Source organism: Lemur catta, chromosome 10 (genome assembly GCF_020740605.2).
Source record: "Lemur catta isolate mLemCat1 chromosome 10, mLemCat1.pri, whole genome shotgun sequence".
NCBI classification, from domain to species: Eukaryota; Metazoa; Chordata; class Mammalia; order Primates; family Lemuridae; genus Lemur; species Lemur catta.
This window is the reverse complement of record NC_059137.1, coordinates 88,040,119-88,112,207: the sequence shown is the minus strand read 5'-3', so window position 1 is coordinate 88,112,207 and position 72,089 is coordinate 88,040,119. Positions and strand designations below refer to the sequence as shown.

The 72,089-nt window shown below is 47.7% G+C and overlaps 2 protein-coding genes and 1 pseudogene across 2 annotated transcripts; all 3 read left to right on the top strand.

The window, feature by feature from the left end:
- Window positions 1-601: 601 nt before the first annotated feature.
- On the top strand, window positions 602-5,242 carry LOC123645729 (annotated as a pseudogene).
- A 21,059-nt stretch (window positions 5,243-26,301) lies between these two features.
- Window positions 26,302-32,092, top strand: LOC123645728 (NUT family member 2G-like). Its single transcript, XM_045562156.1, has 7 exons — window positions 26,302-26,383; window positions 26,775-27,564; window positions 28,322-28,450; window positions 29,450-29,586; window positions 30,060-30,358; window positions 30,798-30,914; window positions 31,349-32,092. Exons 1-7 carry the CDS (start codon window positions 26,302-26,304, stop codon window positions 32,090-32,092), a joined length of 2,298 nt encoding a protein of 765 aa, XP_045418112.1.
- An 18,227-nt stretch (window positions 32,093-50,319) lies between these two features.
- Window positions 50,320-62,029, top strand: LOC123645727 (putative serine protease 47). The gene is made up of 5 exons (XM_045562155.1): window positions 50,320-50,791; window positions 51,623-51,785; window positions 53,287-53,564; window positions 56,042-56,208; window positions 61,542-62,029. Exons 1-5 carry the CDS (start codon window positions 50,320-50,322, stop codon window positions 61,845-61,847), a joined length of 1,386 nt encoding a protein of 461 aa, XP_045418111.1. The 3' UTR covers window positions 61,848-62,029.
- The last annotated feature ends 10,060 nt before the right edge of the window (window positions 62,030-72,089 follow it).

Below are 72,089 nucleotides of genomic sequence, written 5' to 3'. Positions count from 1 at the left end.
CTAACATAAGAGAGGGTGGGGAGCTGTAAAGACGCAGAGTTTTAGTTATTACTATGTTGTCATTAATTCAGACTTTTAAAAAATCAAGTTTTTTTATTGTAATCCTCAGGATAAGCACACACAAAAAAAAACCCCTAAAATGGAGTACTACTCAGCCATAAAAATAGTGAATTACCTCTGGTATTATTCTGGATGGAGCTGGAGCCCATTCTTCTAAATGAAGTATCATAAGACGGAAAAACAAACACCACATGTACTCACCATTAAATTGGTACTAATCTATCAACACTTATGTGCACATATGGAAGCTACATTCATCAGGGATTGGGCAGGTAGGAGGGGGGTAAATTCACTCTTAATAAATGTGGTGTGCACTATCTGGGGGATGGGCACACTTGTAGCTCTGACTCGGGTGGTGCAAAAGCAATTTATGTGACCAAAGTGTTTATAGCCCTGTAATATTCTGAAAAAATATATATATATATACACAAACAAAATGAGAAGAGAAACACATGGTATACTAGAAATCAATTAGTCACTTACAAAAGAAGGCAGGAATGGAGTAACTGAAGAACAAAATATATATAGGCATATAGAAAAAATGATGTAAGTCCTTCTTTGCCAATAATATCTTTAATTGTAAATGTATCAAACTATCCAATTAAAAGGCAGAGATTGGCAGAATGGATAATATCATCATCCAACTACATGTGTCTACAAGACACTCATATCCAAACACACAAATAGGGTGAAAGTAAAAGGATGGAAAAAGATATTCCATGCAATAGTAACCAAAAGAATGCTGCATTGACTATTCCGACATCAGACAACATAGACTTTAAGTCAACACTTGTTACAAGAAACAAAGATGGACATTACACATTGCTAAAAGGGCTAATGAATCAAGAAAATATAGAAATAAGCACCTAACAACAGTCTCAAATTATATGAAGCAGAAACTCATAGAATTGAAGTAAGAAATGGACTATTCTACAATAACAGTTGGAGACCTCACTTACAGATGCCCCTCAACTTACATTGAGGTTATGTCCCAATAAACCCATCATAAGTTGAAAATATCATGAGTCAGAAGTATGTTTTCTATTTATATTTTCAACTTATGATGGGTTTATCTGGCTTTAGCCCCATCATAAGTTGAAGACTGTGCTCAACGCATATCACTTCTGCACCCCTTTAAAGTTGAAAAAATGTTAAGTTGAACCAGTGTAAATCAGGGAATATCTGTACTCTGCTTTCGATAATGGATAAAACAATGAGACAGATCAATGAGGAAATAGAGGACTTGAACAACACCATCAAACTAACTAACATATACAGAAGACTCCACCCAACAACAGCAAAATACACATTTTTCTCAAATGCATAGGAGCATTAGTTCACAAAACAAGTCTCAAGAAATTTAAAAAATTTAAGAATTAGAATCATACAAAGGGCCAGGTGCAGTGGCTCATACCTGTAAGCCTAGCACTCTGGGAGGCCAAGGTAGGAGGATTGCTTGAGCTCAGGAGTTGGAGACCAGCCTGAGCAAGAGTGAGACTCAGTCTCTACTAAAAATAGAAAAATTAGCCAGGCATGTGGTACACGCCTATAGTCCCAACTACTCAGGAAGCTGAGGCAAGAGGATTGTTTGAGCCCAGGAATTTGAGGTTGCAGTGAGCTACGATGATGCCACTGCACTCTACCCAGGGTGACAGAATGAGACTCTGTCTCAAAAAAAAAAAAAAATCATACAAATTATCTTTGTATAATGGAATGAAACTAGAGATCAATTACAGAAGGAAAACTGGAAATTTCACAGATATGTAGAAATTAAAGAATACACTCTTAAATAACAAATGAGTGAGGGAAGAATTATAGACAAAATGAGAAAATACTTTTAGACAAATGAAAATGAAAACACAACATACCAAAACTTAAGAGAAGCAGCAAAAGCACTGCCCAGGGGGAAATTTATACCTATAAACATAACTACAATAAAAAAGAAGCAAGATTCCAAATCCACACTCTGACTTTACACCCTAAGGAGGCAGAAACATAAGAGAAACCTGAACCCCACAAATTGTCAAACCTTTAGCTAGGTCCAATATGAAAAGAGAAGACCCAAATTACTAAAATCACAAATGAATGTGGGAACTTTACTATGAACCTTTCAGAAATAAGAATTTAAGATAATACCATGAATAACTGTACACCAACAAAGTAGATAACTAGATGAATTGTATAACTTCCTAGAAACACACAAACGACCAAAACTTAGGAAGAAATAGGAAATTTGAATGGACCTATTGCACGGAAAAGTATTTTATCAGCAATCAAAAGAAAAGCCCAAGACAGGATGGTTTCACTGATGAATTCAACCATTTAAAGAATTGTCACCAATCCTCAAACTCTTCTAAAAAATAGAAGAAGAGGGAACACGTCCTACTTTATGCTGTGAAGCCAGCATTACTCTGATATCAAAGGCAGATAAAGACACAAGAAAACTATAGACTACTATCCCTCATGTGTATTGATGCCAAAATACTCAAAAAGATACTAGCAAACAAAACCCACCAGCTTAGTAAGAGTATTATCCATCAAGACCAACTGGGATTTTATTTCGGGGATGATTGAACATATGAAAATCAATCTATGTAATGCACCATAATAACAAAAAGAAGGGAAAACACATGATCACTTCTATTGAAGTAGAAAAAGCATTTGATAAAAGCTAACACTCTTTCAGGATAATTAATACTAAACAATCTAGGAATAGATGGGAACTTTTGAAATATGATAAAAATTATTTATGAAAAACTCTCAGTTAACATACTCAGTGGTAAAAGAATGAAAGCTTTTCCCTAGTATCAAGTACAAGACAAGGATGCTTCCTTTTTCCTTATCTAGTCAACATTGTACTGGAAGTTCTAACCAGAGTAGTTAGGCAAGAAATAAAATGGAAGACATCCAAATTAGAAAGAAAGAAGTAAAATTATCTCTGTTTGCAAATGATATGATCTTATACACAGAAAATCCTAAAGAGTTCACACCCACCCACACCCCATAAAAACTATTAGAGCTAATTAATTAATGAATTAATCCTGCAAAGTTGCAGGATACTAGATCTGATAAAGAAATCAGTTGTTATTTATATACTTTAGCAATGAAAAAATCCCAAAATGAAGCTTAGAAAAACAATTACATCTACAATAGCATCTGAAACAATAAAATACTTAATAATAAATTTAACCAAGGAAGTGCCAGACTTGTAAACTGAAAATTACAAACCATTGCTGAAAAACAAAATTTAAGACCTAATAAGTGGAAAGAAATCCTGTTTTCATAGCTTGGAAAACTTAATATCATTCAGATGGCTATACTATCCCAAGCAAGCTACAGACTCATTATAATTCCTATCAAAATCCCTAGGATCTTTTTGCAGAACTGGAAAATGCTGACCCCCAAAATATGAAATTGTTAGAGGCCCAAAATAGCCACAAGAATCTTGAAAAAGTTGGAGGATTTGTACTTCCTGGTTTCAAAACTAACTACAACACTATAGTAATCACAACCTTGTAATGGCCTCAAGACAGACATACATACCAATGGAACAGAATAACCAATCCAGAAATAAACCTTCATACCATATGGTCAGTTGATTTTTCACAAGGGTAGCAAGATCGTTCAGTGGGGATAGGACAGTCTTTTCAACAAATGATGCTGGGATATTTGGATACTGAAATGCAAAATAAAAAAGTCAAACCCCTCCCTCACACTATATACAAAAATTAACTCAAAGTAGGTCAAAACTCTAAACTTAACATATAAAACTCTCAGGATGTATATTTATAACCATGGATTTGGCTACGGATTCTTGGATATGACACTAAAAGCACAAGCAACAACAAAATAATTGAACTTTATCAAAATTGAAAACTTCTGTGCATCAAAGGGTATTATCAAGAAACAGCTCTTTGACCACATTCCGGAGCCCGGGATCTGGGGCCCTGCTTCCAAGCTACCAGTGCCACCAGTCTCACTTGAGCTTGTTAGGAAGGGTGACAGGATCCTTGGGAAGCTCCTAGCCTGGAGCTGTGAGGGCCCCTGCTTGAGGAGACAGGCCAAGCTCTGCTCTGGGAAGTGAAAATGTGCTGCCTCGAGGGCTGCTGATTGCCACAGCAATGAAGTTTCTGCAGAATTCCCAGGTCTGCCAGAGCCCACTTGCGACCAGGAGAGCATTCCTTAAGAAGAAAGGGCTGACAGATGAAGAGACTGATTAGGCTTTCCAGCAGTCGGGCACTGCAGCCCATGAGCCTTGGTCCTTGGGCCCAGCCACACAGGTGGTTCCTGTCCAGCCCCCTCACCTCATTTCTCAGCCAAATAGCCCTACAGGTTACTGATGGCGAGATTATGGTGCCTTGGCCATCATCATGGCAGGGATCGCATTTGGCTTTTACCAGCTCTACAAGAAGTACCTGCTCCCCCCTCATCCTGGGCAGCCCAGAGGACAGGAAGCAGCTGGAGCAGATGGAGGCGAGTCTCTCCGAGTGAGTGGCAGCATGGCCCAGACAGTGACTCAGTTACAGACCACCCTTGCTTCTGTCCAGGAGCTGCTGATTCAGCAGCAGCAGCAGGTCCAGGAGCTTGCTTATTAGCTGACTGCCACCAAGGCCACTACATCTACGAACTGGATCCTAGAGCCACCAAGGCCACTACATCTATGAACTGGATCCTAGAGTCACAGAATATCAATGAACTACAGTCAGAAATTAACTCCTTGAAAGCGCTTCTTTTAAATCGGAGGCAGTTCCCTCCATTCCCCCTTGGCCCCAAAGATCCCCCCTGGCAGATCCTAGTCAAGTCACCCTCGCCCTCCAGCCCTGTGGCCGTGAACCACCACAGCAGCAGCAACACTTAGCCGGTCAGCAACGAGTCTACGCCATCCTCGCAGGGAAGGAGGGCCACAGCCCTGAGGGCTCCATGGTCTCCTACCACCTGCTGGGCCCCCAGGAGGAGGGAGGGGGTAATAAACATCAAGAGCCAGGTAAGGCTGGAGGTGCATGGCGAGGAGGAGAAGAATGAGGTCGAGGAGGAAGAGGACGACAACATGAGCCACGTGGATGAGAAGGACTGCCTGGGGGTGCAGAGGGAGGACTGCAGGGGTGGGTATGGGCAGATAAACAAGCAGGTGGAGAAGCTGCGGCGACCCCAAGGGGCCAGCAACGAGAATGAGCAGGACTAGGGTCCCCACCTGCCCCTCCCCCATGACAGTGGCGTGCCACTGCCCCGCCACCTCCTCTGGCCCTGGGAGGCCGGCCTGGAGCACAGGTGGGGGCTAGAACTGTCCTCAGCTGCATTGCGGCCCAGCGGTGGTGTGGGTCGTCGCAGCTCTGTCCGCCAGCCCCCTTTCGCCTGCCCGCCAGCCCCTCTCCGGACAGATGTCCTGTCCAGGGTGTGTTTGCTGCGTGTCTTGATTACTGACACTGTGCCCGGCCAGAGCTAGTATCCTCACCAGCCTCCTGGCTCCTCGGAGTCTGCCGCCCCACCCCTGGCCCCTGACCAGTCCGGCCAGTCCCCACAGCCCTGGGGCACCTGTCCCCAGCCCCAGACATGTCTGACTGTCCTCCCAGACAAAAACCACTCTGCACTTGTGCACGCCCCCATTTGCCAGCTCAGCTAGTCCCTTGACAAGCCAGGCACGGGGGCCCTTCCGACCGACAGCCGCCTCTGTCCTTCCCACCAGGTGGCTCATGTTCATCTGTGTGATCATGTATAGATTTCAGAATATAAGACAGGGCTGTATATAACTGTAATAAATACAAGTTGCCACTATTAAAAAAAAAAACAGAAAAGACAGCATACAGAATGGTAGAAACAGTTGAAAATGTATCTGATAAGGGTATAGTATCCAAAATATGTAAAGGACTTTTACAAAAGTTTTTGTTTGTTTTTGAAAAAAAAGACGTAAAGCCATCCAATTATAAAAGGACAAAGGACTTGAATAGACATTTCTTGAAAAAAGATACAGAAATTACCAATAAGTACATGACAATGTGCTCAATATAATAAGTCATTAGGGAAATGAAAATAAAAAACATAACAAAATACCACTTATACACTAGAATGACTGGTGGAAATGTAAAATGGTACAGCCACAACAGGAAACAGTTTTACGTTCCTCAAAAATGTGACACAAAAAATTACCATATAACCCAGGAATTCCACTCCTGAGTGTATCCTAAAAGAACTGAAAACAGGTTTTCAAACAAAAACTCATACACAAATGTTCATAGCAGCACTATTCCCAATTGCCAAAAGGTATAACCAACCTAAATGTCTATCAGCTGCTGAGTGGATAAACACAATGTATACCCATAATACAATGAAATATCATTCAGGCATAAAAAGAAACAAAATACTGATACATACAACATACAACATGGATGAACCTTGAAAACATTATGCTAAGTGAAATAATCACAAAAGGTCATATATTGCATGATTCCATTTATATGAAATATCTAAAAATAGGTAAATCTACAAAAACAGAAAGGAGACTGGTGCCTGTTGAGTAGTTGGGAGAACAGAGAATGGTGGAATGTGTATGGGGTTTCTCTTTGAGGTGATAAAAATATTTTTAAATTAGAATAGTTGTACAACATTGTCAATGTACTAAATGACACTGAATTGTACATGTTAAAGTGGTTAATTTTGCTATGTAAATTTTATCTCAATAAATAAAACTTATCCCCAAGTTACATTTAGTTAATTTACTATAATATTATCCATTTGAATATGACTCTTATCCTTAAAGAAAAAGGCTCAATTCACAAAAAGAAATATTAAATCTAATAAGGTACCCATTTTCTAATGGGTTGTTCATGTTAATATCCAAACCCTAGAAGAGTGCACCATCCTATCGTCACAGTGGAGCAAATGGTACGCACCAGATGGGAAGGCTGGATATGGGAGAACCTAAATCAGACCTTAGAACTGCAACTGAATTTCTGAGACAATGCAACTGGGGAAATTAGATGTTTTCATGTCAACAGGTTTGTACCTATAATTTCTGTGTTGTTCTACCTGATTTTTCTTAACTATAAATCATTTCTCTTGCACTATGTGAGTTGGTGTATAAAAACAAGCATATGTAATGCTAGAAAAGAGATACTTTAATGACCTTTATTTATCATATTTTCTGTTAGAAGAATGATAATTAAAGAGTAACTCTACCAGGAAGAGATGTGGAGGTGCTCTAAATTCTAATTGCTAAGTGAAATAAGCCAATAATATAGGCCACATACTACATGATCCCAACTACATGAAATTCTAGAAAAGTCAAATCTATGGAGACAGTAAAAAGATTAGTAGTTGCCAGAGATTTGGTGCCATGGAGAGAAGGATGACTAAGCGGAACACTGGGGACCTGGGGGGGCAGTGAAACTATTCTGTATAATACTATGAACAATCAATACTTGTCATTATACATTTTTCAAAACCCATAGAATGTGTGACACAAAGAGTGGACCCCAATGTAAACTATGCACATTAGCTAATAACAATATATGAACATTGGCTCATCAATTTTAACAAATGTGCTATTCTAATGTAAGATGTTAATAATAGAGGAAACTGCTGAGGGGCCTTTGGGAACTCTATTTTCTGTTCATTTTTCTGTAAACCTAAAATTGCTTGAAAAATAAATTTTAAACAACATAAATCTACATTGCCTGGTCATATAAGGTTTATAGCTAGTGTCTTATTTCCTATTTGACTCACTTCTGGGTTCATTTTCATCTGTTATGCCTTTTTTGCATATATCAAATGTTTATTCTACTTTTCTGCCTATTTATATTTTAGTTTTACGTTCTTCACAAATTACTCCCATAGAAGCTACATTATGTATCCTTGACTTATGACAGTTTTATGCCCATTATTTTCACTACTTCCTTGTTAATATTTAAATGTTGGCCATGGCGCCTTCTCATCACTGCACATATTCCTTCTGCCCTATTTCCTATCTTCTCTCCTTCTGGGCTCCTTCAATCCACCATCATTACCCAGAGAATTGACCTAGCAGATTTTTTTTTTTTATTTCAGCACATTATGGGGGTACAAAAGTTTAGGTTACGTATATTGCCCTTTCCCCCCCTCGCCCTCCCCCCCGAATCAGAGCCTCAAGCATGTCCATCCCCTAGACAGTGGGCATCGCACTCATTACGTAGCTATATACCCATCCCCCATCTGCCCAACACCTGATTAATGTTGTTCCTAAATGTGCTCTCAGGTGATGATCTGTGAAACCAATTTGATGGTGAGTACATGTGGTGCTTATTTTTCATTCTTGGGATACTTCACTTAGTAGAATGGGTTCCAGCTCTATCCAGGAAAATACAAGAGGTGCTATATCACCATTGTTTCTTATAGCTGAGTAGTACTCCATGGTATACATATACCACATTTTATTAATCCACTCATGTACTGATGGGCACTTGGGTTGTTTCCACATCTTTGCAATTATGAATTGTGCTGCTATAAAACATTCGAGTGGAGATGTCTTTTTTATTGAATGCCTTTTGTTCTTTTGGGTAGATACCCAATAATGAGATTGCTAGATCAAATGGTAGATCTGCTTGTATCTGCTTAAGGTATCTCCATATTGCTTTCCACAGAGATTGCACTAGTTTGCAGTCCCACCAGCAGGGTACGAGTGTTCCTATCTCTCCGTATCCACGCCAACATTTATTGTTTTGGGACTTTTTGATAAAGGCCATTCTCACTGGAGATAAGCAATATCTCATGGTGGTTTTGATTGCATTTTCCTGATGATTAGAGATGTTGAGCATTTTTTCATGTTTTTTGGCCATTCTTCTGCCTTTTTTGAAAAATTTCTGTTCATGTCCTTTGCCCACTTTTTGATAGAGTTGTTTGACTTTTTCTTGCTGATTTTCCTGAGTTCTAAATAGATTCTAGTTATCAGCCCTTTATTGGATGTGTAGCATGCGAAAATTTTTTCCCATTCTGTAGGTTGTCTGTTTGCTCTCGTGACAGTTTCTCTGGCTGTGCAGAAGCTTTTTAATTTAATTATGACCTAGCAGATTTCATATACTAGTCTGTGAGACTTGCAGTTATAAGAAGTATCTCAACTTCATGATGATCTGGGAACATCACTGAGTCACTTTGGACCATGAATGTTATTTTAAAGTAGTAGCGCAGAAGAATGCACATTATTTTGCTCCTAGGAATAGAGCAGGAAATCACAGGTTAATTTATTACAGTTATATTGATTAAGAAAGCAGGATAATAAACCCGGTGTCTTTGCTGGGGTAACTGGTACTGGTCATTCTGCTGCTGGGATGAAGTGTTTTGTTTCTTCACAGCCAGGCATCTGGGTGCACTGATCAGAGTAATGTTGGCTTTGTTTCATGGGTTAACCAATCTGATTAATAGTGTGGCCCATATAAGATATTGGTCATGATTCCTTACCTCTTTGGGCCTCAACTTCATCATCTGTAAAGTGGAATAATGTACCCACCTAGTGGGATTTTTATGGATTTGGCAAGTATGAATGTGAAAGTACCTGTCATGGTGCCAGGCACATGCAGCCATCACTTGTTTTTGGTTTTCAGTGCAACCTGATCAACACAACTGAGCACATAGTTTGCGTCTGCTTTTCCTTCAGTGGCTCAGGACACCAAGAGTTTGGCTCTAAACATATAGATCATGTGAAACATGCTGCATTCCACAAGTTACCAGACACTGACAATTCTACAGCCAACCTATTTACATTATATTTCATACCTACTTCATTGCACTTTGAAATGTGAGCCAATTAAGTTTTTTCCTGAGGATCATTTGTGTTTGGGATTTTGCAAGGTGCCTTGTGTCCCACGTTACATGACTCTGAGTCAATTCCACCTACCAGTGATAAGACTTGACAGTGAGTCAGGTCTGGGGGCTGGCCTAGCGTCCCTGCCCTTACAGAGCTTGGGCTCCAGGGGCAGCAGTTTCCTAGAGGCTGCCCAGCAGGGGACTGTGCAGGTCAGTCACTCACGGCTGGTCTTTCCAAAAGTCTTCCACAGTTGCCAGTTGTCCATATAGCAGTGACCCAAGACCTTCACCAGACTCCCATTTTAGCCTTGAGAGACAAAGAGCAACATCTGAGAAAAATGAAGGAGGGTAATAGCCAAGAGAGTGATGGGCCAAGGACACGATAGATCTTATATTGAAGAAAGGGCCCACAGGAGTGTTCTAGACAGAGAGAACAGAGAACAGAGAGGCCCTGAGGTACATTTCAGGAACAGAGGGGAGGCCCCTGCACCTGGGGGTAATGACCAAGGCCAAGGTGGTGGGCAGGGAGAGGGGGATAGGCCAGACTCTACCCAGCAAGGGACAGTGTGACGAGTTTGGATTTTATTGAAAGCAGTGGGTGACATGGAGGGGATCAGCAGTAGCACAGGATGCTATGTGAACATGGAGGAGATGGGCCTTTCCCACCTAGAGAAGGTGACTCCTAAGCCCACAGCATCAGGGCAGCAGGGACAGTGCAAGCCAAGGGAAGAGCATGAGAGTTGCCATGCTGGGGTCACCAAAGGTCGTACTTTGTGAGTGAGGTGTGTGGACAGACAGGCCGGCCAGCAGGGCCAGGCCAAGAAGGGCCCTGGGGCGGGGGGCGGGGCGCCACACTGAGGGGCTTGGGTTTTCCCCTGCAGTGGGAGCCACCCAAGGGAGAAAGCAACAGACAAGCTAGCACAGACTTCTCTCTCAGGAATTGTTCTTGGGGTCTGTTTGTCTCCTGGCAGATTCCTTCCTTTGAGTAGCCACCGCCTGCCTCCCAGCACATTCTGGAGAGGGCTGGCCACGTGTCACCTAGAGGAAAAGCCTCCTCCCATCTCCGCTAATCCCTGGCTGCAACCCCACTGAGAGCACTCCCAGAGGTGGGCAGCCCTGCCCTGCATCTATCCACCAGCCCCAGACCCTGGACGTCAGGACCACTCAAGTGTGAGAGACATATCCACCTGCTGGCAGAACTAACGCAGCCAGACCCATCCACATGAGGATGAGCAAGAAGACCACGGCTGATCATTCTAGCAGAGTCACTGCCCTACAGAAAGACCAGGATGAGTGTGAGCAACACACATGATCAAAAGAAACCAGGGTCAGTCCACATAGGAGAGCCTCACAACCACCAATGTGCCCTGCGACCCTCTTCCATCCCCAAACACACACACCATCTGGCTACAGGTCTGCACACCCTCTTACTCACACAGGCACAAACCTGCACAGACACATGTGCATGACCATTCTTCACACGTGACAACAAAGGACTCACAACTCCCACCTCACCAAACACACAAATCACCCCACCCCTACATCCCCTGAATACATATATAGCACCTTATCTTGTAATAAATATGCCTACTCCATACCCCCAAATGCACATGCCCAGCGATCCTCCATGTATTCAAATACATGAGCTCTTTACTTCCCACTATACACTCTTATACATTCCCATACAGACACACATGATACCACCAAACACTGAAAATTCATACATGCACATAATCCTATGAGTTGCCATAATGCACATCAACAGAATCCTAAACCCCCTGAAAAGTCACAAAGATTTGATCCTCTTAATAACACACATACCCAATAACCATATGTCATACTGTTGCATCCCCAACATGCAAACAACCCTTACACTCTCCCCAATACCTAACACAACCAGATGCACTCTGATTACAAACATACCACATGCATAACCTCTAGAGAAATACACAGACTCACAACCCAAAACACATAATAACTCCATATTCCCAGTGGAACTTGATGTTCCAACAACAACTCAGAAACACACATAAAGCTCCCCAACCTCCTCCAAAAATACACACCAACAATCTCAGGCACAATCCATCCATTATTTCCTAAATACATGCACAATCCACTAGTGCCCCCACTACACACATTTCTCTACCACACCTTCCCACCTACACACATTTCTCTACCAAACCCCTCCCAAGGCCCAAAATGTACACATTCACAAAAACTTCCCCTCAAACACTCTTCTTAATAAATACCCATATTTCCTATCACACCATAAACTATGCGCATACAGTACACCAACCCCCAGTGCATCCTCACAGAACTTCTACTCCCATATACATATAACTGTCCTACAGTCCCTTAGTAAAAGCACACCATACACCCATATAGCTTCACAATGGACACACAGACACCACACTTCCTGAATACATTCATGCCTCTACATTACACAAGCTTAAGCACCTTGATGCCCAAATATACACACCCACAGTACACCCACAGATCCAAATACACACACAGCCATACCCCCACAATCACCAGATACACACAGGACTCTCCATACCTCTAATGTACACAGTCACAATCACATAGCTCCATGTAACTCTGAAAACTCTCAATTACACAAACTCCCTGCCTACCAGATGTCTGATTGTAAGCCCAGAACCCCTTAAGCCCCAAATACATATACACTCAAAAACTCTAAAATCACAATCTACAGTCTTTAATATAAAAACACCCTCCCAAATACCCTCATATAAACATTTAAGTAGATACACATGTCCTCATACCCCATGAAAATACACTTAATCCCATAATGCCCTGAAATGCAGTCACTCAAACCCTCTGACAATAACTGAATACACTGAAACCAAACTCATATCCTTATATGATACAATCCTCCAATTCCAAATACTATACTTACAATCCCCTGTATGCCATGAACATGCACATACATGCAGTGTCTCTGAAGGTGAAGACAAATGCAGCAATACCCCACAAACAGATACTCAAATGGACATTCCCACCTTCTCCCAAATACTCGTGATGCTCCTGCGTTCCCCAAAACAAACATCATCACCTCACAGCCCTAGATATGAATGTACACAAGCCTCCATTGTGAGAAACTATAGATGGAATTGGGCCACAGCTCCAAATTACATATATATATATACAACTTGCCACACAAAGATATACTGAACAACCCTATTCTCCCTAAATTCCACCACACCAAAAAATATATCTCCCAAAAAATACACCCTCTAAATTCTTATCTAGACACCATGAGCATACTCTACTCTGAATATATACACATGCAACATGCAAAGCACTAAAATGTATAACCCCACCTCTTCTCAAATGCATTGCATACATATTATTTTAAAACTTTTTCATTTGTCTATATTCATGGGGGTGAAGTACAATTTTGCTACATTGATATATTGCATGATTGTGAAGTCAGGGCCTTCAGTGCCTCCATCATTGGAGAGACTGGAGGCACACTGTACCCACCAGGCAAACTCCTATCAACCACCCCCTCCCACAACCTCACCCTGAGCCTCCATGCTGGGTGACTACGAATACATATTCACAATACCCTCAAAACACACAGAACCACCCAATACACACGAACACATACACAATGCCACATCAGCTGTATACTCACAAAGGCAATCACCCTACATTTACCAAAAAATCATGCATACACAATTCCTACACAAGGTTGATATTACTCAAACCCTACCATATCCCTACACATGTACACACGTGTACATGTTTTATGTGCCTTTTCCCCACCACCTTCTACATATGAAACACACACATGCACACAATGCCCTAACACTACACACACACACTACACCATGCATATGTATGTTATACTACAGACACAGATATACATACACCACACACAAACCACATACATAATGAATTTTGGAGATTTCCTGTCAGCAGTTCAATTAAGGGCTATTAATCTTCTGGGCTCTGCAGACACAAGTGTTTGGAGGGTGTAAATACAGATTATACAGATTTGAGAATTATTATAAGAGAATATAAAACTACAAAGGAGGGAGTACATTCCTGCAAATAAAACTGTTTCTACTACTGTGGTTTACTCCTACAAGGATACATGCAATCCAAGCATGAGGTACACCTTCATTTTGTGGTCTATCACTTAACTATTATGGCAGTACTATAGATAAACAGATAAATGCTAAATTCAACAGATTCAAACCACAAGCATTTCCTCATGTCAGGCGTCTACAGGCAGTGATTTGGGCTTGGCTCTGCTGGATGGTCCTTCTGCTCCAGTCTGGGCTCGCTCACATGACTGGGACACTCAGCTCTCCCAGGCCACATCCTCCAGAAGGCTGGCCGGATCATGTCCTCCATCGACGGCAGAAGAGCAAGAGGAAGAGCCCGAGGCAGGTCCCACGGCCGAGCCCAGAGTCAGAGTGGGATGGAGGCTGTGCTGAGTCCCATGGTGCAGGGCACAGGTGCAGTGAGGTGAGGAATTGGGGTCATTTCTGCCTGAATTAGGTGAAGATTCTGAGGCGCAACTTTTATCCAACAGCAGGTTATTGCTCTTGAACTGTGGAAAAAACACTTTCTCCCTATATCTGTTCTTCATTCTTTGCTGCCTCCTTGGTGCAGACACCGTGATAAGGCTCTGGAGGACTCTCAGGTGAACAGGTCGGCTCCCTGTGCCTGAGGTTCAAACCCTGCAGGAGACAGAGGTTTAAGCATTAACTTTGCTATGACACAGAGGCTGAGGCTGGGGTTTTAGGAGGAACGGCAGGGAGCCCATGCTCCCCCAGGGCTATCAGAAGGAATGGCTCCAAGTGTGGATGGGAAGAGGGCCTGAACTAGGAAAATGGCAGTATGTTCTGTATAAACTAATAATCATACCAGCTAACAGGCTGAATACTTATTAATACAATATGCCATTCACTGCTCCAAGCACTTTACACACATTAACTCTAATCTTCATAACCCTGTAGAGGTAGCATTACTATCCCCGTTTTACAGATAAGTAAGCTGAGGCTCAGAAAGATGCTCGCCCAAGGTCACGAAGGTCACAGAGTACACACTGGGGCCTGCAGAATTTGAGCTGGCAGTCTGGCTTCACAGCTTGTACCCCTGCCCTGACCTAGGTTGTCCTTTTGGGAACTTCCCAGCCCCTGTGGGAGTGCTGAGTGCAGAGAAGACACTCCACACAGGAAGTGAAGCCTCCACTATCTTCTCTGGGGGTGAAGCTCCCCCAACAAGGAGGGGTCCCCATGGGGGTGGATAACCTCAGTCAGGCCTGTTCCAGTGTCCGCTGTCAGTGTGGCAGCAGTCTCCTCGCTTGCAGAATGCTCCGGCTCCCGTTGCCTGCTTCCCGTGCTGGGCCGGGGCACGTGTTTCTGGGCTACCTCCAGCCACACGTGCCTGCCCCTCTGACTAGGTCCCTGAGCTGCTCCCACAGAAGAGACTCTGGGCTTTCTTAAATACCCCAGTTCTGATCTGGGGGCACCACGGACACATTTGGTGCTCAAAAGATGGGTGAGTGAAGGCTTGCCCTATGGGAAGGACTTAGACCACTGAGCCCCAAGCTGATACTCGTCAATGGTCCCTGCTACTTGCGGCCACAGGAGATGAGCCCGGGCAAGGTGGGACGGGCTGGGGCTCCTGTGCTGTGGATGGGAGGACTTCATATCCCCCGACTTGCTCACTCCACCTCTTCCCGCACAGTCAAAGCCTGCCTTGGGCTCCATTCCTGATCCTAGCTATCTCTGCTCTGTTCCTACTGTCTCTGTTGAGCCCATTCTGCCTTTCTGGGTCTCTCTGGGCCAAGTCTCCTTCTTTTGGCCCTCTGACTACAGCCTCCTCCCACTGACCCCAGACTCCTACAGCAGACACCAGGATGTCCTCCTTCGACGGGTTAGTTACTAAATGACCACACTGCCACCTTCTGGGTGTCCTCAGGCCCACCAGTGTGTCACTATATGGTCCTGGGGCCCCATATATCCATGTGGACTGAGATGGGTGTAGACTCTTCTTCCCATCAACTCCTGAGAATCAGAGGAGTAAGGGCCGTCTAAGGCCTGGACGGAGGGCCACTCAGTACACAGCTGAGTATTTCTTCTGTCCAGGACAGAAGGGGGCAGTGCATGGTGTATGCCATGACAGACACCCTGAGAAAGGACTGGCCCCACAACAACTAGACCAGTCCATCCCCAGCCATCCCGACAACTTCCATTCATGCAAGCTCAGTGGAAGATTTTCAGTGCTGATTCAAGATCCTGAGATACACCTGTTCTTCTCCCCCAAACCTCAGGACCATGACTTCCCCTTTAAAAATAAACAACGAAAAATCCCAAGATGACCTACCTACTATACATTAGAGTGCATTCGTATTTAAAATATATCATGTTTGAAAACACAAAAGCATGACCGTGGCTCACGCCTCTAATCCTAGCACTTTGCCAGGCTGACACGAGAGGATTGCTTGAGGCCAGGAGTTCGAGACCAGCCTGAGCAAGATTGAGACCCCCATCTCTACAAAAAGTAGAAAAATCAGCCAGGTGTGGTGGCGCATGCCTGTAGTCCCAGCTACTCGGGGGGCTGAGGCAGGAGGATCACTTGAGCCCAGGAGTTTAAGGCTGAAGTGAGCTACGATGACGTCACTGCACTCTAGCTCAGGTGACACAGACGGGGCCTGTCTCCAAAAGAAAAAAAAATGCATAAAAGCAGACAGAGCTCCATTCTGCCAATAAAACACAAAGCAATTAGCAAAACGCACTGTCATTATGTTAGGGTAGGACATGAAAGAGGCAACGGGAGCTCCTAGGAATCCATCTGCATGACAGGGAAGCAGTTATTGGAACAGTCAAGAAAATGATGCTGACACCTTTTATAGGCAGAAGGATTCACCATGAGGAAGAAAAGGCCAGAAGGCAGCTCACCGTAAGAAGCAGGGCTCAGAAATGCTTGGGTGGGTCCGAGGGAGGAGGGGGGGACTGTGGGTCAGCTGGTGGCCACCTTGATCACGTGGCTCCCTCTGGCGGGCTTGTAGTTCCATGTGAAATAGAGAAAATACAGGAGGTAGGGTCAGCCAGTCAGAGAAACACAAAGCTGAGATGTGCTTCCCAGAGCCAGCAGCAGCCTGAGCCTACAGAAAAGAAAGGAGAACACGTCTGAAGGGTTGGGAAGGTCAGAGCCCTGTGTCCTCAGAGCGGCCCTCCCCAGAGCTCCAGGTCTCAGCGCCCAGGCCCCCTCGGAACAGAGCCTGCCCACCTCTGTCACTGTCGCTTCACTCACCCCAGCCCTGCCAGGCTTCTCCCACTTCCGCAGAGCTGGCACCCACCCTGCCAGAGATGGTGGGGGCCCAGAACCAAAAGGTGAGACACATCAGGGACACCAAATCCATTCTCTTTTTGGGGTCCTGCACCTCCATGGGACAGAAGATCTAGAGGATGTGACTGGAGCACCCGCCCTAGCAGGGCCTCCATCGCCCTTCTGATTGCCAAAGGTACACAGACCGGTTCCTCCTCTCCTTAGCACTCACACTGCTCAGCCACCAGACCAGGAACACATCCCTGTTCCGCTGTGCCTGAGACCCTCGCCAGCAGCTCAGGGCTGCCCTGGACAGGAGCACATCAGGAGGCTCAACCTCACCTGCCCCCGAGGACAGAGCGAGTCTGCCTGCCTGGGTTCTGGGTCTGGCTTTTGTCCCAGGACCCAAGCCCATGCAAGCTCAGGCATCCTTGGACCTGCTCTCCCCAGGCCCAGGGACTCAAGGCGGGCTGTCCCCTACTTCCTCTTTATTCCTCACTTTGCCCCTAGAATTGGGCTGTATTACTGCTAAGCTCTGCCCAACACCTCCCACCAAAAAGCTGATCAGGCCCTGGCGTGTCCAGAAGACCCCAAATGACATCTTCTCAAATAACAGATCAGGAACCACCTTGAGCTACTCAATCTGAGGGTACATTTGCTGTACAGACTTTCAGAAGGAAATGCTACATTCCTGGCTTCATCAGGGTAAAGGAGAAGAGCGCACATGCCTTTGACTCCTTCTTTTTAACCACGACCCCCTCGGACATGGCTCCTAGTACAGAAACCAAACAGTCCTCTCAACACCGAGGACTTGCTGGAGGTGCTGCCTAGCCCAGGCTGCCCTGGAGATAGGTTGGCTGAGAACTGGTGGCATAGCTGACCTGCCTGACACCCACCCATCAGCCCAGGGGGCAGATGGTAGCAGGGGCCCAGGTAGGTTTTCAACACCTGGACCTCATGGTGGACGGTGTCCTTACCCACCAGCTGTGTCCAACGGGAGCCAGCAGTGCCATCAGCTGCCCAGCTGATTCTCAGGGGGTTCTGCCTGGAAGAGGACTTGGCACATCTGACCTCCTGTCTGGGAACCCCCACAACTTTGTGAGTGCTGTCCATCACATGAACGACGCCTACGGAAGTTTGGCTCTGCAAAGCATTCTGTCCACCAGGCCCACCCCATCCCAGGACCCAGATGACAGGAACACACAACTGCGGAAGCAGCAACCACCTCCTTAAGATACAAGAATTTCTGAATCCTTCTGCTTCAGGAGGAGTCAAGAATTATCAATGTTAGTGGGGATTCTTTGGCCCCAAAGAATGAACCAACTGGGTAGGAGCAACACAATGACTAAGAATATCAAGGTTCAAGGCACACAAATCGGGTCCACAGCTCCCAGGTCCCACCCACAACTCACACACAGTCCCCAGTACATTTACCCACTGATGCCTGGATATTCTTGATTCACACAAACCTCTGCTCACACATCCTGAACACACACACACACACACACACACACACACACACACACTCCAGTGTGTGCCGGTTAAATGCTTAACAAAATGCCCCCCAGGGGGAGATGGAAAAGCCTTGATTTGTGGTATTTAACTGTAAATATAATTTGGTGTAAAATGGTGTGAATATCCCAGCGTCCATAATTGCAAGCTACCAACCTGCATCCTGAGAACCTTCAACTCTAAACAAAACCACACTACATGTGTCAGGAACACAAACCCCTCAAATATACTGAACACACATGTACAACTGCTACCCGCCCCCTGAACACACAGACAGGCCTCCTACTACCTAAATTTGGACAGACAAAACTACTCAGCCTGAATGCTCACATGCCACTCCTACAACCATATGTACACAAACAAGTGCACAAACACAAACACGTACAATGAACACACTGCCCCTATGTAAACAATGCACACCCTACAGCAAGCCACAGGCTCTCAAAAGCCACAAACTGTACAAATACTTATTTCATGCACTCCCCCTAAAAAAGAACCACATGCAATCTCACAGCTCTAAAATACACATACATGCTCCATGATTCCTGAATGCACACACAACCCACAAAGCCTCTCTGTTTCCAAACATACACACCAAACCTCCCACATCATCCAGAATTTAAAACACAGAAGCTCCATAAACCCAAATACCCACATAGCCCATATATCTCTTTATGAAATACATATAAATCTATCTCACAGACACTGAGAACACATACAATCAGAACCACCAAATTCTGCAAGTAGTCTGTTCCAGGACAGACAAGGGGGACCCCTAACTCTTGATATATTCACAAACCCTTTATATACGTAGTCATGAACTGCCCACCAATACACATCCCCCATACTCAGATACACACAAAACACAAAAACACCAACGATCCCAGCACTCTAATATACATATGCAATTCTCCCACACTTACAGACAAACACGCAAGTGTTCCCAATCCCTGAATATGTACATCCCTCAAAACACCACACAATATCACACACCTCCGGAAAACAACCTCCCAACCTCGTTCCCCAAACATTCCCAAACATACGTAGAAACACCCTACCATTCTACAAAGAAATATACTTTCAATATTCCTCTCACAATCCTAAGCTTAATAAAATGAACAGATACATAATTCATCCACCTGCTGACAGATATACACAGAAGCCAGTATACCAAGACACACAGAAATATCTCCAGCCTTCCATTTTAAATACACATAAAACAGCTTCCAAATCCTACATTATCTCAATCTAGTAGGAACCGGGTGCCACATCCCCAAATCCTAACAAAAACCATATCACATAGCTCAGATAAATATAAATACATTTCTCTCACTCCCCTGTTTAAATACACGACCCCACCTTTCTGTCAGAGAAACACGTACTCAATTCCCAGAATATATTAACCACTCACTGAAACATCCAACCACATAGCCCCAAACAATATTCAGCCAAGTTACCATGTCCCTTGAACACACAAACTTAATACACATGTACCTCTCCACATGCCCCAAATATACCCATGATTACCTAGCACGCTACAAATAGGCAAACATACCACCCCATATCCACAAATATGCATACGGCCCCGCACTACCTGCACATCCATAATCACACACTTCCAAATACACACACACAACTCAGTCCTCCATCTTCCAGAATACACAATCATACAAAACCCACCTCACAACTGCACATATTCATCCTACCAGTGCCCCGAATAGGCATAGATCACCCTCTCACACTGATATACCCACACACAACTCCAGAAAATCTCAAAAAGAAACACACAGAACCATACAACATGCCCTGAATACACAAATGGTCCTCCTACATCCCCCAAACAGATAAACCAAACAGACTGCACACCCAAAAACATATACACAAGCACTTTCCCTGACACTGCCCATAGGCACAAGCAGAAAATCCCTCCAAAGCTGCCATCAGACACACAAATCCCCAACACTCCTGGGGAAAAAAAACATATAGAAAATATACCTCCATCATCTCCAAATTACAAACACCTAATGCCAGCTCTTTGAGTACACACTACATCTCACACCCTTCATGTACAAACGTTCCCCCTACACACTCTCACAAAAAGTCAGGACCTTCTTTTAGTCCATGATATCCACACAGACAGCGCCGACCCACACGTGTGAATGCACGTATCAGATTCTCACCAGGTAAAGGCATAACAGACTCCCAGCTATGACAGCATATAACCATATTCCCAAGAGACCTCTAGATAAAGACGTCCGAAAACCCACTCACAACCCCTGAATTCCTACAATCCCCAAGAGGACCGCTCTTAACTGTGCCACCGCGTTTTCAGATACACACAGCCATCCCAGAAATCTCACACCCTCTCAAATCAAAAGGAAATCTTCCTCACATTCTCAAACATACACCCTGAGGACCCCCAACGACCCATGAATACACACACGTGTAATCAATTCTACAGATATCATACATGTGTAGCCTACGATTACAAATAATACCAAAATAGTCACTACTCTTTATTTTAAGTTCCATGTAGGCAAATGATTCTCATAGAATGCTTTGGTTCACTTTTCCCAAACTCTTGCATCCATAACAAACCTATGCTCTGCAATCAACAGATTGTGAATCAAAGCTTTACTGAATTTTGAAAACTCACTCACGTCACTGACTGAGTTAAAACATGAATGTTGCTGGATAATTTTGTTTACATTAATAAGTTTCAGAAGTGAAACAATAAGGATGCACATTAGACCTTATTCATTTTCCAATGACATGAGCTACTTCTTTGCTGACTTGGATAATGGTTTTCAAATATTCCTCAAGCTCTGACATTATTCAGAATGGAAGAGCTGGAGGCTGGGCGCGGTGGCCCATGCCTGTAATCGCAGCACTTTGGGAAGGCCAGGCAGGAGGCTCCCTTGAGGCCAGGAGTTTGAGAACAGCCTAGGCAAGAACATGACCCGGTTGCTACAGAAAAAAAAAAAAATAGAAAACAGCCGGGCCTGGTACCGAGCGCCTTTCCTCCGGCTACTGGCGAGGCTGGGGCGGGAGGATCGCTGGAGCCCGGGAGTTGGAGGCTGCGGCGGGCTGTGATGAGCGGCGCACTCTCAAGTTCACAACCCACTGCTAAACGTCCCCTCTCACTTCAGGTCCAGGCCACTCACCCAACAGGCAAAGGAGCGCGGCCCGGGCGCCGCCCCGCGTCCCCGGGACACCCGCGCCCCGCCCGGGACGCAGCCGCCGCAGGGGGCGCTGAGGGACCCAGGGCGGTGTCGCCCGGCACACACTCAGGGGCCAACTGGCCACAGGCAGCCCAAGGAGGCGGCGACGGCTCTGCGCATCCATTACCTCCGCTTTTGATGTCATTCCTTAGGGAAGCCGCTGGGAGAAGCGCCCGTTGCCGGGGTCTGAGCGTTCCCGCTCGCGCCAGCGCGTCCTCCCCACGGACGCTCACAACCGCCGCCGCCGGGAGCCGTTGCAGAGCGACCCGCCGCGCGCACAGCCGGGCACGCCACAGCCGCGCACGCCGCGCCAGCACCCCCGCGGGAGCGCGTGCGCATGCGCGGGGCGGGGCGGCGCTGTCCCGCCAGGGCTGCGGGAGCCGAGGGCGGCCGGGTCCGGGCGGCGCCGCGTCCGAGGCTTCCTGGGCGCCGGCCTCGCACGCTCGGGGGACCTCGGCGGCCCTCGCTTGCTGTAAGGAGCGCCTCCGAGACGAGCGCTCGTGACCCTCCAAAATTACACACCTGCCGACCCTGCACTTAGATACAATCCTCGCCGAAAAACTTTTTGGAGCAAAGTATCCTCAAGTCACAGCGAATCGTGCATACCTTTTGGACTGCATTCTTTCATTCCTGTTCGTGCCCTCCAGAAACACTGTGTCCGTTTTCCCTAGTCAGTCTGAAGATTCCGGTGAAGAACGGTTCGGGCAAAGAATTTTACACCTGGGGAACACTCGGGGACATGCTTTCCGATGACTCCATTCCTAGAGTTTTTCCTACCAAATTCACTGTACTGAATATTTATTTAATACATAAAGATGTTTCAATAGATGTTGATTCATAAAAGTTTTCTATAAAAATTGCTCTTATAACCTTCATCAAGATTTGAAATTGGGCCAATTTGAGATGACGCGGCAGCAATTAGAAAAGGAACAATTCCACCCTCTCCCCCGCCCCCCACTTTGTAATACAGTGCAGAGTTCCAGTTGGCAAGAACATACTACAGCATCAACTCACTGACATGAGTTTGTGATACTTTCAGAAGCAACTTGAATCATCACAGCCTCCTCCTGGTTGTTTGCAGGATTGTATTTCTCAATCCACAGGAGGACTTTGAAGAGAAGAGCCTCCAACTGCAGAGACTGGAAGCAGGCCAGGCACAGACAGGGCATCTTGCCATTCCTCCAACTTCCATGACTGGAACAGCATCTGTCTTCCGAAGCCAGTGATCCACGTCCAGACATGGGTTTTCTTTCTTTCTTTTTGGTTAGGTAAGAGTTTCACAGGTGGACAGAGATTTTTTTTTTTTTCTCATCAGTCAGTGCCAGGCCAGGACTTTTCTGTGGCAATGGTCAGAGAGCAGGGTCCAGAGGACTTTCAGCTACTGCCTTCCTTGGCCAGTCTTCACAAATTACATTTGGGCTAATTGGATTATATCTGCTTCTGGCGTCTAGGATTTTAATCAAGTACAACAGCAATTGCAGAATTCAGACGAGACACTATTTCCACAGTGCAAATTTTATATCAGTGGCCCAGAAAAAAAAACACATTCAAATCCTGTATCAAAACCATGAGTGAGAACTCGGGCAATATTGGATGACTTCACAAGGGGAGAAGCAACAAAGAAGCCCGCCTTCCTTCATTGCCCGAGTACGATGATTTCTCTCACCGTCCCTCTTGACTGAAAATCGTGTAAGGTTGCCCCGTGGAGCTTAAGTCCTAAGAAAAATCTCCAGATGGTTTGCTTTTTTCATACTAGCCTCTAGTTGGTTTTCTTTTTGCTTAAGTTCACCCTGATTTTGCATGAATTGCTCTCACTTCATCTTCTCAAGGATGCAGGAATGGATGCCTGTGAGTGGAGCTCCGGACATTGGTAGGTAGAATCCTGGCTGGTCTCAAAATGGACATCCAGTCCACGGGTAGTGCATTGCTAACACCTGGAGAAACCTGAGCTCTAGGAATTTGAAGCCCCTTTACCTTAGGGAAGGAGAAGAAGGTGCTCTGCCCTCCTTTGCCTTCCAGCTGTGCCTAACCCCGCTAAACCGAGAGGCTTGAAGAAGGGTATGATGGCTACTCCAAACTCCATGTCATCAAAGAAGCCTGCGTATGTTTTCTCTGTAACTTTTGTGTGTTGTGGTGGAGCCACAACTCACACTTGAGTCTCCTTACTGCAAATGCTCGTTCTTGCAGAGATTGCGGCCATGGGCGGGTCTCCGGCACACAGGGTTGCTTCCTACAGAATGCTGAGCAAAGATCCCCTGGGTCTGCTGAGACCCTGCTGTTTGCAGACACTCAGTCCGCCGGCCTCCCTAAGAATCCATCTTTCGCAGACAGAAAATGTGTCCTGGATTTTGTTCAGAAATTGCAGCCACTGTTGCTGTTCGTCAAGAGCCCAGCTCCACAGGTGAAAAGCAGGGTGGGTTGAGGGGTGCAGAAGTAGGCTTACTGATGAACAGTCGGAGAAAAGGGGACATCAAGTAATCCGTGAACTGTGAATCTGCAGAACTGTTCACAAATTGCCTAAAGAGGCACACACAGATGACGTTGCCACTGTCTAACTGGAAGGGAGCTCCAGGTTCTTGCCCACCTGCCAGAGCACTTCCTGGAATGTTGGTCCCCCCGACCCCCCAGGCCTGCTGCCCACCACCCCTCCCCCACTGCGGAATGGCTGGGCCGCTGCGGTTCTATCCTGTTTACGCTCAAATTTTGCCCGGCTCTACTTGGACCTCTGAGCGTCCGCTGAGGCAGGTCACGCTCTGGGTCCTGCCCGTGACTTTTCTTACCGAGGAGGCCGCCAGACGGCTGCTGTCAGTGCCTGTGCTGCGGGGATGGCTTCAGAAGAAGGTGAGGCTATAGGCGGAAGCCGTGTTACCAGACCCCCTGCCACCCCTCAGACTCAAGTTGAAGCTCACCCTGGGGACAGCTGATGGGGATGGGGACGAGGGAGGGAACACTGCACGTCCCCCGGTTGGGTTGTCCCAGCTGGGAAGCCCATGGCGACCTGAGGCTGTGGTTGGGGAGGACGGCGCCCGGGAAGTGGACCAACGCAGTCGGGGAGGTACACCGGGCAAGGGGGAAGCATGGGAGGAGACGTGGTCAGGAAAGACTGAGTCTTTCCAGACGGGAGACTGGCCGGCTCGACATGTATTCGTAGGGAGTCGTGGGATTGCGTTGTGGCGGTAGCACAGGGAGGGTTACAGGGCACAACCTGAGCCCTCTGCCATTTCTTCAGGCAGCGGGAGCTTGTCCCGTGATATTATTCTGAGGGATTTGGACAGCAGTTTCCTGGATCTTTGGGGGGAGTGGGGAGAAATGGCCTCAGCCAGAAAACCGTTGAGTGGCTTATCTGTGACGGAGTCTGCGGTGACATATCCCCTCTGTGAGCGGGGCCCGGGGTTACTGTGACTGCTACAGCCCTGAGCCTCTCAGCCCCTTTCCCCTGGAGACAGCTGCTCTTTCAGTCCCAGGTAGCTGCTGTCTTTGGATGAACAAGGGTGGGGCAGCTGGGGATCCTCCACCAGCACAGGGCTTGGGCTTCCCTGAGTGGTTCTGAATTGTTCCCCTTTTGCGGGAACTCGGGTCTTCAGACCCGCTTCATCCTGTCCACTAGCTCACAGCCGACCTCCCGCCTCCTGTTTTACTGTCGAGATGAAGATTTTCCCAAGATCCCACGTCCAGTACTTCGTGAATGGGGAACAGTGTGAAGGGTTGTTGGTTTTGAGTGGAAGGATGTGAAAAGGCCGGTTTCCTTTTCAGTAGGGGAATGAGAGTAGCACACAATTGGGAATATGATCGTCTCTAATTATTATTAAAAGTTAGGATCCGTGTCCTGATGAATTAGGTGCATGAGCTGTGGACCTTGTTCTCCTGGGCTAGAGTCTGCTTGAGGTCCTAGTGAACAGGGATGAGTTCCAGGCAACATTGTCCCACCTGGCACCTGGCTCCTGCCTGGGTCTTTACGTTCCTTTATTGGGAGCTCAAAGAAGAAGGACCACAGATGGCCGCCTTCCGCACCGCCCCCCGCCCCTGACCCCTTCTAAGATGACCAACGGCCATGCAGATCTCTGGAAACCCACCCTCACTGCCCCAACGTCCCCATGTCTTGGCCCCTGTCCAATCCTGTGAAGCCATTGCTGGCTGTGCAATGACGGTATCCCAGGGCACGCAACACCGACTTCACAGACCGGGCCCCTGGGAACAGAGCTTCTAGAGTGGGGGCAGGGAACACCAAGCACGGGGATAGGGTGGCCCGAATCTGACCCCTGCTCAGCATTTGCTGTGGGTGGTGCTAGGAGAAGCACCTGCACCCTGAGGTGATGCGTTCTGGGGTTATCTTCAGGATTCCTGGGGCGCTGGCTTGGAGAGAGAGTTCTTGCAGTTGTTTTTGTTTTATTGTGTCAGGCTAGGATAGAGAGGGCAGGTCCTAAGGAACATGAGGAAAAGGAAGACTGAGGATGAGATGGGGCCCTCTGAACCTGCCAGCGTTGGGGTGCCTAGAACTGCCACTGAGGAAGGTCCCTCACGTGCTGCTGGGCACACTAAGGGGTGCTGTTCCCGCCGGAAAAGTCCAGCCTGATCCATGGCTCAAGAGAAGCCGTCGAGGCTGCCAGTTGTCTGCCAGGCGTCCCTGGGGGGGCTCTTGCAGGCAGTGAAGGCTCAGGTGTTGCTTCTTGGCAGACAGGGTCAGGGTCAAGTTCTCCAGCGGAATAATTCTCAAATGGAGGAACAGAGCATCAGATTCACTCCCGGGACTTTTGCAACCCGCACCATGTCCCCCCGGCCGTGTGGCACCCACACCTGTTGAGATTCTTCGCTGTGATCCCCACTCACTAATGGGGAGCGCGAGAGCCTCCCTCCTGGTTGCCGCTTCTCCTCCTCCATCCACCCTTTCCTTTGTCTCCACAGCATCCTCAGTGCTGAAACCGGACACGACCCTGAACCCTGGTGCCTCCATGCCTCCGTTCATGGGTCTGCCCTTTCTCCCACCTGTCCCTGGCCCAGCACACCGGCCACCCTGGGGACAGCAGCCACCACCCCTCATGACTGCAGCGTTCCCTCCTGGAACCCCCCTGGTGCTGTCTGCTCTGCCCGCGACTCCTCTGCTGGGAGGAGATAGTGCCCGTGGCCCGAGTGGGGCTGGCACTTTCAACGTCCTTGTGCAAGTCAGACCAGAAGCGGGGCCGGTGCAGCCCCCTCACACCCAGACCTTGGTCCTGGCTCAGGCCCCACTCAACTGGAGTGCTCCAGGAGCCCTCTGCGGGGGTGCTAAGGGTCCAGCTCCCCTACTCTGGGCAGCTCCTCCCGTGGAGACCGTGATGCCTGCTCCAGTCATCGGCAGTGCTCCAGTTGTTGGCGGTGCCCCAGTCCCTGGTGGTGCCCCAGTCCTTGGCAGTGTCCCGGTTGTTGGCGGTGTCCCAGCCAGCGAAGGAGGCTGGTTCATGGGCCTTCCTCACCCGGAGCCCCCGCCGGCGACCCAGCTGGCCGCCATTGTGTCCCCAATGAAAGCTCGGCCACAGCCCCTCGGGGCGTGCAGGGAGGGCAGCCTGCCCCCCTCCCAGGCCAACGCCTCACGGGATGACTCCTGTAACACCAAGAGCGTCTACGAGAACTACCGACGCTGGCAGCGTTTCAAGTCGCTGGCCCAGAGGCACCTGCCCCAGAGTCCTGATACTGAAGCGCTTTCCTGCTTCCTCATGTGAGTGTCCTCAGGGGATGGCGGCTCATGCAGAGGTCACACATACAGAGGAACGTGGGTGGACAGGAGGGGCAATTTAGGGGTTCTGGAAGGATGGCCCTGAGGGCCGTGGGCCACCCTCTGGGAAGGAGACTTCTCAGCCGCACTCACGTCACTCCAGTCACGACATGCTTCGGGTCCTTGTCTCAGTCGAGCCTCACCACACAGCGAGTCCAGCCAGTCCTCGTCTTCCAATAATTACCACGCCATAGTTTACAGAAATCCAAAGGTCTGACGGGGTTCCTGGTGTGACGCCGGCTAGGATTTGGGTTTAGATCCCTGGGGCCACACGCTGATTCCTCCCCTTGGACTTTCACCCTCCAGCATAGCACCTGACTGTTGATGGCCATGGGGACATCACCTGGGGGCGCATGAGAGGTGCGAGCACCCCACATTGGTGGCAATACCATCACATTGGTGGCTAGGGCTTCAGCATGGGAACTTGGGGGGAAGCAAACACTCAACCCCGAACATTGAATATGACATTGAACACGGTAACATGAGGACTCAAGGGGAAGTCAGAGAGGCCACATGATCCCCTCAGTGTTGCTGTTTGGTGGTGGGAGGGTCCTGAAGACTGAGCAGCCGACATTGGGGTGAGCCGTGACAGGGACAGATGGCAGGACAGCTGGGGGAGGGCAGGGGATGTGTGTTGGGCCGGGCCAGCTCGGGATGCAAGGTGGGCTCGTAGGCTGTGACTGACCCCACTGTCTTACAGCCCAGTGCTTCGAACCCTGGCCCGGCTGAAGCCCACCATGACCCTGGAGGAGGGCCTGTGGCGGGCCATGCAGGAATGGCAACACAAAAGCAACTTTGACCGGATGGTCTTCTACGACATGGCAGGAAAGTGAGTCAGGGGTCCTGGGCTCAGGGCTGCGTGGTGGGGTGAGGGTGGGTGACAGAGGCAGGGCTGCTGTGGTGGCTGGTCGGTGCAGACCGTGAGGAGGGGTGCCCCCCGGCACAGGCCCCGCGCTCCCTCCACCTGGGTGCTGGGGTGTCTCGGGCCTCCCGTCCCAGAAGCTCTGCCCTGCCGGGTCTTGGGTCGTCCCTGCCCGATGGTGAAGGTCATGGTGGTGACAGTCACCAGCACGGCCCAGTGCGTCTCCTCCAGCGGTGGGGGCTGTGCAGAAGGTGGCCTGGCGACTATCCACAGGACTGCGGTCCACCCCTCCTCAGGAAAAGTGGCCAGAAGTTGGTCACCTGCCATCCCAGCAGGGACCGGGGGAGGCTGGTCAGGGGAAGCCGGCGCCTCACACACCCGAGGACACGGCTCTGGCCTTACTGCCTTTGCGCCTCGGCAGGGCCCTGTGTTCTAACATACAGACAACCAGGCAACAAGAGCCCTCAGAGGACACGAACCCTGTCCTCTCAGCTCAGCCTCCATCCCTCCCGCCATCTCCTGGGCCCTTGTGCCCCAGGTTACCCTCAGGGCTCACAGCCCCAGCCTCAGGATTCCCGGATCTGGGCAGCAAAGCTGGTGTTTTCTGCGATAATCACGTCCCTGGCCCAGAATCTGGCTGTGGGCTGTGCTCTGGGGCCCTGGGCAGACACAGGGGAGGCCTGGAGGAGGGGCCACGGTCGGGCCCTGCCTGAGTCACAGAGGCCTGACTTGCATCAGCCAGCCCGTGTCGATGGCCTGGGCCCTGCACGTGCAAGGGGAGGAAGGGCGACCCCGAGTCTGTGGTTCTCCCCTGGGAGCAGTTCCCTCCTGGGACTGGACCCAGCCAGGGCCTGGACAGCCCGCCCAGGGTACTTCCTTCCCATGCCTGTGGTCGGCCCCTCCCTGGTGCTGGGCCCGGGGGCCTGGCCTCCCTCTCAGCACGGCCTGTGCCTCCCACACCCCCAGGTTTATGGAGTTTGAGGAAGAGGAGATGCAGCACCAGCAGCTGCAGTGGATAAAGGGGTCCCAGTTCCTGCCTCCACCGGCCTCTCCGAGGCCTGCTCCTCGAGGGCCCCCAGCCCCTGAGGCTGTCCAGCAGCCAGGTGAGCCTCCCCACCTTCCCTCAGGAGCCACAGGGAGCAAAAGCCAAAGGGACCAGGGAGGCCACCGGCCCCACCTCCCGAACTTTTCTTCAAGAGGGGTCATTTGCTCTTTCCAACCAAACCGCCCACCAAGACCTGGGGGCTCGGCCATCTTGGTCGTGAACTGAGTATTGACCTGCTCAGGCTTCAGAGCTACTCTCTCCGCGGCCTGTCCAAACCCAACCCACAGTCCGCCCATGGAGCAGGGGCTGGCTGCGGAGGGAACCCGAGCACCAGTGGTCCCAAACTTCCTCCCACGCGAGACTGTCTCAGATGTGCCCCCTTCTGCGGCGTCTCCTCTCTGGGTTCCACAGCTCAGGTTGTCCTGCCCCGGCCTGGACAGGATGCATGTCCCCCGGCCCGAGCCCTCCCCAGTGGGGCTTTGAGGAGTGCTGCAGCCCCTGCCACGCCATCCTCCTTCCTCCCTGCCTCAGTGGTCCTTCCCAGGAAAGCTGGCCCCAAGGCCCGGCCCGCCCACCTGCCACCACCCGCACCCCAGCGGCGGCCGCCGGAGACCAAGGTGCCCATGGAGATCCCCGCTGAGTCCGTCAAGGAATACGTGGACATCATGGACAAGCTGCTGGGGCTGCCCCACAGGGCTCCGGACGAGCCTGATGCGCAGTGGGAAGAGGAGGCCACCGAGCAGTCTCAGGACGAGGCCGGGACGTACCCGGACCCAGGACTCCTCAGCTACGTGGACAAGCTGTGCTCCCAGGAAGGCTTCATCACCAAGGTGGGCAGGCCTGGGGCACTGGGCTCTGGAGCATTCCGGGGAATGACACTGCCTCCCCCTTGAAATTCAGCTCTGTTCCTTGGCTACAGAGCAGCGTGTGAGTGTGTGTGTGTGTGTGTGTGTGTGTGTGTGTGTACACGGGCGTGAGTGTATATGTCACACGTGTCTGTGTCTGTGTGTTTTTGTCACCAAGCGCGTGTGTGAATGTGGCTGTGGGTGCGTGCATTTGTGTTCCTGTGTGTCCGCGTGGCTGTGGGTTGGTCTGTGTGTGTTCTGTCTGCGTGTCTGTGTGTGTGTGCAGCGGGTGGTCGGGATGGTATAACAACCCAGCGGTGTGCACCAGGATGGGGTGGTCTTTGCTTCCTGCGTCTCCTCGAGGTCCCCTTGGCTCGAGGTCACGCCCACCAAGGACACTCACGCCCTCTTCCTTCTGTCCCAGGTGGAGGCCGTGATTCACCCCCGATTCCTGGAAGAACTGCTTTCCCCAGAAGCAAGTATGGACTCCTTGGCCCTAAGCCAGGAGCTGGAGCAGGAGGAGGGGCTCACCCTTGACCAGGTGAACCAGGAGAGGGAGGGACCCCCAGGGCAAGCATGGGGGGAGGCACACTCAGTACTCCAGGCAGAGAGGGCCCCTCAGGGAAAGCAGGGGAGGGAGGAGCAGCCGGGTAGACCAGGGCAGGGAGGGCCACCCCAGCTGTATCTTCCCCTGCCCTGCCGGGGTGCACGGCTTCCCGAGGGGAGCCACTGGGGAGCAGGGGGAGATGCAGGTGCGGACCAGTAGGAAGGAGACCAGAGGACCCGAGAGGAAGGGCAGGAGGCCAGCTGCAGTGAGGCCCAGGAGGGCAGTCAGCAGAGCCACAGGCTCTGTCTCTGACACAAGCCAAGTGACTAGTCACCTTCCCTGCCTTCTGCCCAAATGGCGTCGTTGTCTCCACCATCCTCACAGCTGGTACAGCGCCAGGAAATAAATGCCCATTTTTCTTCCCCCAGCTGGTGGAGAAGCGACTCCTGGACTTGAAGGAGAAACGGGGTGTGGGGGCAGCCCCAAGTCGTGGTGCACCCAGGTTGGACTCGAGTCCTTCTAAGTCTGCAGCTGGCCGAGGTGCAGACAGCGACGGCTGTGGCCCCCGGCTGGGGGTCGGTGCAGAACCCTGCCCACCACAGACGGCTGCCCGTGCCCCTCAAGGACACGGCAGAGTGCAAGCCGAGCTGCCCGGGCCTAAGGCCCCTGCTCACCTCTCTGGGCATCCAGAGTCCCCCAGGCTGAGGGCCGCCCGGCCAGCCTCGCCTCCCCAGGGCCGAAGACCCTCCTCCCCTGGCCTGGGGACCAGGGATGCCTTAGGTCTCCCAGGAGCCTCTCCTGTCGGGGAGACGCTCAGGCCAGGCGATGGCTCCAGTGAGGATCAGGAGGAGCTCCCCAGCCTGACCTTCCTCCTGTCCTCCCAGTACAGGCTCGTGCCCTGGAGGCTGTCCCAGAGCCCTGTCCCTGCCCAGCCCCCATCTGCTCAGAGAAGAGGCCTCAGCCTCGCTGCCCCTACGGTGGCCAAGTCTAAGAAGCAAACTCTCTCTGGGGGCCCGTCCTCTGCTGAAGAGACCGCCCACCCAGGGCCTCAGCTCGGGGTCTCGGGGGGGCAACCCCTGGCCTTGGGGCCAGGTCGATCCTCACAGCCTCGAAAGAGAAGGGGCAACCCGTTTGTCTCGGGGACGAGGAAGAAGCGGCGCCGTAGCCTGTAGGGACAGCAGGGCGGCCGCTCGGGGGCCAGCCCCCAAGGTGGGCCCTGACGGAGAGTGGCCCCTTGCTACAGCTTGCAGCCTCGAGTGCCAAGGGCTCCGCCTCGCGCCGTGGGGGCAGGGTGGGGGGGATGCACTTCCAGGGGACAGTGCCCTGGGATATTGTGTGTTAATGTAAATAAAGGAAGTTTTATTGAAAATGCTCTCAGGGCTGCTGTCCCTGTCCTGGCATCTGTGCCGCTCGGGGAGTGAGGACCGCGAGGAAGGAAGAAAGGAAGGGCCCGCTGAGACCCCCGGGTGCTCCCCTCCAGATGTAGGCTGGCCCTGCGATGCCGCCTCGCGGGCAGACTCCCACAGATCCCTGAGGTCCCTCTGTGCCCACTCACAGAGCCTCGCCTACCCCAGGGGGGCTTCTCTGCGCATCCCGTCATCATGTGTGTCCCTTAGCCCTCTTGTCACGGAAAGCTGCTTTGGAGCCTCTCCGGTCTCTAGGTCATCTGCCCACTTTCTAGAAGGGAGCCTGGCTGGGGTACTTTTCTCTGGGGAGCTTCTCTCTGCCTCCCTGGAGGAGGCGGACGCCGGGGCCAGAGCGACCCTCAGCACAGCCAGGGCCCTTCCTGGGGAGGGGTTTGACAGCAGGAAAGGCGCGGGTCTAGGGGACACGGCTCTCTGCCGGGGCACAGGAGCTGACGTCTGCGCGGCCCAGTGGAGCGCTGGCGCGTGGCGAGGCGGCAGCTCCCCGGAATCCTAATCGGGACCCGGCAAGGGGCATCTCCTCACGGGCCTGTGTCTGTGACGTGACAGTGGGGGGAGCATACGAAGTCCCTGTGCAGGGTTTCTGGGCACAAAAGGGCCTTGTCCCGTGGAACGAGGAGACCCATCTTGCTGTGGCCTCAGGGGCCTGACCTCAGGGGCCCTCGGGATTTTGCCTGGAATCCCCCACAATTCCCGTCCCAAAGGATGACCGAACTCTTGTGTGGAACTGTCGCATGCATAGATTTGTATTCGTATCAAACAGTCCCTTCCTGACACAAATATGTATACCAGCGGTCACAAACCCAACCGGCCCCGCAGGGGCAGAATGGCTGTCGACACATGGTGGCCGGAGGGCTGGCGCGAGCTGGGGATGGAGGCTGAGGGGGCTGAGGGTCAGCTGCCCTCTTGCCGGGCTTGGGCACAGACCCCACGGGCAGAGGGCCGAGCAGGGGCTGCCTGGGACGTGGCATTTGTTGTCTGGGAGGAGCCTCAGGGGTGGGGTCCAGGTGGTTGCTGGAGGGAGACATCTGGGCAGGTAACAGTGAGATGTGGAATCCATTAGGGGAGATGCTGAGCCGAGGGGAGGATGCCCCCTCTTTCACGGGACCGTCCTGTCCCCCCCGTCTCTGCCAAACTCCCCTCATCCCGTGTTCGTGGCCAACCTCTCCACCCCTTCCTCGCAGCCCACCTCTCAGAGTCTCTGATCCTAGCACGGGCGAGACCCAGCACCTGCCCTCGCTCCCTCCCGGCCAACCGCCCCTCCAGGTTCTGAATTCTGATTCCTCCCGGAGGGCCCGAGAGGGCCGGGGCGGCTGCGACTCCCAGAGCCTCAGCCCTGGCGCCGCCTGCCGAGCAGAGCTGTGAGCCCAGCAGCGACGGTAGGTGCGGCACAGCTGTCTACTGAGGCCTGGCCCTTCCGCTGGGTGACACAGGGTGCCAGGTCTGGGCCCTCGCCCGCCCCATCTGCCCAAGGGAACTGCCGGTCAGCCGGACAGACGCTCCTCCATCACCTTCCCTTCTCCAGTTCCCCGTGGGCGGTGCCCAAGTCCTGCCTGCCCTCCGTGGCTCTGTGAAGGACAGTTCGTTCTCGGAGGAGCTTTCCTGGCTGCCGCCCCTTTCCTGTTCCCAGGTTGCTCTCCACATCGAGAAGGGAGCCCAGGGTTTGTGCTAGGCTTGGACAGTGAGGTGTGGGCCCGCACACCATGGCCCTGAGGTCCAGAAGCTTCCAGAACACTGCACCGCGCAGGCCCTGGTTGGCAGGGGAGCGGGGCATCTCCACCGGCCACCCGACCCACTGTGTCCCTGGTGTCCGGCTGCGCACACGTCAGGCCATCAGGGCAAGTGTGGGGAGCGGAGATCAGCGGCGTGCGTGGGCCCCCAGGCAGGGACGGGCAGCACCCCGCTCCCGCGTCAGGGCTCGTGCTGCTGCTCCTCCCTCACCTGCCTCGTGTCTGCCCCCGGCCCGGCAGTGGCCCCACAGTCTCCAGAAGGAGGCAGCCCCTGTGCTTCCTCTACCTCTGTGCCCCGTGAACCCCATAACCCACCCCCAACCTGCACGGTGGGGCCGACCGGTGGCTCTTAGAGACTGAATGTGTCCCCCCGAAATTCCTGTGATGAAGTCCCAACCCTCCACGTGATGGTATTTGGAGGTGGGACCGTGGGAGGTAACTAGGCTTAAACGGGCTCCTGAGGTTGGGGCCTAATGGTGACGTCAGTGTCCAGGGAAGAAGAGGAAGAGACACCAGAGCCGTCCCTCTCTCCCCCACGTGAGGCCGCGGTGCAAGCCAGGAGGAAGGCCCCGGCCAGAACCCGGCCCCGCGTGCTCTCCCCTCAGACTCCCGTCCTCCAGACGGTGACGAGCGCTTGTCTGTTTGTTAAGCCTCCGGGCCCGGCACTGTGTCATAGTGGCCCGTCCCGACTAGGACGAGGCTCCTCAACTCGGGAACTTCCTTCCTGACGGGTACCTGGAAACCATGCTTCAGAGCCACCAGAAAGAACGAAGAGACGTCGCAAGTACGGCGTACAAGCTATGAATCAGGAGAGCGGAGGAACGAAGCGCGGGAGAATCTCCAAAACCGACCGCATCATCGTGCCCGACGCCAAGGGAAACCGTGGTGCTCGCGCAGCAGGCGCTCCGTGTGTGCCCGACGCTGTCCTGGGGGCTTCGCCTCCCCGGGCACTCCTCGAGTCTCCACGGAAAGCCCTGAGGGGGTGAGGCTGAGCCGGGTCCCACTCCAGCGCCTCCTGCCTCTGGGCGGCGGCCGGTGGTTGGGCTCCAGAGCCCTCCGCCCTCGCGGCCGGGCAGTAGGTCCCCGCAGGAAGCCGTAGTTTCCTGGGCAATTTGCAACGGGCAACAGGAGCAAGACTGGCCCCATCAGTGACAGTGCTGTGCTTTCTGACTGTGGCCAGGATGGACCAGCTCCAGGTGGCTGCACTTTCATTGCAACGTCAGAGTTGCATGATGTCCTTCAGGTGTTGATACACTGGCGGTAGCGGGGAGAGTCACCCGGTTTGGGGGCTCCTGGCCAAGCAGCTGCTAAACGGCCAGGCCTGCCCACGTCTGCTAGTCAGGCAGTCACTGGGCATCACCGGGGACAGACTCTCAAGAGTCGCCACCAGTCCAGCACACACCTGTGAGGGACTTTTAGCCCTGTCACTGAATTCTCAGATACGATGTCACAGAGGATGCCTTGTGCGCAGACCTGTGTCCTGTGATCGCACCTTAGGCAAGTGTATCGTGATTCATGCCGCACTAACCAACGGCTCATTTTCCTTTCTCATCCCAGTCCTCCGAAGGAGCAAGTCCACTCCTTATGCCACGGTGCGCCCTTGGAATTTTCTTTGTCTTAGTTACACTCATCCCAAAGATAGTGTCCCAGGGCCTCGTATCAGGTGTATGCTATTTGTACGAGGAGTATGAGGGATTAAAAGATATTCTCTGGGATTAAACACAAACAACATTGAGATCTCACATGTGACGACAGGGTCACAAGGCTCCTAATAAATGTAAGTAGAAGGGCTCATCGCGATAAAATGCTGCAGCCCCTTGCAATCCGTTAGCACAGATTGAAACAGACTCAATGCAAGCTTTTCTCTTTTGTAACGTGCCAAAGGAGCACCTCAAAAGCATAAATCACACAAACCAAGTTTTGCCACGGGGGCCATCGTGTGTCACCCGAACCACCCGGACAGACCAGAGCCTACCCCATCTAATGCTTTTCCCTGCATTCCCCAGGAATTGGAGCTTCTAAGCCCACATCAAGTAACCATAGATCCCAAGATGTCCTGCCTTCACAACCACTGCTTTGTTTTCCTTTTCACTTTGTTTGTTTGTTTGTTTGTTTGTTTGTTTTTGAGACAGAGTCTCACTCTGTTACCCAGGCTAGAGTGCCGTGGCCTTAGCCTAGCTCACAGCAACCTCCAACTCCTGGGCTCAAGTGATCCTCCTGCCTCAGCCTCCCAAGTAGCTGGGACTACAGGCATGCGCCACCATGCCCGGCTAATTTTTTCCATACTTTTTTTCAGTTGTCCAGCTAATTTCCTTCTCTTTTTAGTAGAGAAGGGGTCTGGCTCTTGCTCAGGCTGGTCTCGAACTCCCGAGCTCAAACCATCCGCCCGCCTCGGCCTCCCAGAGTTCACTGTGGTTTTTTTTTTTTTGCTTGTTTGCTTTTAGAGACAGGGTCTTGCTCTGTTGCCCAAGCGGGAGAGCAGTGGTGCCATCATAGCTCACTGCAACCTTGAACTCTTGGGCTCGAGTGATCCTCTGGTCTCATCCTCCTGAGTAGCTGGGACTACAGGTGCGTGCCACCTCACCTAGCTAATTTTTAAAAAAAATTTTCTAGAGGCATGGTCTCTGTATGTTGCCAAGGTTGGTCTTGAACTCCTGGCCTCAAGGAATCCTCCTGCCTGGCCTCCCAAAGCACTGGGATTACAGGCATGAGCCACTGTGCCCTGCCGACAGTGAACCTTTGGGTATGATTGCCTAGAATCGTGCCTTGCGTAAGGGATGATACATCAAAGAAATAATTGATAAGCTGGACTTCATTAAAATTAAAAACTTTTGTTCTGCAAAAGGTAATGTCAAGAAATGTGGAAACAAGCCACACACTGGAAGAAAATATTTGCAAAGGACACATCTAATCAAGCACTGTTATCTAAAATATTCAAAGAACTCTTAAAACTCAACAATGAGAAAATGAACAATTTGCTGAAAAAATGAACAAAGTACCTGAACAGACATGTCACCAGAGAAGATATACAGATGACAAGTAAGCATACGAAAACATGCTCAATCTCATATGTCATTAGGGAATTACAAATTAAAACAAGACACCACTATGCACCCATGAGAATGGCCAAAGCCCAACATATTATTTAATAACACCACCAAATTACGGCAAGGATGTCAAGCAATAGGAACTCCCATTCACTGCTGGTGGAATTACAAAGTGGTACGGCCACTTTGGAAGACACTTTCTTACAAACTAAACATATTCTTACCATATGATACAGCAATTGTGTTCCTTAGTATTTACCCAGGTCAAGTCGAAATGCATTGAAGACTAAAAACATAAGACCTGACGCTATACAAGTGGAAGAAAACATAGGGGAAACACTTCAGGACACTGGTGGTATAGGCAAAGGTTTTATGGCTGAGACCTCAACAGCAAAGGCAACAGGAACAAAAATAGACAAATGGGACTGTATTAAACTGAAAAGCTTCTGCACGGCAAAGGGAACAATCAACAGAGTGAGGAGACAATCTGTTGAGTGGAAGAAAGTAAGAAGTACTCATCTGACAAAGGACTAATATCCAGAACATGCGAGCAGGAATATACAAGCAAATCAAACAACTCAGCAGTCTGTAGGTGTGGAAACAAACTTAGAGGAGTTCAGTCAGCTGGCCAAAGCCACAGCACAATGGCTTCGCCCGCAGAGACGCCGAGAGTATACGTGTGACTGGAGGAGATGGAAACCCAGGAGTGTTAAGTAACTACTGTGTGTGTGCAGGGGAGGGGGAAATTTTATATGGATACACATATTTTTTCTTCTATATGTACACCTACAGTCTCTCCTTAACAGCGTGCTTTGGCCCAGCCTGGATCTACAGGTCCGCAGAGGTGCTCACGGGCTGCGCAGAACTGAGTGCTCCACACGAGGGAATGGAAAGCATTTGATATATGTGGTTCTTTGAAAGGAAGATATTATACATTCAATGCATTGACATTGTCTGGCAGATTTTATGTAGCTCCCAACAGGGAAACCGAGGCTCCACAGCATAGTGACTACGAGCCTGAGTTTGAATCCTGATACTGCCCCGCACAGCACTGGCTGGATGGCGGCAGGAAGGGTAACTAGTCCCTGTGTGCCTCCATCTCCTCACGTGAAGGAGTAAAATAATAATGCCTAAGTCACAGAACTTGTTGCGAAGACTGAAATAATGATCTCTGGGGAAATGAGATACTAAGCAGATGAGGTTTGTAACACTCTTAGATGCTGCAGGGCAGATATTTCAATGCCGCCTTTTATGGGGTAGGGAAAGTTCCTTGATTTGACCACGGTTTTTCATGGGAGTGGATCTCAGTCTACTTTTTCATGGCTCTTGGTTCTACCCTCTGGGAAATTCTTTTCCATTATCATCCTCGGCCATTTCTTAAATAGGCCTAAGGTAATAAATATATACTTACCCTCCTTGGGGTAGTCAACTTCCTGCCCACAGAAGGTTGGGGGCACAAGGGTTGCTGTACATTTCAAACTCATCTCTTTTTGGTTCAGGCTGGTGGTCCTTTTGATAATATAAACTCTTACAAGAATCTTACTAACTTTAGTTTTGTTTTCAACTTAATTACAATGTTCACGGACATAAGTATGATAACTAGAAATAAATTTCCCTGCATACACCTACCTTTCTCTCTCATCCACTTCATTCAGGTTATAATCATTCAGGAGACAAACGTCATACCACTAATCTGAACAGGAAAAAATATAGAGTTTCTTAAGTACAAGGAAGTTAACTACCGAAGGAGTAAAAGGGAACTCCAAGCCGCGACAGCGGTAGCAACTTGAGAATTCAAACTGCCATTCCTCGCGCTGAGGGAAAGGCGAAAAGGGTGAATCTTAGAGACTCAGACGAGGGCCCTGCAGGCTCAGATTCAGGCCTGAGCCCAAAGTGCAGGGCTGCAGGACAACGTGGCCCGAGCCAGGCAGACGCAGGCCTCCGAGAGGGGGATATCGACAGAGGGACCACTATTCGCAAGAACTGAAGAACTCTCAGACCAGTGAACCACGGTGAAAACTGTTTTGTCTCACAGAGGAAGCTGTTCTCTTAGCACCCAGCCCTTGTTGTTGCTCACCCCAAAACAAGGACTAAAACCCCACATGCCCTGGTGTATTGCGGGGGCAGGGATAAAATGCAGAGCTACAGTCAGGAGAGAGGAGGTATACTCAGAATGTATTCATGGAACTTACACATTTTAATCATAAAAATGGAAGGATACTTGTGCACATGAAATTGGGAGCGCTAGAGCAGAGTGGTGCATAAAACTGGATCGTGCTGTATTTATCAGTTGGCGTCTTCCCCAGGGACTCTTGTTTTTAGGGAACTCATTCAGGCAAATACCTGCTTAGGGTCTCACTGATCTGCTGAGTTGCCTAAGGCAAACTGTGACCAGATGATGCTCTTGTGAATGATATCTAAAGGATGGAAATTAACTGGCATTGTGTACGGAAAGATTCCAGGAGCAAGGAACCAGCATATTTGATACTTAAACATATTCACTCTTGACAGTTCTTTTCTTTTGTTTTGCTTCAAATTGGGAAGAGATTTAGGTGGGATTTCTGGAACGAGGGAGTGAGGAGATCGTCAACTCCTCTTCCTACAAAGCAGTGATAAAACCGGAGGAAGTTATTAATATCTAAAGCAACCATTTCAGGACTCTGAAAACTGACCGAGGCATCAACAAATTGAGGAGTGTTTATCAGGGTAAAAACAAAAACAAGCCTATTGAACCTCAAGCAATAAGAGTGGCTGTCTGTATGATTATTCCCTACGGCAGCTCCTACCAGCCCCTGTCCCTACACCTTCCCTAGCTCCATCAGCAACAGTAGTTCTACCAGAATGAGGCAAGCTGCGAAAACCAGAAGTTTCTCTGCTGCAGAGAACTGATCTGATTTGGAGCAGAACTTTGAAATACCCAATACCTTCGGCCATTATGAGAAACAGTAGGGATTTTGGGTAAAAACCAATAAGGAATGGCAACATTGCAGATAGTTTGAGGTCACGATCCCAGTTGAAGTTAACAGCAGATTTGCAGACTAATAAAAAATTTCACAGGAAAAATCTGGAAAATGAGATAGGCATAGTGGTCTGTAATAAACTGCCACATATCCTGACTGGTCTGGACAGTGAACATCTGTGCAAGGTTGCATGCGTGCTGAGGAGAAACGATAGGCAACCCTAGCTGTGCACACACTCCTGATTGAATGCAAGGCCCTGTGAAGTCGTGGAGAAGACAGGATGAGGTCCAGAAGGAAGTAAAATCTAGAAAGACCCGTGAACTGCCTGAACTTCGGATGCATTTCCCTATCCGCACACAAATCCATTAGAAAAGTGTGAAAACCTTACTGACTCAAGGGTTTGAATGCAACCTCTGACCACTATATTATACCACAGAGGTGAGTCCTGCAAAGCCAGGCTTAAATACAAAAGGAAGAATAAAAAACAAAAAACCTGAAGAGACATCAATGGCTGTATACCACAAGGGAGACAGACCCCATAATTAGTCCAGGTAAATTCCTGAAAGTGGGAGGAGACAAATCAGAATCTGGAGTTTGTACAGTATTTTTTCCTAAAGTGTCCAATTTCCAACAAAAAAAAATTAAGAGACAGGAAAGTGAAACCCGTAAAACAGAAGCCGTATGGGGTCCTGATCATGGAATTTCCAGAGAGACTTCAAACTATTTCTAATAGATATGTTCAAAAAACAAAAGGGAACCATGGTTCAAGAATTAAAGGAAACTGTAATGGTAATGACTCATCCAAAAGAAAATATGAATAAAGAGATACAAATTATAAAAAAGAATCAAGTATAAATTCCATACATGAAAACTATAATAATGAAAAGGAAAAATTCACTGGACAGTTTCAACAGAAGATTCAAGATGGCAAAAGAAAGAATAAATGGGAATTATCCAGTCTGAAGAACAGGGGAGAAAATGAAGAAAAACAAACAGAGCCTCAGAGATCTGTGAGACAATCAAATATACCAACAGATGAATAACGGTTGTCTAAGAAGGAAAGGAGAGAGAGAGAAAGGGTAAAAAATTTTAAAAGAAATACTAGCCACAACATTTCCACATTTGATGAAAAATAATAATATAATAATCTAAAAATTCAAAAAGCTCAACAAACTCCGAGTAGAATAAAACAAAGAAACCTGCATCTGGACATATCAAGAAGCAACCTATTAGAAAACAAAGACCAAGGGAGACTATTGAAAGCAGCAGGAGAAAAAATAAGAGACTCGTCACATACAGAAGAATGACATTCTTATTAGTAGCTGACTTCTCATCGGAAAAACATGGAGGTGAGAAGACAGTGAGATGAAATATTCAAAGTGCTGAAAGGAAAAAGTTGTCAAATAAGAATTCTATATCCAGCCAAACTATCCTTCAAATTGAAGTTGACAGAAGAGCGTTGTAAAAGAGCCATCGCAAAAGCTCTCACATTCAAACTGGATTCACTTGTGTCAAACCCAGGCAAAATGGAGCCAGGGAAGGCCATAAATGGAGGGCTCTCACACATGATATACCTGATAAGAGGAATTATCACGAGAAATTTTTGCACACTGCAGTTTACCACAAGTCACACGAGGACAGTTAGCAGCACAAAGACAGACAGCCGCTTATACGAAAACACTTGCCTGACACGGTTTCACAAGCCCAATCCCATGAACCAGTGTGCTGTGGCTTTAACATTACAAATTCTACCTAGCCACTGCCGCCACTCACAAATCAGAGCTGGCCAGCTCCTGAAGGATACTGCCAGTGCCAATGAACTTTCTTTCAAAACAACTTGCCTAACCTCCTTTTTCACCAACAAAACTCTAACGTTTTCCTCTGTTCTCCAGACACACTGGAGGCCCCCCTGGTCTGTAGTGTGTCCAAGATTGCAATCCTTCTTCTTGTACATTATTCCCAAATAAAAGCTTTTGATTAATACTTAGAGATTTATCACTATATATTTTTAAATTGACAACAGATAAACAAAAACTGAAGAATTTATGGCTAGCAATCTTGCCTTATACAAAATACTTAGGAAAGTCTTTCAGTTTGAAAGAAAATGATACCAAATGGTAAATCAAATTCACACAAGGAAATAAAGAACAAACGGCAAATACAAAGGTACATACAAAATATTGCATAAATATATCTTTCTCTCTTCTTTGAGCAGCTGAGAATTAAAAAGACTTAAGAATGTATAAAGCAGACCGGGCGCGGTGGCTCACGCCTGTAATCCTAGCAGTCTGGGAGGCCGAGGCGGGTGGATCGCTCGAGGTCAGGAGTTCGAGACCAGCCTGAGCAAGAGCGAGACCCCGTCTCTACTAAAAATAGAAAGAAATGATCTGGCCAGCTAAAATATATATAGAAAAAATTAGCCGGGCATGGTGGCGCATGCCTGTAGTCCCAGCTACTGGGGAGGCTGAGGCAGTAGGATCGCTTAAGCCCAGGAGTTTGAGGTTGCTGTGAGCTAGGCTGACGCCACGGCACCCACTCTGGCCCGGGCAACAAAGCGACACTCTGTCTCAAAAAAAAAAAAAAAAAAAAGAATGTATAAAGCATTAAAACGTTGTATTCATGGGTTCATGTCATAGAGATGTAATAAAAAGGACAATAACAGCACAAAGGAGGGAAAGGAAATCAGGCTATATTGGGGCACTTTCTCTATTTTACCAGACTTAATTTTAATCTGAAGTAGATTTAGATAAATTAAGACGCATATTGTAATCATTACAGCAACCACTAAGAAAGTAACTAAAACTATTGTTACAAAATTAGCAAAGGAATTAACGTGGCACAATGAAATAATTATATAGCAGAAAAGAAAGCAGTAAAGAAGTAAAAGTAGAGGAAAAGAAAAGAGCCACATGGAAAACAAACAGCAAAATGGAAAATGTAATTGCAACCATATCAATAATCATATCATGTGTGAATATTCTGAGATTATCCAGACAGAAAATCAACAAAGACACATCAGAGTACCAAACGGACATAACAGACATTTATAGACTATTCCATCCCACAGCTGCAGAATATACATTCTTCTCAACAGCACGTGGAACATTCTCCAGGACAGATTATATGTTAGGGCACAAAACAAATCTCATCCAATTTTAAAAAACCAAACTCATATCAAGTATTCTTTCTGACCACAATGAAACAAAACTAGAAGTCAATAACAGGAGGAACACTGGAAACTGTACAAATACGTGGAAACTAAACAACACGCTCCTCAACAATCAATAGGTCAATGAAGAAACTAAACAGGAAATTAAAAAATGTCCTGAGACAAATTAAAATGAACACACAACATACCAAAACCTATGGGACATGGCCAAAGCAGTTCCAAGAGGGAAGTTTATAACAATAAATGGCTAGTGGAAAGATCTCAAATAAACAACCTAATGTTGTGCCTCAAAAAACTAGAAAAAATGAGCAAACTATGCCCAAAATTGGTAGAAGGAAAGACACAGTAAAGATCAGAGCAGAAATAAATAAAATAGAGACTAAAAAGCAATACAAAGGATCAATGAAATGAAGAGCCATTTTCTGAAAAGTTAAACAAAGCCAACAAACTTTTAGCTAGACTAAGGAAAAAAGAGAAATGACTCAAATAAATAATATCAGAGATGAAAGGAGACACGGCAACTGATAACACAGAAATACTGAGGGATCATTAGAGACTTATGAACAACGGTATGCTAACAAATTGGAAAACTTACAAGCAATTGATAAACTGCTGGACAAATACAACCTACCAAGATAGAATCATGAAGAAAGAGAAAACCTGAACAGACCAATAATGAGTAATAAGATTGAATCAGCCATACGAAGTCACCCTCCAAGCAAAGCCCAGGACCTGATGGATTCACTGCTGAATTCTACCAAACATTCAAAAAACAAATTATGCCAATTCTTTTCAAACTATTCAAAAAAATAAAGTGGAGGGAATTCTTCCAAACTCATTCTGCCCAGAATTACTGTGATACCAAAACCAGACAAAGACACAACAAAAAGAAAAAACAAAACTACAAGCCAATATCCCCGATGGACATAGATGCAAAAATCTTCAACAAAATACTAACAAACTGAATTCAACAGCACATCAAAAAGGTCCTTCACCATGATCACATGGGAATCATCCCAGGGACCCAAGGATGCTTCAGAATATGCAAATCAATAAATATGATACACCATGTTGACAGAATAGAGGACAAAACCCCTGTGATCATCTCGATAGAGGCAGAAAAAGCATTCAATATTCAACACCCCTTCAGGATAAAAATCCAAGACAAGTCCCAAAACTTAAATTAGGCATAGAAGGAATGCACCTCAACACAATAAAAGCCAAATATGACAAGCCCCCAGCTAACATCATACTGAATGGGGAAAAGTTCAAAGCTTTTCCCCTATAATCTGCAACAAGACAAGCATGCCCACTGACACCATGTCTATTCAACATGGCACTGGAAGTCCCAGCCAGAGCAACTAGCCAAGAGAAAGAAGTAAAGGCCATACAAATTGGAAAGGAGGAAAGCAAATTATCTTTGTTTACAGATGACATGAACCTGTGTATAGAAAATCCAATAGACCACCAAAAACCTACTGGAAGCAATAAATGAATCCAGTAAATTTTCAGGATACAAAATCAACATGTAAAAATCAGTAGCATTTCTATATACCAACGGTGAACTATCTGAAAAAGAAATCAAGAAATCAATCCCACTTACAACAGCTACATAAAAAATACCCACAAATAAATTTAACCAAAGTGGTGAAAGATACCTACGACAAAAGCTGTAAAACATTGATGAAAGTAGTTGAAGAAGACACCAATAAATGGAAATATAGCTCATGTTCATGGATTGGGAGAATTAATATTGTTAAAACGTCCATGCTACACAAAGCGATCTACACATTAAATGCAATCCCCATGAAAACATGAATGACATTTTCCACAGAAATAGACAAGACAATCCTAAAATTCATATGGAAACACAGAATTCCGTGAATAGCCAGAGTAATTCTGAACAACAACAACAAAAAGAAGACAAAGCTGGAGGTATCAACAGACTACAAAGCTATGGTAACCAAAATAGCACGGTGGTGGCATAAAGACAGACACATAGATTAATGGAACGTAATAATAGAGAACCCATTAATAAGTATACATATTTACAGCCAAACGATTTTTGACAAAGGTGCCAAAAGTACACAATGAGGAAAGAAAAAGTCTCTTCAATAAATAGTGCTGGAAAATTGGATATCCACATGTGGAAGAATGATACTAGATCCCATATCTCTCGCCATTTGTAAAAATCAACGCAAAATGGACTAAACACATAATGTGAGACCCCAAACTACGAAACTACTAGGAAAACACAGGGCAAATGCTTCATGTCATCGTCTGGGCAAGGATTTCTTTGAATAAGATCTCAAAAGCACAGGCAACAAAAGCAAAAATAAACAAATGGGATTACACCGAACTAAGAAGCTTCTGCACAGTATGGGAAACCATCAACAAAGTGAATAGCCCAACCTGCAGAAAGGAAGAAAATATTCACGGACTATGCATCTGACGAGGGGTTAATACCCAGAACATAAAGGGAACTCAGACAATTTAATAGCAAAAAAACCTAAATAATCCCATTTGAAAATAGGCAAGGGACAGGAACAGACATTTCTCAAAAGAAAACATACAAATGGCCAACAGGTATATGAAGAAAATGCTCAATATCACTAATCATCAGAGGAATAGAAATCAAAATCGCTATGAGGTATCATCTCACTCCAGTTACGATGGCTATAACCAAAAGGACAAAAAATAACACATGTTGGCAAGGATGTGAATAAAGGGGAACTTTCATACACTATTGTGAATGTAAATTAGCACAGCCATGATGGACAACAGTATAAACATTCCTCCCAAAATTAAAAATAGAACTACCATATGCTCCAACAATCTGACTGCGGGGTATATATCCAAAGGAAATGAAATCGGTATGTTGAAGAGACATCTGTACTCCTATGTTTCTTGCAGCACACACACACACACACACACACACACACACACACACACACACATACACACACACACACTATAGCCAAGGTATGGAATAGACCTAAATGTCCATCAATAGACAAACAGATAAAGAAAGTGTGGTATGTACACACAATGGAATACTCTTTGGCCATAAAAAGGAATGAAACCCTGTCATTTGTCACCACATGGGTAAACACAGAGGACATTATGTTAAGTGAAATAAACCAAGCACAGAAGGACAAATACTGCAGGATATGTGGAATATAAAAATGTTCATCTCACACAAGGGGAGAGCATAATAGTGGTAGCCAGAGACTGGGGAGAGTAAGAGGGATGGCCAGATGGGGAGAGGTTGGTCAACTGGTACACAGTTATAATTAGATAGGAGAAATAAGTTCTGGTGTTCTATTGCACAATATGGTGACTACAGTCAACAGCAATGTATTGTATACTTCAAAATAGAAGGGAGGATTTTGAATGCTCTCATCACAAAGAAATGACAAGTGTTTGAGGTAATGGATATGCCCATTACTCTGATTTGACCATTACTCGATGTATATAATGTGTTGAAACATCACAATGTGCCCCATAAATATGTATAATTCTTATGTGTCAGTTAAAAACAAAATAAACACAAAACATGTAAATAGTCTAAACATACCAATTTAAAGACAGAGATTGAAAGACTGGATAAAAATGCAAGATGTTGCCAGATGTGGTGGTGCACACCTGTCATCCCAAGCTACTCCGAGGCTGAAGCTGGAGGATCCCTTGAGTCCAGGAGTTCAAGGCTGCAGTGCCCTACGGTCACGCATAGGAATAGCCACTGCACTCCATCCTGGGCAACATAGCAAGACCCCGTCTCTAAAATAAAGGAATAAATGAATAAATAGAAGAAAGATATTTATAAATGTGGTCTCCAAAGGCACACAGAAAGAAAGAAACAAAGGAGAGAAAGAAGCAAAGGAAACAAAGAAGGAGAGAGGGGGAGGGAGGGAGGGGAAGGTGAAGGAAGGAAGGAAGATAGGAAGGAAAGAAAGAAGGCAAGAAAAGAAGTGAAGGTCATTTAACTTGGACTGGAAGAAGTAGAACTTTTACTCACAAATATCATGATCATATATGTAGAATATTCCAGTGAACCCACCAAACTAACGCAAACACAGAAAAAGACTAGAACTAACAAACAAGTTTAGCAAGGTCATTGGAAATAATACTTCTATATAAAACTCTATTGTATTTCTATATAGTAGCAACAAAAACTACAAAAGGGAAATTAACAAAATAATTTCATTCAAAATTGGATGTAAAGAATAAAATACTTAGAAATAAATAAATAAAACAAATAAATTTAATAAAGAAGTGAGGGATTTGTATGCTGAAAACTACAAAACATTGCTGAGAGAAATTAAAGATCTAAATAAATGGAGGAACATTGCTTGTTCATGGATTGGGCGATCTGATGTTATTAAGATGGCAATTCTCCTCAAAGGAATCTATAAATTCAATGCAGACCCTACCAAAATCCAAGCAGACAGTTTTTGTGTTGAAATTGAAAGGCGATCCTAAAACTCACATGGAAACGTACAGGACCTAGAATAGCCTAAAGTTTTGAAAAAGAGCATAACTGGAGGACTTTCACCCACTCTGTTTTAAGATTTACTGTGTTACTAGATTACATGTTAACCTAGACAGTGGGATTCTGGCAAGATGATAGGCATATAGATCAACGGAACAGAATTGAGAGTCCAGAAATAAGTCCTTAATATTTTATTGTCCATTGATTTTTAACAATGATCCTAAGACAATTCAGTCGAGAAAAGGCAATTCTTTTTTTTTTTTTTTTTTTTCTTTTTTCACCCAGCAAACGCTTTGGGGACAAATGGATACCCACAAGTAAAAACAGAAACAAGCAAAAAAATTCACATCACATTACACAATCTCAAAATTCATCGTAGACCTTAACGTAAGAACCAACTCTTGAAACTTCTCAGTGAAAACATAGATGAAAATCTTCATCACCTCGTAGATATGACATCGAAAGCATAATTCATAGAGGAAACAAATTGATAAATTGGACTTTATCAAATTCAAAACTCTTGATTTTCAAAATCCACTGTTAAAAGAATGAATAGACGAGCCAGAAACTTGGAAAAAATATTTGCCAATCCTGTATCCGGTAAATAACTTGTATCTGGAATACATAAAGAACTTTTACAACTCAATAAAAAAAAAGAACACATTTTTGAAATGGGCAAAAGCTTTGAACAGACATTTCACTAAAAAACATACAGAACGGCAATTAAGCACACGAATATATGTTCACCACCGTTAGTCATTAGGGAAGTGCAAATTAAATCTACATCTTTACTCCCACTAGAATGACTGAAATAAAAAAGACACACAACACCAAGTGTTGGCAAGGGTGTGAAAAAAAGTGGAACCTTCACGCATTGCAGTGTGAATGTAAAGTGACAGATTCTTTGGAAAACAGTTTGGCAGTTTATGATATGTTAAACATAAACTTACCATATGACCCAGCAGTTTCACTCCTAGGAATCTGCCCAAGAGACACAAAAACATATTTTCATACAAAGTCTTGCCAGAAATATTCATGGCAGCACTGTTCCTAATAGCCCCAAACTACAAACAAATGTCCATCAATTAGTAAATGGAAAATCAAAATGTGGTAAAACCACACAACGGAATAAACAGGAACAAAATAGTGACACGTGCAACAATTACGGATGAGCTTCAAAAACATTATGCCAAGTGACAGAAACCAGACACGAAAGACTACATATTGTGTGGTTGTGTTTATATGAAATGTCCAGAAAATAAAGTCACAGAGACAAAAAGGAGATCAGTGGTTGTCTGGGGGTAGGAACGGGACTGAAGACTAACTGCCAATTTGGGGATTGTTGCACAATTCTATAAACTTACGAAACTTACTCAAAATCATTTCGTGTTTGGCTACTTCACATGTTCTGGTATCTAATTTTGCTCTACATGCCTTCTTCTGATGATTTCATCAACTCCTGTGGCTTCAACTGTCATCTGAATCCTTATGCTACTCTGTATCTCCACCCCAAACCCATTTCCCAAAGTCCAATTGGCATTTCTAAATCCCTATTGGCAAAATCTAACCCGGCAATCCATAGATGTCTCAATCTTAATTAATTTAATATGGTTCTCATTATCTTTACCCCACTTTCACCGTCAGTCTTACCTTCCCTTTATAACATTTATGAATTCTTCTTCTAGTCTCTGTATTGAAGTATAAATTCTTCCTAAAGCTAAGCTATGTTTGCCAAACCCTAATTTTTAAAAAATGTGTTAAAGTGTAAATTCTTAACCAGTACGTAAGGGTGTGTGACCCTTGATGTCTGTTTTCATTAATAATGACAGTGATTATTAAACTGATATTGTAGCATATACTGTGTGAAGTGCTGTTCCGCTTACTCTCTTATGTCAAGACCCAGTGGTCAATAAAATAATTTCCCTGTACTATGGATTTACAGTTTAGTGATAAAGACAAAGACAAAGACAGGAAATGAATGTAAAATGACAGGATCTCACCTCTAATACAAACACATTCAGGACATTACGTCCTGGAGTGGAAAATAGGAAACCTGTCTTTGAAATGTCGGGATCCTTCCCCCTTCCCACCGGGCTATGGAGAAATCACTAATTAACAAAAGATAGGCGTCTCTATCGATGTCATAAAATGTTTGCATTTCCTACTTGAAAATGACACGTTTTCGTTTTCGTTTTCCAGATAATTAATCAGATTGAAAATCTGTTGCTGTGTGTGCGTCTTTTAATTCCCCCTTCGGTGAACTGCCTTTTCGTATCCTTTCCCATTTTCCTATGCGTAGTCTTTTCGTTTCTCCTTAATTTGTAGGAGCGCCTGATTGCACTGTGGAACCAAAGATGGCCTCGCGGTCAGGGCCAAGGCCGACCGGCCTGGGGCGGGGGCGGGGTCAGGGCCCCGGGTCAGAGTCTGTCTTGGAAGGGGGCCAGGGCGGGGCCGGGGAGGGGTCAGAGGCGGGGCCTGGGAGGGTTCGGGGTCAAGGGTCAGGGTCTGCCGTGAGAGGGGGTCAGGGCGGGGTCGGGACCGGCTCCTCCGCACCTCCCTCCGGCCTGGCGTCCGGCCATGGCCGCGCGGGCGGCGAGGATCCGAGGCCGGCGGCCGGCCGCGCTCCTCTGGCCGCTGCCGCTGCTGCTTCTGCCCCCGAGCCTGGGGGCCGCGCCCGCCCCGGCGGCCCGGGGCCCCAGCCCCTCCCGGACGCCACGCGGGGCCGGAGGGAGCCCGGCGGCGCAGGAGGGCCGGCAGCAGGCAGCCGGCGGGCCCCTGGGCTCTGCGGGCCGAGCGCACGGTCCACCGGCAGCGGCGGGTGTGTGGCCCCGCCGGGCGCGGGGGCTCCGAGGGGCGGGGGCCCGTACGGGCCGGGGGCCCGGAGTCCGGCCGAACCGGGGGGGGGGCATGGAGGGCGGGCCAGCAGAAGGGGCGGCTGGGGAGGCTGCGGGCCGAGCTCGGGCCCAGTGTCCTGTGCTCCAGAGTCACCGGCGTCTTTTCTCTACCCTGCGCTTCCACTCAGGTAGCCCCAGAGACGACATCAGCAGAGGTGGGTCGAGGCTCCCTTCCCAGGACCCGTGGTGGGAGCCATGGAACTAGACAGACGGCCAGCGCCTGACCCTGGGGCTGGGTGGAGGGATGGAACAGCAGAACTGCTGCTGGGAGCCCAGAGTTGGGTGGGCCCAGGGGTCTCACGTCCCTTTCCTAAGGCCTGGGAGCACAAGCCAGGGACCAGGGCACTGCCTTTCAGGGTCTGGGCCCACTGTGCCCCTCCTAGGGGGGAGTCTCAGAACCAAGGTTGTCTTTATTAGCCCTACCCGCTCTCCTTCTAGAAATAGAGGATCATGAATCAGAGAGGGGGAGTGAGTTTGTCTAGGCCACACAGCACCGCAGACTCCTGCCTGGGAATCTCTGTCCCCAGGGTACTGGGGAGAGGTAACGGGGCACAGACACATCCAGAAGCCACGATCTTGAGCAAGTAACATTAATAATGTCTCAGCCCTTCAGTTCTCTGATCGGCAAAGTAGGCATAGAGGTGTGCTGGTGAAAGGAAATAAAGTCACAGGGCCTGGCTGCCAGTCCCCCACCCCTTGGCTGGCCCAGTTAAGGATAAGCTGCTGTGGTCACCCTCAGTCACCTTCAGTGGCCCCACCCCCAGGCCCGTGGGCCCCCATTCCTAGAGAGCTTGCTCAGTTGTCCTCGGTCATCTGGTCTTTGGTGAGGGCCACTGAAGGGGTAGCCCTCAGTCATTTTGGCCAGGTCACCCGTCTGTCCTGTAGCCTTGGCTTTCCCATCTGTGAAGCAGAGGAGGGGCCTCACTGGGGTGACATTTAAGGGCACCACCAGTGTCTCTAACAGGTGGGTGGGGCTGTCTCCACAGTGTGCGGGAAGCCCAGGGCGATGGGGAAGATCTATGGTGGCCAGGACGCCGAGGCTGGCCAGTGGCCGTGGCAGGCCAGCCTGCTGTACAAGGGCTCGCACCTCTGCGGAGCTGCCCTCATCGACTCCCACTGGCTGGTTTCGGCTGCCCACTGCTTTTTCAAGTGAGTCCTTCCCTGGGGTCCTCAGCAGAGGGGCTGGCGAGGGAGGGGGATGCAAGGGGAAGTGGAGACAAGGGCCGTAAGGGGTCCCCCCTGTTTCTCCCCTGGGCTTTGGTCTGGGTGATCTGCTGCCACGCAGTGGGTGTGGTGCCTGCCTTTGGCCTGCAGTCCCCTTCGCCTGGACCGTCCTCCCCGCTTGCCACCCAGCCCTCCCTTCATCTGCCCAGATCCTCTTCGACCTTCATCCTCAGCTGCAGCAGAGAACCGCCCCCAGCCCCGTCCTCTGTGTCTGTGCCCCCAACACAGACGTGCCTGAGAGCAGCAGCAGTGTCTGTCTTGGCCAGGCCTTCTCCTCACTGTCCCCCACACTCCTGCGAGTCAGACTCAGGCAGGGACGTGGGACTCCGCACCTGTGACCAGCAACCGGGTCATTCTTTTCTCTGTAAAACTGCCTGCCTGGGAGAAGCCGTGCCTGGCTGCCTGGGTGGGAAGGATGGGGCCTTCTGACCCTGGAGAATGACGTAGACGGTCAGGAGTCTAACTCCTCTGGCCCTCCTGGGCCTGACCCAGTGCCCAGCTTCCGAGCAGACGCGGAGGGACGCACAGGGAGTGGAGGGTATCACAGCCCAGGTCAGGGAGTTGCAGCTTGGGCATTTACTGGCTTTGAGACCCCAGCTGGGTCCTGTCAGCGTCTACTCTGTGCCACGCTGACCTGAGACCCTCTGTGGCACAGGACGGTGGCAAGACCCGACGTCCGGGTGTCTCCATCCTCTCAAGAAGGCGAGGCACAGGCTCCAGTCAGCATGATGCAGGAGAGGAACCCTAACGTGGGTGAGGGGCAGACCCAAAGGAGAGGAGTCCAGAGAGCTGCTGCAGTCTGACGGGAGGGCTGAGGAGCTGCAGGGGTTTGCCAGAGGGGAGACTCGGACGTGGGGAGTGTGGCGAGGGCCTTCGAGGTGGGCGTCCTGTGTGAACAAAACCACAAGAGTAGGACGTTTCATCAGTCATGTTCAGGAACAAGGAGAGCTTCAGTTTTATGCACTCATCTGGGCATTTGTCAACAAATCCTTTGTGAGTGCTTACAGCCCGGTGGAGAAGCAACCGACGGGGAAGGGGCAGGAAAGGTGGTTGGGCCGGGCGGTGGGGCCTGGGGAGCATTCAGAAGGGTCAGGCTGGAGCTAGGAGTGAGCCAGAGCTCCTTTTGTTGTAAGATAAAAGGGCTCGATTCGATGACCCCATCAAGGACTCTTCCAGGACTAGGATTCTCTGGCCCTCTGATTCTAGGGTGTGATGGGAAGCCATGTGTCCTGACATTGCGCGTAGAATACCCATTAGCCTTAGGAGAAAAGAGCTCCTGACTGTTGGAAATGGGAAGACAAAGCTGCCTGGCATCATGGCAGGGTGGAGGGGCCGAGAGAAGTGTGGCCACTTAGACAAGGACTCAGGAAGAGAGCGCTGCCCACACTCAGAGAGGGTGGTGAAAATGGGCCCTTTCTTCCTCCAGAAAATCCCGGGCCCTGGAGAACTATCAGGTTCTGTTGGGATACACTCAACTGTATCAGCAAACCCAGCACACCCAGAAGATGTCTGTGAACCAGATTATCACCCACCCAGACTTTGAGAAGTTGCACCCCTTTGGGAGTGACATTGCCATGTTACAGCTGGACCTGCCTGTGGACTTCACTTTCTACATTGCCCCAGTCTGCCTCCCATCCGCAGACATGCGGCTGCCCAGTAACGCATCCTGTTGGATAACTGGCTGGGGAATGCTCACCGAGGACAGTGAGGCGGGTGTGGGAGAGGCTGGAGGGTGAGGGAGGGGAGGTTGAGGAAAGGGTAGGGGAGGAGAAGAGGGATGGAAGGGAAGAAGGGAGAGTGGCTTAGCCAGGCAGAGAGGCCCAGGCTGGTTTCTGGAGCCACTGGACCTTGGTCCTCTGTGCCTCATTTCCATGACCTATAAGATGAGAACCAACCATGCTGGCCCTTCTAGGTCTGAAGGTGTGTGGGTTCCACAGCTTCTGAGTCCCCTGAGTCCCAGGCTCTGAAAGTCTGGGAATCTTTGACCTTTGGAATCAAGAGTCTGGGTTTTTTGATTCTTCGTGGTTCTTGACTCTAAGGTTTTAATCAGCCACGGATCTGAAATGACTTGTTCCACTCAAAAGTTATGCTCGGGAGCTGGCCTATTCCAGTTCACCACCCAACATCTTGATCTTCCCTTGCCATAGAGGGTGCTTGGGAAAAGTAGAAGGAAAACACATTGTGGCTTCAGACCTCTGAGCCTGCATGATCAAGTTAGAATGATGACGGCTTAGGAGTGTTTAACCTCTCTGAACCTCACTTTGCTCTTATCGTAACCTGGGTCAACCATCTCCTTCATAGTCCTGTTAGGTGACCTGAATAACAGAAAAGAAAGTTGTTTTTGTTTTTTTCAGATTGAAAGAAGAGAAATATAGGCAAAGACTTACAAACCCGTTTATTGAAGAGAGGAGTGTTTGTGGGGTTCGGGGAAATGCTTATGGTATAATGTTAAGGGGAAAAAAAGAACATATATGTATAATTATTTATAGGGTCACAATTTAGGACAGTGTTTCTCAACAGAGGTGCTGCGGCTATTTTGGACCAAACATGTTTTTGCTGAGTGGGGCTCTGCTAGCGTCCCTGGCCTTTGCCTACTAAACGTCAGGATCACTCCCTAATCACATGACGGCCAGACCCCAGCATTCACACACACACCCATACAGACGGGTTATTCCTTGAGGTCAGGGGCCATAGATTACCTGTTTTAGTATCCCAACCTGTACCCGGGGGCCTGGTCCCACTGCACTGCTGCCACCTGGCCCAACAGACCATCACTTCTTGCCTATAGCTTCTGAACTGGTCTGCCAGCTTCCACCATTGTGTTTCTCCACTTTAGTCTCCACATAGCATCCGAGTGTCACTTTAAAACATAAGGCATGTCACTTCGCTGTTGAGTACCCTCCAGTGCCTCATTTGTGCTTAGAATGAAATCCCAACTCCCTACCTTGGCTGTAAGGCCTTGTGTGACGTTGACGCCCTTCTCCTTGTCTGCCTCATTTCCTACTGCTCCCTTCACATACCCCATCCCAGCCACTCAGGCCTCCTCGCTGCTCCTTGAATATGCCAGGGCCATTCCCATCTCAGGCCTTTAGCTTTGCTGCCTTCCCTGCCTCGCTCGCTCTCCCCTCTAATCCTTGCATGACTGTTTCTTCCTTACACTTGCAACTCAGCTCCTCCTCTGAGGAGTTTTACTTAATCACGTGAGCTAAAGTAGGAACCCCTACTATCACATCTCCCTGTTTTATTTCCTTCATACCACCTAATCTAAAATAATTGTACTTACTTCACCTACTCTGTATCTTCCAACTAAAAAATGTTCCCTTAAATCATTAGTATCTAAAAGATGCCTTGCGTGAGGGTAGATGAACAGATGAGAGAATAGATAAGTGACCGGGTGAGTGGATGGATAGGTGGATAGTTGGGAGGACAAGTGGGTAGATGGAAGGGAAGATGGATGGACGTGTGCATAGAAGGATGGGTGACTGCATGGATGGACGGATGGATGGATGGATGGATGTGTGGGTGGGTGGATGACGTTTGGGTGGGTAAATGGATGTATGGGATAGATGTGTGGATAGAGGAGTGGGTGGATAGATGGCGTGGATGGATATGTTGATAGATGGAAGGATGGGTGGGTGAATGATGGAGGGATGGATGGAGAGATAGATAAAAGCGTGGATGGATGGGTAAATGGATGGAAGGATGAATGGATGAAGAGGGATGTGCGGGAAGAGAGGTAAGTGGATGGAGGAATGGGTAAATGAGTGAATGGGTGGGCAGATGGGTGGATGAAGAGTTGGGAGAAAGATCAGTGATAGATGGATGGAGGATGGATGGAACAGTTCATGGAAGTGTAGATGGGTGAGTGAACCACTGCTAAGCCCTGATGAGTGTGTCACGTGTTGGTGGGATTTGTCTCTTTGTGGAATGGAGTGGTGTGATCTATTGCTATGAGAGAGGTGAAGGGAATAGGATGAGTATGTGGAGGGGTTTGAGAAGAAGAGTAGCTTATCAAGGATGGGTAGAAGACTTAAGCAGTGTTTAAAGCTCAGCTGTTCTGAGAAAACTCCATGTTTCACGGGGGGAGTGAGAAGCAGTCAGGAACAGTGGGGGTTCAGAGTAGCCTGGGCTTCTTTGGCTACCCTACAGGGAATGCCACTGACCTCCGCTTATCTTTGCAGTGCGCCTATTACCGCCCTTCAATCTCCAGGAGGGGAAAGTGATCCTCATTGAGAACATGTTCTGCAATTTCTTGTATGGTCAAATTACTAGCACAGGCAATACTTACTATGTGCATGAGGATATGGTGTGTGCGGGAGACTTCTCGACAGGAAAGTCCATCTGCCAGGTGAGTAAGGCCGTTTCTACTCTTTCCTTGCTTGTTCTCTTGGCCTCAGTTTCCCCAGTGGGGATTGTGTTGCCTCCACTCTCTTTGTGAAGACCCCTGGACTTTTTTCCTTCCCCTGTGTGTCTTCCCTGGGCTCCATTCCTCAGAAATCTCCCCCAGACTACCCCCTTCCCCATCCCAGCATGATGAGCATTTTCTGGAAAGACCCTCAGACAACATCCATTTTTGTTACCTATTTTAAACATTTTTATTGCAGCATAATGTACATACGTAAGAGTACATGATTCATAAGTGTATAGTTTGATGAAGCTTCCCATGCTGATACCACAGCATCCCAGGGAGCCCTCTGCATGCTCCCTTCTCATCGCTGATGCCCAAGGGTAACCACCATCTTAACTTTTAACACCTTAGATTGAATTCTGAATTTTCTATACATGGAATTTAGAGTTGGGACTCTTCTGTGTCTTAACATTCTATTGGTGAGATTCATCCATGCGATTACACATCATTGTAGCTTGTTCATTCTCATTGCTCTACAGCATGCCATTGTGTGAATCAAATTCTATCATCAGTTCTACACTGGGGGGAATATCTGAGTAGTTTCCAAGTTGGAAGTGTTATGAATAGCAGTGCTATATACGTTTTTGTATTTGTCTTTGGGGCAGAGATGAACACCATGTATTTCACATTCTGTTTTCATAGAAGCCCACGAGTAGACTTGCTAGAGGAAAAGGTGCGTGTGTTCAGCTTTGACAAAAAGGTTAGCTTTGGCTTCAGGTCAGCCAAAAAGCCCTCCCTCCTGCAGTGGATGAGTTTCTATCCTCACCAACACTTGGCCTTTCCCATCTTTTTTCATTTTGGCCATTTTGGTGAGTGAGTAGTGGTTTATAGTTTTAATTTGTATTTTCTGATGGATAATTAAATTAAATATTTTTTCATATGTTTAATTTATTGTTATTGGATATCTTCTGTGAAGTTTCCCTTCAGGTTTCTTTTCCCCTCTCATTTTTCTGTTGGGCTGCCTGTCTTTTTCTTCTAGGGGTTCTTTATATATTCTAGATATAAGTTCACTGTTAGACATTGGATTGTGAAGATCTTTTCCAACCCTCTGTAACGTCCCCTTTTCTAGGTGGGGAAACTGAGGCCCAGAGAGGGAAAGTGGATGGCCTAAAGTGAGGCGGCACAACCCGGGCCCAGGTGATCTGACTCCAAGGCCAACCTTGCCTCTACGACATCTCCCACAGCGTCCAGGCCCTTAGCTGGCATCTGTGGGCTGAGCTTTTGTGCAGATGCCACTGCGGAGCAGAGAGGAAAGTGTTAGGAACCTGGAGTCAGAGACATTGCTCTGCCACGTGTGCCTGCCCTGTGACCTTGAATGGTCTCTCCACCTTCTGAGCCTGGGTCCTCATGCACAGTGTGGGGGTTCTGAGGATTCCTTCATGAATTTGTTGAAAGGATAGTGTAGTGGGTTGAATAGTGTTCCCCCAAACTTATGTGCACTCGGAACCTCAGAATGTGACCTAATTTGGAAATAGGATCTTTAAGGATGTAATTAGTTAAGAATCTCAAGGTGAAAGCATCCTGGATTTAGGCCCTAAATTCAATGACTGGTGTCCTCATAAGGAGAGGAGAGGCCACAGAGACACAAAGAGAGAAGATGGCCACGTGAAGACAGGCGGAGAGTGGGGTGATGCTCCACAGGCCAAGGAATGCCAGGGCCACCAGAAGCTGGAAGAGGTAGGAGGGGTTCTCCCCTAGAGCCTTTGGAGGTCGAGTGACCCTAACAACATCTTGATTTTGGACTTCTGGCCTCAAGAACTGAGAGAGGATCGGTTTCTGTTATTTCTAAGCCACCAAGTTTGTGGCGATGTGTTATGGCAAGCACTTGGAGTGAATACACTTAGCTAAGGTCACAGCACTTGGGAAACGACAGATTGAAAACTAGAACCAGGTCTCTCCTGCCCTGAAGCCTGAGCCTGAATCCCCCTAGCCTGTGGGAGGGCTCACCAACAGCACTGTTTTCATTACTGCCCCGCGAGCTGGCTGAGCCAGAGGGAGGGAGCTTGGCCCACCCGCCCTCCTGGTGGGAGGTAGCCCCAGGTTGCTTGGTTTCCCATCCACATGCCCCTCCTTTCCGGCAGTCTGGCCCGGCCCATCCTCCTCACAGAGTCTGTGGAGTAAGGAGGCTGCTGAGTGCCAGGGCCTGGTGGGGCTCAGCCACCGAGTCCCCAGTCCGGCTCCCTTCCAGCCTTCTTCTCCAGCTGCCTTGTCTTGCAAAGGCCATGCCCGTGGAGCCTCAGGACCAGCACCCTTTTACTGCCTGCTGGACATCCGTAGTGCCCGCTCGACCCTGCCCCTCCTGCAGGCCAAGGACACCACTGAGCTGGCGCCTCCTTAGCCTTTCAGTCACCACTGTATGTCTGTGAGACGCCATCTGGATTCATCTCCTGCCACTCACCTGCTCTTGTCTCCACTTCCACCCGAGGCTCTTTTCCCTCCCCCAGACTACCCCCATCCTTGCGTGGAGCACCTGGAAACAACTCTGAGGAGAGACGGGGCCCCGGGCTGACTCAGCGCTCAGACTGTGGAGCAGGACAGGCCTGGTTCCAGTCTTCCTCTGCCATTTGCATGTGCTGTGACCTTAGCTATGTTCTCACCTGTGAAATGGGCTTGCTGACAGCCTCTACTTTGTAAGGTTCCTGTAGAAAACTTAGCATCATGCCTGGCTCTTAGCAGGTGCTTAACAAGTGTTGGTTTTCATGTTCCTGGCCTTGTCTGTCTCCGTCTATCTGAGTTATACTCATTCTTCTGGGCCTGTCTTAGACCTGTCCTTCCACCCCCCACAGCCCCGGCCCCTCTGACACTTGTGTGTGTGCACGTGCACACACACACACACACACACACACACACACACACAGTAGTGCAAACCACAGCTCACTCTGCATGGAGTAACTAGTGTTGGGGCGTCCTCTGCCAACTCCGAGTTCCCCAAGGGTCTGAGTCTGCTGGAGTCCTTCCCCTCTCCCCCAGACTGGCCCAGAATCCAGCATGATGCTGGCAACCACATGATTCATTTGCATGAACTGAGGAGGCCTGGAGTGGGTGGGGACCACTGCCCAGAGGACCAGGCCTCCCACTGGCCTTGAACTGGCTGAGTGGGGGGTGCACTGCAGGGAGCGGCGAGGGCATTCAGAGTAGGGGCACCAGTGGGAAGACCTGAGGCAGCAAAGGCACATTCCCACTCTCAGGAAGACCCTGTGTGTGAGTCACCAAAAACTGGGTGACTGAGACCACAGACATCTCTTATCTTACAGTCCTGGAAGTCAAAAGTCTAAAACAGGTGTCAGCAGGACTGGTTCCTTCTGGAGGCTCTAGGGGAGAGTCTGTTTCCTGCCTTTTGCAGCTTCTAGAGGCCGCCTGCGTTCCATGTCTTGTGGCCTCTTCATCCATCTTCAGAGCACACCAGTGTGACCTCTGCATCTACTGTCACGTCTCCTCTGACTCTGCTCCTCCTGCCTCCCTCTTTCCCCTATAAGGAACTTTGTGATGACATTGGGCCTCCTAGATACTCCGGGATAATCCCCCACCTTAGGATTCTCCACTCAACTCCATCTGCAAAGTCCCTTTTGCCACAGGAGATAACATATTCACAGCTTCCCGGGACGAGGACGTGGACGTTTTAGGGGCCACTTTTTGGCCACCACACCATGTCCCCCCGTGCCTCCCCTCAGGCCTCCACAGCCTGCCCCCAGCCCTGCTGTCCCTCTCAGCACGCCATCTTGTTTCTTCCCTCACTGAGGGGACCCGGGCGGTCAGACTAGAGCCCGCTCCTCCCGGGCCTGCATCTACCCACCTCAGATCTGCCTGGTCCTGGGCCCGCCTTGAGCACCCAGCACCCAGGGCCTTCCCCTGCTCTCCCCCTCACACCTCCCACGGAGACACACAGCAGTAATCTCCTCTGGCTGTGCCCAGTTTCTCTGCCTCCCTTCCCCAAAGACTCCTCCTCTCCTTACCCCACGCTGCCCCACCGTGCTCCCACGTGCCGCCAGACCTGCTTGGCCCGCAGCCTCTGCTCCCCTGGCGCGCCAGCAGCACTTGTCGCCCGGCGCCAGGCCCAGCCACTGCCCACTCTGCTTCTGGCTGCCCCCTCCTGGTCACTAAATAGATGCTGGAGACCCCAGAGCTGAGTTCTCAGCCCTCTTCCCTCTCTCTCTGCACCTTCTCCTTGTGGTGATAAAGGATTAGATTCCACAAGTCCCTTGGCTCCTCCTTCAAAATAGCATCTCAAATCTGTCTCGCCTCCCTCCTGTAGTCCTTCCTGGTCTACCTCTCTAGCTGGTGCTCAGCAACCGTTCATTCTCCACACGGCACCAAACTGATCTGTTTAGACAGGTCATGCGTCCCACCCCCGATGACGTTCCTCTAGACTCCCTCCATGCGGCCCCGGGACCTCCCCTGGCCCCATGCTCCCGACCACTGGGCTCACGCTTCTGCTTGTTTGCACTAACTGTGCCCTGTGCTCCTGGACCTTGCAGGGGCAGGTTCTCTTTCCTGTCTCCAGGCCCAGCTCAGGACAGCTTTCTGTGACCACCTTCCACCTTCTGCAGGGTCTGTCTGCTTGCTTACTGTGGCTCCTGCCCTCCCACCCCAAGGTTGAGACCCTTTATTTGGGCCTCACCTTTTGGCCTATGAAGTAGGGGCCTGACCCCACCATGACAGCATTTCAGTACTCTAGGAACTCCCAGCAACCTTCTAGAGACCCCTGCCTGCTCCCCTAGAGAAGTGGGCTGTCTCCACCAGGCTGGGTATGGGCATTTTCTGAAGATGCTCACCCAAGAAGCGGAGAGAAAGCCCAAGGTCCAAATGAACAAACAACGGAGGACCCCCCAGTGGGAATGCTCTGCCGCAGCTCAGGGTTTACAAGAAGTGAGGTCTGCACAGAGGTGAGAGCGGGCCCAGCTCTGCTCACAGCCCCAGCCTCTCCTGGGCCCTGTCCCTACAGCTGTCCCCTGTAGGCCTTAGGCAGCGTGTTGTCCCACGTGCAGGGCACAGGGGGTGGGGCCCACATGTTGACAGATTCAGATCCATGATTGTCCACCTTGAGGATCAGCTTAGGAGCATCTCGGTATTCGACCCAGTGTCCCACCCTGGAGATGTTCGTCTAGTGGGTCTGCAGTGGGACCCTGACTCAGACGGTGGACGCCCAGAGTGCCTCACCTTGCTACCTGATGTCTCTGAGCTACTCAGTCCCCAACGCCAACTCCTCCCTCCCTCCCTCTCTCTCTCTCTCTCTCTCTCTCTCTCTCTCTCTCCCTCCCTCTCTCTCTCCTCAGGGCGATTCCGGGGGGCCTCTGGTCTGCTACGTCCCCAGTGCCTGGGTCCTGGTGGGGCTGGGCAGCTGGGGCCTGGACTGCCGGCATCCCGTCTACCCCGGCATCTTCACCAGGGTCACCTACTTCGCTGACTGGATCAACGAAATCAAGAGACTCACTCCTCTTCCTGCCCCTGCGTCTGCTCCTCCTCTCACTGGCTCTCAGCCCCAGCGCCTGCGGGCTGCCGGCTCTCCCGGGCCCTGCACAGCCCTTGTGCCTCCACAGACCTGGCTCCTGCTGCCCTTTACCCTCAGGGCCCGGGGGTGACCTGGGAGGCCCTCCACTCCTCTCTGCCCAGGCTCCAGTCTTCAGGCTGGACCCTCCTCCCTCCAGCCCACCATCTCTGCACGGTTCCTCCCCAGCTTCTCTGTCCATCAGCTGCCACTCCCTAAACCAAGCCTGGCGAAACCCAACCAAACCAAATAAAAGACCCCTGTGCTCCACCTCCGCCCCGCACAGCCTTCTCTAGATGCCTTCTCCTCAGCCTGCCTGCTCTCCCTTCCGGGGTAGTCGTCTGACGCCCAGGGCAAGGGCATGGGTCCCCCAGGGACTCTCCACCTCAGGCCCCAGGACTGCGGGGCAGTCCTGGAGCTGAGGGAGCCGGGGCTGCCAGCCAGGGAGCAAGCGGGCTGTGCCTGCCCTTGCCCAGTCCTTCAGAGCTCAGGCTTTGCCCCCGGAGTCCTCTGTGCAGGGGAGCAAGTGCCTCCCCGAAGTAGAACAGTAATCCTAGGGCTGGAGGAGGGAGCACTGGCTCCCAGTGGAGAGCAAGGGAGGGAGGTCCGCAGGGCACAGGTGACTAAGCAGGACTAAGGGCCAGGACCCAGGCTGTGAGCGAGGAAGGGAGCTGCGGCCTGTGGCAAGAGGGCTCTCATGGAGGCCTGGAAAAGTGGATCAGAAGCAGACAGAACAGGGCCCTGACGCCAGGCTTAGAGCTGAAGTTTAGGCCAGCCATGCTTGGAGCTCTGCTCCTGGGGATAGCTCCCAGCACCTCCTCACTTGCCTCTGTAGGCCCTGCTCTCCCCAAGTCTGCAGGAGCCTGATGCACTGCCTGCCCGCCGAGCCCCCGGCCCCACATGAACCTGCTTGCTCCTGTCCAAGGCCCCAGGCCAAGCCTGCCCTGGGGTGTCCACAGTCCTCCAGTGGTTAGGGCCTGGTGTCACCTTCTCTGCTTAGCTGACCCAGGACTTAGTGGCCCAGCAGTAAGCCTCAAAGAAGTGTCCTAGGCCATCCTTCCTGCAGATCTGCCACACACAGAGTCCTTGTGCAGCCAGCAGGACCCCGGCGCTTCCAGTGCAGCCCAACCCAGGCTTCAGATACCACATTAAAACTGGGAGAGCTCCCATTTAGCACATGTCCATATGGACCAAGTGCCATCCAAAGGATCCAGTGCACATTCTTTCTGATCCTGGTATTGCCCAAGTGTCCTGGACCCTCACCAGCAGGGAGGCACAGATGGACTCACATGTGCATCACCACCAGGATTTCACTGGCTTAGACCCTCTGCTCCTCATGCAGGAACTCTCATCCCCAAATAATCTTGTGAGGCCTTAAGAAAGTATCTTCCCAGTGTCCAATCCTGTAGGGGCATTTCTAGCAGCCCCTGCCTGTAGCCGGAGCCCCACCACGGAGGCAGCGTGATGCCGGGTTGTATGCCCACTACTGGCATCCAGCCTTAGAGCCCAGCAGTCTCTGGAAAGGGGACAGCAAGCATTCCCTCCCCTGGTAGTAAGCTCAGTTACAGGGTCTCACAGCAGGGTTTCTCAGGACTCTGGGATGTCAGTGAGCGGCAGCATGCGTTCCACACAGGTTCTCCACAAGCTCAGGGAAGTTTGAGCGGTTCAGTCTGGGGTATTAACCACTCCATTGGCGCTAGAGCCACTGTTCTCGCAACTGTGGCAGCCACAGGCTGGCTGTGCTTTAGGGGCCTGGCCGTCATATACCCTATTCCGGGAGTTAAGTGACTTCCTATCCCCCAAATGTTCTCAGACCTCTAAATCAAAGGGTCCCAACACATACCTAGTGCACACAACATATCCACCAAGTCTCAGCTCCCACACAGCCAGTTTCCCCATTGCCTGAAACAAACATAAGTGCTGAGGATTCTTACCCTGGTTTGGTTTCTTTTCAAGATAAACTGAAGCCTATTAGGGTAGCTTTTCAGAGATGGCACAGGTAGTAAGTAGTGAAACAGAAATTGAAACCCACATCTCTCTTGAGAGAGCCCAAACACCATTGTTCTTCCTGCTCCCACAGCCTGCACCCAGATGCCAGTTACCCAAGCCTCAGGCACCTGGGAGAGGCTTACTCTAACCTGTCCCGAGATTGAGCCTGAGACCCTCATTCCTGAAGAGAGAGACTGGGGTGGGGACTGGGGGGGGGGCCTGGAGACATCATCAGACACCCTCCCCATTGGTGCACTGGCATGGCCTGCTGGTCTTGTGGCCAATCATCCCCAGAAAAGCTACGGAAGTAAAAAGAAAAGAACTAAGATCAATTAAAGCCTTCCAGTTTCCAGGCTGGGGCATAAGGAGCTTGAAAGTCGTCACTCCCATTCTCAAAACAGGAAAATAGCTGAACAAATGGAAAATTAACTCTTCTTAGGTCTGTCAGAGAATTGAGGTCATGAGGCAAACTGCTGCCCTCAAACTTGGAGACAGACAGGCACAGAGAAATGCAGCTTGCCTGAAGGAAGTTCAGGAGTAGAAGCTGGCCGCTGGAGCCACTATTAGGGTAGGAAAACCTAAACTGTAACTTACGAAGTGCAGGAAAGTCAGTATAGATGAGCTTGAGAGTTAAAAACTTCAGGGCCAGTCTTTGGGGAGGGTGCCCAAACTTTCATGAGTTTTACCTTTTATAGTCTTATCCGGTCTTCAGGGTATAGATCACAGAAAAATCACTTCCTGGTTTTGACGGGGGTGGGGAAAAGTAACCACTTTGAAACATGACCAGAACATTAGTTCTACTCTACAAAAGTCTGCCCTCAAGAGAAACTGTTAATATTTTACCAGACCCTAATCTGTTGGGGTTTTATCAGAGCCCACTGATTTGGGGAAAGGGAAGTACCAAACTCCAGCCCCCTTTTGCCTTCTTGTCCCACTAGAGGTGTGGGTGGGTACTACTGAGAAGTATGTGTGAAGGTCACGGCCCAGGGGCGTAGGCTCACTCTAAGACTGAGACTTAATCATGGAACTATAGAACACTTCCCCTCCCACATACACACCTCACCACCACATTAGTAGGGCTCCTATGTAGTAACACGGATTACAACAGAAGGAACTGCATATCTCAGCCCTTGTTTAATAAGGAGTCTCTAGGGAAACTCAAAGGCAGCAGGGCAGATAAAAACTAGAGGAAATCTAGCCTTTAACACAGCAACACCAAATAGTAAACATAGCCTAACTACCAGCCAGATAAACATAGAACCTTATACCAAAGACCCGTTTTCCTCTGTTCCTCTAGCCCAGTATATCATGTCTAGCTTTCAACCAAAAATTACAAGGCATACTAAAATTAAACAAACATAGTTTGAAAAGACAGAGCAAACATCAGAACCAGACTTACATATGGCAGAAATTTTGGAATCTTCAGACCAAGAATCTAAAATAACTATGATTAATATGGTAAGGGCTATAATGAAAAAAATAGACAACATCCAAAAAAAAAGATGGATAATATAAGCAGAGATATGGACACTCTAGGAAAGAAGTAAAAGGTAATGCTAGAAATCAAAAGCACTGTCACAGAAATAAAGAATGTCTTTGATGAGCTTATCAATAAACTGGACATAGCCAAGGAAAAAAAATCAGTTATTTTGAAGATATGTCAATAGAAACTCCCAAAAGCAACATGCAAACAGAACAAAGAATTCAATGATAAAACAATATCCAAGAACTGTGGGATAATTACAAAAGGTGTGACATGCATATAATGAAAATATCAGAAGAGAAGAAAGAAAAAAAAAAAGCAAGAAGAAATATTTGAGACAATGACTAAGAATTTTCCAAAAGTCATGACAGTAACAAAACGACAGATCCAGAAGGCTCAGAAAACACCAAACAGGATAAATACCAAAAAATTACCCCTAAGCATGTCATATTCATTCACACTGCAGAAAATCAGAGAGAGAGAAAATCTTGAACAAAACCAGAGGAAAAAAACACCTTACCTATCTATACAAGAAGAAGGATAAGAATGATATCAGACTTCTCTTCAGAAACTATGCAAGCAAGAAGAGGGTGAAATGAAATATTAAAAGTGTTGATAGAAAAAAAATCCACCAACCTAGAATTCTATATCCAATGAAATTATCTTACATAAATGAAAGATAAAGATTTTCTCAGACAAATAAAATTTGAGAGAAATTTTAACCAGTATACTTGTCTTGCAAGAAATGTTTAGAAAAAGTTCTTCAGAGAGAAAGAAAATGATATAGGTCAGAAACTTAGATCAACATAAAGAAAGAACATTTGAGAAGGAAAAGTGGAAGGTAAAATAAAAACTTTCAGCTTTTTATTCTTAATTGATCTAAAAGGTAGCAATTTGCTCAAAATAATAATAGTAATAATGTACTCAGTGATTAAAGCTTATGGATAAGTGAAATGAATGACAGCAATATTATAGGAACAGGAGGGAGGAATTGGGAATATTCTATTATAAGGTACTTGCACTACCCATGAAGTAATATAGTGTTATTTGAAAGTGGACTGGGATTAATTGTAAATGTATAATGCAAACTCAAAGGCATCCTCTAAAAATGTAAAAAATAAAAAAATATAACTGACATATTAGGAGAAGAGAGGAAATGGAATAATAAAATGTTCAAGTAAAGTCACAGAAGGCAGAAAAATGGTAGAAGACAAAAACAAAAAGAAAAAACAAGGGCAAAATATAGAAAACAGTAACAAATGTGACAGATTTAATCTAACTATATCAATAATTACCTATCAATAATTTCCCATCAATAAGCAACATCAATGGTTTAAATATACCAATTAAAAGATAAACTGTCAAAGTGGATTAAAAAAGCCCTAACTGTATATTGTCTACAAGAATTCCACTTTAAAGATACCCCAATCCCCAAGCTGCACTGCATTAAACCCAACTCACTAAGACAGGAATTGTTGCATATAGTCTCCATGGCCAAAAACATTTCAGAAGCATTAAAAATAAATGAATTGAAGTATATCATTTATTTCCAAGTGGGTAGAAGAGTCAACTTGCTGATTTTTTTGGATTTGTTTGTTTAATTTTTTATTTTGAAATAATTATGCATTTACAAGAAGTTGCAAAGATGGTACATTCTGTATCTTTCACCCAGGCCCTTACCGTGGTTATATCTTACATAATTATAGAACAATATCAAAACCAGAAGATTGACCTTGGTACAGTGTGTGTGTGTAGAGTTCTAAGCCATTTATTTTATCACATGTAAACATTTGGGTAACCACTGCTGCAAGCCAGATAGAGAACTATTCCATCCTCACAAACATCCTCATGTTGCCCCTCCCTGGTCACACCTGGCTCCTCATCTATACCATGTGAATCCCTAGCAACCAATTATGTTCTCAATTGCTATGATTTTGTCATTTTGAGAATGTTATATAAATGGAATAATAAAGTATGTGATCTTTTGAGATTGGCTTTTTTTCACTCAGTATAATTTCCTTAAATGCATTCAAGTTTTTGTTGTATCAATAGATCATTCCCTTTTTATTACTGAAGCATATTCCTGGTATGAGTTTACCATAGTTTAACCATCTACCTATTGGGGGAATTTTGGTTGTTTCCAGTTTGAGCTATTACAAATAAAGATGCTAGGAATAGTCATGTGTGGATTATATAAATGTTAAGTCTTCATTTTTCTGGGACAAATACCCAGGAAAGCAATTGCTCAGTTATATGGTTAACCGTATATTTAGGTTTTTTTTCTTCTTTTAAGAAAGAGTCAAACTATTTTCCAGAGTGGCTGTATTATTTTACAATCCCACCAGCAATATATGAGAAATCCTGTTTCTTGGCATCCTCACCAGCATTTGGTAGGGTCAATAATTTTTATTTTAGCTATTCTAATTGGTGTGTGGTAATTCTCCTTGTTAATTTGCATTTTATTAATGGCTAGTGATGTTGAACATCTTTTCATAGCTTATTTGCCAAACATTTGTCCCTGTGGTAAAATGACTCTTAATGTCTTTTGCCCATTTTCTAATTGGATTGTCTCTATTTTTGCTGTTGAGTTTTGAGAGTTCTTTATATATTCTAGATACAACACTTTGTTAGATATGTGGTTTCCAAATAGTTTTTCCAAATCTGCAGTTTCTTTTCATTTTTTTAACATGGTCTTTCACATGGGAAAATTTTTAAATTTTGTTCAAGTCCAATTATCATCTATTCTTTCTTTTATGGATGGTGCTTTTGATATCATGTCAGAGAGCTCTTCACCAAGCCCTAGAACCCAGTGATTTTTTTCTATGTTATCTTCTAAAAGTTTCACAGTTTTATGTTTTACATTTAAATCTATGATCTATTTTTTGTTAACTTTTGTATTTGTTAAAAACATTACCTTTTTTATTGATTTTGAACTTTTGTAAAAAATCAGTATGCTCTATTTGTGTGTGTTTATTTTGTATGCTCTTTATCCTGTTCATTGAACTATATATCTGTCCTTCCACCAATACCACACTGGCTTATACTATAGCTTTTCATGGTAAGTCTTAATATCTTCCAACTTTATTTTGCTTTCCCTAAATCGTTTTATATTCTAGTTCCTTTGCCTTTCCATATACATTTTGGAATAAGCTTGTCTATATTTACAAAAACAAATTTTGTTGGGAGTTGACATTTTATTATGTTGAATCTTCCAATCCATGAAAGTGATATGCCTCTCCAGTTATTGAGGTATTGTTTGGTTCCTTTCATCAGAGTTTTCTTGGTTTTATCAACCTCTATAAAATTATTTATAACCAAAAATATTTCCTTTTTTGGGAACCATTGTGTATGGCATTGGGTTTTTAGTTTTGGTTTCTAGTTGTTCATTGTTGGTACTTGGAAATAAGATTAATGTTCATGTGTTGATCTTGTATCCATAAACTTTGATAAAGTAATATATTATCATTTATTAAGAGTGTTCTTCTGGATTCTTTGGGATTTTCTATATAGACAATGTCATCCATAAATACAAATGGTAATATTTCTTCTTTTCTAATCTGTATGTCTTTATTTCCTTTCCTTGCCATACTGCACTGACTAGTATCTATAGTACTAAATTGAAAAAGAGAAACAAGAGAGCACATTTTGGCCTTATTTTTGAACTTAAGAGAAAAACATTCATTCTTTCACCATTAAGCATGGTGTTAGCTGTAAGGTTTTTGTAGATTTCTTTATTAAGTTGAGATAGTGACCTTCTATTCTTAGTTTTCTGAACATTTTTAATACGAATGCATGCTGAATTTTGTCAAATGCTTTTTATGCATTAATTGGTGTGACTATTGTGTTTTCTTCTTTAGATTGTTAATATGGTGAATTACATTGATGATTTTGGAATATTGAATAGCCTTGTGTTCCTGGAATAAATTCCTCTTGTTCATAGTGTATTATTATTTCCTTCCTTCTTCATGATTTGGTTTTATTTTGCTGTGTTTTGGGGATTTTTCTTATGTGAAAGCATAAATATATGCTTGATGTCAGTACTTTGTTCAAATATAAGCATTTAGTGCCAATTATTGTCCTCTTAGTAATGCTTTATTGGATCTTACTACATTTTATATGTCCTATTTTCATTTGCATTCAGTTCAATGTATTTTTAAATTTTCCTGAGATTTCCTCTTTAATCAATTATTTAGAAATGTACATTTGACTTTCCAAGTGTTTGGAGGCTTTCCTATTCTCATTCTCATTTTTATATAATTTAAAACTCATACTGTGGACACAGAGTAGAATGCAATTAGGTTTAGTTACTTTATATAGATTTGAAAAAACTTTCAAACATTAATTTTATGTAGTTGTCCTCAATTTTTTGCACCAATAAGGAATTCCCTGAAGATATGACCCCCAAGCTACTGGGGATGTGTTTATTAGAAGACGTTCACAGAGACAGAAATAATGGCAAGGGATCAAGGGCCCAGGAGAGGGGCCCAATCCTTGGGCTCTGGTGCCTTTACATTGCATGATCAGAGAAGCCCAGGACCTGTGTAGACAGGGACTAGGACCAGCACTGTGATGAGCAGGGTGTGGGCCCAGCACTTCTCCATCTAATAAGCACTTGAGGTGAGGAGAGTACCAGCCTCTCCCATGCTGTCAGGGTCTGAGTCAGCCGGCAGCATTCACCCAGCTTTGATGGCCTTAAGCCTGGCAATGGGCAGTGTTCATGAAAACTTGAAGGAGGCTGGCCTGCAGGGAAGTAGTTTTGTACAATTTAACCCTGCCTCCTTGCCACTGCAACAATCAAAATATTTGGCTGGGACAGTGGCTCACACCTGTAATCCCAGCACTTTGGGATGCTAAGGTAGGAGGATTGCTTGAGGTGAGGAGTTCAAGACCAACATGGGCAACATAGTGAGACCCTATCTTTACAAAACAATTTTAAAAATTAGCTGGGCATGGTGGCACGTGCCTGTAGTCCCAACTACTCTGGAGGCTGAGGCAGGAGAATACCTTGAGCTCAAGGGTTCAAGGCTGCAGTGAGCTATGATGGTCTTACTCCCCTCCCTCCCCCAAAAAGCATAGAGTTTTTCATGGGAGTGCCCATCATTCATTTTACAAACATATTAACATCATTTCATAAAAGAAATGACATCCTAACCCCCCAATTAACTAGGAAATACATATTGCAGAATAAGCAATAGTTTGCCCTAAGACAATATATCATTAGCAACTTCCATGTATATATACATTTTCTCCAATTTCTTCATTGTGCTGCTGAGCAATGAAAAGTTGATGCTTGAGAACTTTTCAGATAATCGGTGTGCTATCAACAGCATTTCCAAAAGCAGGAATCTGACAGGCCAACAGTGGCAGTGTGGGCAAAGAGTTGAGGAGACAGGAGGTGCTGATGGCTCTGCGCTGTGAGTGAGGGATGTTCTCTGTCCCCTACCCCATCCCTTTAGCTCCTTTGTGTCTCTGTCATCTGAGGAATGATGGAAGTGCCCAAGGAAGACTACCCAGGCATCCTGACAACTTACTGGCAGAATTGCCCCTGTCTGACAGGAAGGTCACCTCCACGCCAGACAGCCCAAATCCTCCTTGAAACACATCACTCCACCTGCTGCTTAACAATTCCCTTCAAGCAAAGTCACTTTACATTCATAAAAGTTGTCCTATTAACAAATAGTTTCTGGTTTGGAAATATGGTGACTCCCTGCCCTGCCTGCTCTGTTCTTGGAGAAACATGACATTTTGTAGGGAAGACCCACTCAGTGGGCCCAAAGTATCACTGTCTATTGATTCTGGTTCTTCAGAAAATGCTTTGAATCAAGGTTGATAATGGCAGAGTTAGGTATTCACCACACTCACCATCATGGTCCTTTCCCTGGCATCACTGACCAAGCTTTACCTTGATGAATACCATGTAAAAAATGTTGCCCAGCCTCTGCCTCATTCTCTCAGACAAGTCACAGCCACATTGCCTGCTGGAGTCAGGCACCTCCTCTGAACACCCTGCAGATAGTGGTCATTTGCCTGGATCCATGAACACATCATCTGCTTAAACTGTTATTTCACAATGTTGTTTTTGCAAGGATTGTTTAACATATGAAAATCAATCAATGTCATACATCACATTAACAGAAAAAGTGACAGAAACTTCATGATCATCTCAAATGATGCAGAAAAGCATTTGACAAAATTCAACACCCTTGCATGAATTAAAACACACAACAAACTATTAATAGAAGGAAAATACTACAACATGATAACAGCCCTACGTGAAATGCCTACAATAACATTATATTCAATGATGGAAGACCAAAAGCTTTTCCTCTAATACAGGAACAAGGCAAGGATGCCCACTCTCACCACTACTATTCAACATAGTACTGGAAGTGCTAGCCAGAGAAATTAGACAAGAAAAACATATGAAAAATATCCAAATTGGACAGGAAGAAGTAAAATGATCTCTGTTCACATATTACATGATTTTATATGCAGAAAACCCTAAAGATTCCACAAAAAACATGTGAAAACTAATAAAAGAATTCAGCAAAGTTGCATGATACAAAATTAACACGTAAAAATCCATTGTGTATCTACATGCTAACAATGGTACATCTAAAAAGAAAATTAAGAAAATAATTCTATTTATAGTAACATTAAAAAGAATAAAATACTTAGAAATAAACTTAACCAAAGAGGCAAAAGACTTATACACTAAAAATTACAAAAGAATGCCATAAGAGAAAGGATATAACAAAAAAAAGAAAACTACAGACCAATATCCCTTATGAATAAAGATGCAAAAAAATCCTCAACAAAATATTAGCAAATCAAATTCAATACACATCAAAAAAATAATTCACC

Excerpts from the sequence above, each read along its gene's own strand:
- LOC123645727 (XM_045562155.1), top strand. The coding sequence starts at position 50,320 with ATGGCCGCGCGGGCGGCGAGGATCCGAGGCCGGCGGCCGGCCGCGCTC. Across the intron at positions 50,792-51,622 it reads CAGAGACGACATCAGCAGAG|TGTGCGGGAAGCCCAGGGCG; the intron begins GTGGGTCGAGGC and ends CTGTCTCCACAG. Across the intron at positions 56,209-61,541 it reads CAGGAAAGTCCATCTGCCAG|GGCGATTCCGGGGGGCCTCT; the intron begins GTGAGTAAGGCC and ends CTCTCTCCTCAG.
- LOC123645728 (XM_045562156.1), top strand. The coding sequence starts at position 26,302 with ATGAGGAAAAGGAAGACTGAGGATGAGATGGGGCCCTCTGAACCTGCC. Across the intron at positions 28,451-29,449 it reads TTCTACGACATGGCAGGAAA|GTTTATGGAGTTTGAGGAAG; the intron begins GTGAGTCAGGGG and ends CCACACCCCCAG. Across the intron at positions 30,915-31,348 it reads AGGGGCTCACCCTTGACCAG|CTGGTGGAGAAGCGACTCCT; the intron begins GTGAACCAGGAG and ends TTCTTCCCCCAG.